Source organism: Zingiber officinale, chromosome 5B (genome assembly GCF_018446385.1).
Source record: "Zingiber officinale cultivar Zhangliang chromosome 5B, Zo_v1.1, whole genome shotgun sequence".
NCBI lineage: Eukaryota > Viridiplantae > Streptophyta > Magnoliopsida > Zingiberales > Zingiberaceae > Zingiber > Zingiber officinale.
In genome coordinates, this window is record NC_055995.1 from 100,183,220 (window position 1) to 100,255,308 (window position 72,089).

General features: G+C 38.3%; 3 protein-coding genes across 7 annotated transcripts; 1 reads left to right on the forward strand and 2 right to left on the reverse strand.

The window, feature by feature from the left end:
- Positions 1-6,345: 6,345 nt before the first annotated feature.
- On the reverse strand, positions 6,346-8,380 carry LOC121985177 (protein HOTHEAD-like). The gene is made up of 3 exons (XM_042538472.1): positions 8,245-8,380; positions 6,626-8,126; positions 6,346-6,498 (listed from the first exon to the last, which is right to left on the reverse strand). The coding sequence occupies exons 1-3, from the start codon at positions 8,336-8,338 to the stop codon at positions 6,450-6,452; spliced, it is 1,644 nt and encodes a 547-aa protein (XP_042394406.1). The 5' UTR covers positions 8,339-8,380; the 3' UTR covers positions 6,346-6,449.
- A 25,706-nt stretch (positions 8,381-34,086) lies between these two features.
- LOC121985178 (protein HOTHEAD-like) lies at positions 34,087-36,216 on the reverse strand. The gene is made up of 3 exons (XM_042538473.1): positions 36,085-36,216; positions 34,482-35,967; positions 34,087-34,356 (listed from the first exon to the last, which is right to left on the reverse strand). The coding sequence occupies exons 1-3, from the start codon at positions 36,179-36,181 to the stop codon at positions 34,308-34,310; spliced, it is 1,632 nt and encodes a 543-aa protein (XP_042394407.1). The 5' UTR covers positions 36,182-36,216; the 3' UTR covers positions 34,087-34,307.
- An 8,427-nt stretch (positions 36,217-44,643) lies between these two features.
- Positions 44,644-47,504, forward strand: LOC121985179 (protein argonaute 1A-like). 5 transcript variants are annotated; one of them, XR_006113076.1, is made up of 4 exons: positions 44,644-45,272; positions 45,696-45,813; positions 46,601-46,656; positions 46,740-47,025. XR_006113076.1 is itself a non-coding variant. In XM_042538474.1 (3 exons), the coding sequence occupies exons 1-3, from the start codon at positions 46,566-46,568 to the stop codon at positions 47,061-47,063; spliced, it is 306 nt and encodes a 101-aa protein (XP_042394408.1). In that variant the 5' UTR covers positions 46,033-46,565; the 3' UTR covers positions 47,064-47,504. The 5 variants fall into 5 exon arrangements, 1 of the variants encoding a protein (XP_042394408.1); XR_006113077.1 differs by lacking the exons at positions 46,601-46,656; positions 46,740-47,025 and adding an exon at positions 45,910-45,932; XR_006113079.1 differs by lacking the exons at positions 46,601-46,656; positions 46,740-47,025 and adding an exon at positions 45,910-45,930 and having other exon boundaries at positions 44,644-45,567.
- The last annotated feature ends 24,585 nt before the right edge of the window (positions 47,505-72,089 follow it).

The window sequence follows — 72,089 nt, forward strand, 5'->3', positions numbered from 1 at the left end:
TAGGTTAGTCATAAGAAAATACTTCATTCTTACCTTCCAATACGTGAAGTCGTAGCACTCATAAAAGGGTGGAATCGTGATGTCTTCTCCGAGTCGATCCATTCTCTAGCTTGTGCTCCCCCGGGTGTTAATCCGACGAAGAGCAACTTTGCTCTGATACCACTTGTTAGGACCTTCGGATAGCGGCTAGAGAGGGGGGGTGTGAATAGCCGACCTCAAATTTACGTTTCTTTCTACAAATCAAGTTAGCGCAGCGGAAAAATAACAACAGAAACGTAAATGGAGAAATCAAACCTCAAGCACAGCGATGTAACGAGGTTCGGAGATGATACTCCTACTCCTCGGCATGCCCGTAAGGTGGACGAAGCCTATCAATCCGTCGGTGGATGAGACCCCGGATAACCGGCTAATATGAACTCCTTCTGGGTGGAGAAACCTCGCCACAATCTCTTGCAACAGCAAGATAGGAGTACAAGAAAGAAGGCAAGAAACAAAAAGCAATACGAATGTAAAAACACTTTGCCTTCTCGTCGACGGGAGTCCGTTGATGAAGCAACAACTTCACGGATGCCCAACAGCAGCTGAACCAGCCGAAGGAAGCTCACTCGAAGCTTCAAGAAGTATGAGCTCAGCAAAGCTCAGTAAGAGCAGAAGGAACCAGGAAGAAGCAGTTTTTTTTTTTCACTGTAGAAGCCCTCGACCTCTTTATAACCTGCACCTGCTCACCTGCCGACAGAGTTCTGCGAAGAAGACGGAGATAGCCGTTGTGACTCAACGGCTATGCCTGGACCGATCACCTGATCGGTCCAGGAGATCCCTGATCGGTCCACAGACCGATCAGGCTAAGCCTGGACCGATCAGACCATATCCTGATCGGTCCAGGATGGATCTGATCGGTCCCTGGACCGATCAGTCCTTTCTCTCCTTTTCCTCTGTGTTGCTTCCTGATCGGTCTCCAGACTGATCAGATAACTCACAGTACCACACTGATTGGTTACTGATCGGTCTGCAGACCAATCAGCCGTATCATTGGATCGGTCACCAGACCGATCCAGGTTTAGAGCTCCCAGCCCTAAACCCTACCTGGTCCTGAGAACGAGCTACCGAGCCCTCTCTGACCTAGTCCGGAGAACGAGTTACCGAGCCCTCTCCGACTTCGTCCGGTCCAGAGAACGAGCTACCGAGCCCTCTCTGACCTAGTCCGGAGAACGAGCCACCGAGCCCTCTCCGACTTCGTCCGATCTAGAGAACGAGCTGCCGAGCCCTCTCTGACCTAGTCCGGAGAACGAGCTGCCGAGCCCTCTCCGACTTCGTCCGTCCAGAGAACGAGCTACCGAGCCCTCTCTGACCTAGTCCAGAGAACGAGCTACCGAGCCCTCTCCGACTTCGTCCGGTCCAGAGAACGAGCTACCGAGCCCTCTCTGACCTAGTCCGGAGAACGAGCTGCCGAGCCCTCTCTGACTTCGTATGCCAAGCTTCCATACTTGGACTTTTCCCGTGCCAAGTCTCCATACTTGGACTTTTCCCGTGCCAAGCTCCCTGCTTGGACTTTTCCGTGCCAAGTCTCCATACTTGGACTTTTCCCGTGCCAAGCTCCCTACTTGGACTTTTCCGTGCCAAGTCTCCATACTTGGACTTTTCCGAATCAGGTCAACTCAAGTCGGGTCAACCAGGTCAACCTTGACCAAAGGTTGCACCAACAATCTCCCCAAGTTTGTATTCTTGTCAAACATCAGAATACAACTTTTTCTATTCTCGTCAAACATCAGAATAGAACTTTTCTATTCTCGTCAAACATCATAATAGAACTTTTCTATTCTCGTCAAACATCAAAATACAACTCGAATCAGGTCAACTCGAGTCAGGTCAACCAGGTCAACCTTGACCTAAGGTTGCACCAACATCCTATTCCTACAAAAGGAGGGGTCAAGGTATTATGTTTCATTTATTGATGATTGCACTCGTTACTCTTGGGTCTATCTTATGAAACACAGGTCTGATTATCTTACAATTTTCAATAACTTTAGAGCTCTTGTGAAAACTCAATATTCTAATGTCATAAAGTGTTTTCGTTATGATTTGGAGGGGGAGGGGGGTGAATACACCATGAATCAATTTTCATATTACTTGCTTCTGATGGTACTATTCATCAAATCTCGTGTACAAATACTCCTGAACAAAATGGCATGGCAGAACGGAAACATAGACATCTTGTTGAAACAACCCATTCATTGTTATTATATGCTAGTGTTCCTAGTGTCTTTTAGGGGGAAGGAATCCTTACTGCTGCTCATGTCATTAATAGAATTCCAATCTCACACAATTCAGAGATGTCACCTTTTGAAAAATTGTATGGGTATGCTCCTGTCTATTTCTCTTTGCATGTTTTTGGTTGTACTTGCTTTGTCCTTCGTCCGCATGCAGAGCGTAATAAGTTAGCATCTCGGTATACTCTTTATATCTTTCTGGGTTATGGTGTTAGTCAAAAAGGATATCGTTGCTTTGATCCGTTAGTCAAAAATTGTATGTCTCTCGTCATGTTGTGTTTCTTGAGCATATTCCATTCTTTTCTATTCCGGCTAGTTCGCATAATATGACAAAGTCAGATCTGCTTTGCATTGATCCTTTCAATACCGATACTGAGAAGATTCACCCACAAATTCTACTGGTAGTTCAACTGAATCTGGTACTTTGATCCCCGAGATATCCGCTCCACATATTCCTCCTTCTGCCACTACCCAATTATCTCCCGAGGTTGTGAATGATCCTGTTGGTGCAACCTTAGGTCAAGGTTGACCTGGTTGACCTGACTCGAGTTGACCTGACTCGAGTTGTATTTTGATGTTTGACTTAGGAAGATTGTTGGTGCAACCTTAGGTCAAGGTTGACCTAGCTGAGTTGTATTTTGATGTTTGACACTCGTGGAAGAGTTGTATTCTTGATATGGGACAAGAATAGATGTTTGGGAGATTATTGGTGCAACCGTAGGTCAAGGTTGACCTGGTTGACCTGATTCGGGAAAGAGTCCAAGTATGGAGACTTGGCAACGGAAAAGTCCAAGCAGGAAACTTGGCACTGGAAAAGTCCAAGCAGGGAGCTTGGCACGCGAAAAGTCCAAGTGTGGAGACTTGGCACGGGAAAAGTCCAAGTATGGAGACTTGGCACTGGAAAAGTCCAAGTATGGAGACTTGGCACGGAGAAGTCCAAGCAGGGAGCTTGGCACGAGGGAAAGTCCTAACTGGGATGTTAGGCAGGTTGGAAAGTCCTGGTGAGTGAAGACAGGCAGTGGGAAAGTCCTAACTGGGATGTTAGGCAGTGTAGAAAGTCCTGGTGAGTGAAGCCAGGTGAAAGTCCTAACTGGATGTTAGGCGGTTGGAAAGTCCTGGTGAGTAAAGCTGTGCAGTGAGAAAGTCCTAACTGGGATGTTAGGCAGGTGGAAATCCCGGTGAGTGAAGCGGTGAAAGTCCGTGAGTGAAGCCAAGGAAAATCCATGGATCGTGGATGATCGGATATCCGGTATTGAGGAAAGTCCAAGTAGGTCAAAGGGATTGACAGACACTTGGGAATTCTAGCAGTCAAGGGAGTGACCAGATGCTAGGAATGAAGTACCAACAGTCGAGGTTGACCGAATGTTGGTTTGAAGGCTTGGGACTTGGTTTGGGCAAAACCAAGTCACTAGTTATCTGATCGGTCCGTGACCGATCGGTGCTATCGATCGGTATCTCGATCGGCCGCACCGATCGGTGATCGACCGCGAAAGACGCCGATCGGTGCGTGGACCGATCAGAGCTTCGATCGCGGCGACCCGATCAGGAGACGATGTCGCGGAAGGAAGAGCTTCAAAGTTAAGAGTTGGGATCGGTCGGACCGATCAGTTGTCGATCGGTCCACGCATCGATCGTAGTACGCATGTATCGTTTTCGACCGACCGATCGGTTCGGGACCGATCAGTCTGATCGGTCCACGCATCGATCAGGTTCTAGCTGCAACACAACGCTAGTTTCTTCACTGCTTCTTCTTCGCAGTATAAAGGAGACAAGGGCATCTTCGTGTAGATCGCTTCTTCTTTTGCTACAGTGCTGCTGTTCTGGTGCTTGAGCTTTGTTGAGCTCTTCTTCGCAAGCTTCACGTGAGCTTCTTCCTTCGTGCTGCTGTGGTTGGCGTCTGAGAAGCTGTTGCTTCTTCAATAGTCGAAAAGAAGGCAAGCGTTGCTTACATTTGCTGTGTATTTACTTCTTGCTTCTCTTGTATTTGTACTCCTTATCTTGCTGTTGCAAGAAGTAGTTGTGGCGAGGTTTCTCCACCCATAAGGAGCTCATATTTAGCCGGTTCTCCGGGGACTCATCCACCGACGGATTGGTAGGCTTTGTTCACCTTACGGACACGCCGAGGAGTAGGAGTTCATCTCCGAACCTCGTTACATCGGTTTGTTTTTCTTCTCCTTAGTTTCTTCCTTGTATTTCCGCTGCGACTAACCCTAACTGTAGGAAGAACGCGAGAATTTGGGGCGGCTATTCACACCCCCTCTCTAGCCGAGTACAAACGATCCTAACAGATCCTTCTCTCCATCGTTGTCAATCCACTCATGTTCATAAGTCTACTAAACTACCAGATTTTGCTTACTCTTGTTATTCTCATTCTTTTGCTTCATTTATTGCATCTATTCATTATCTTTCTAAGCCTGAATCCTATAGAGAAGCTATTTGTAACCCACTTTGGCAGAGTGCTATGGCTGAGGAACTAACTGCTTTGTATCAGAGTCATACATGGAATTTGGTTCCATTGCCATCAAGAAAACATACTATTGATTCTCGTTGAGTATATAAGATCAAAACTAAATATGATGGATCTATCGAATGAAACAAAGCTCGTCTTGTTGCTAAAGGTTATTCTCAGGAGTATGGCATGAATTATGAAGAAACATTTGCTTCTATTGCAAAAATGACAACTGTTCGTACTCTGATTGTTGTTGCTTCTGTTTGTCGATGGAGAATATCTCAGATGGATGTCAAGAATGCATTTCTAAATGGCAATCTTCATGAAAAAGTTTGTATGACACCTCCTCCTGGTATTTCACACAAATCTGGTGAAGTTTGCAGGCTTCATAAAGCGTTTTATGGTCTCAAACAAGCACCTCGTGCTTGGTTTGAGAAGTTCTCTACAGTGATTACTTCGTTTGATTTTCATCATAGTAATCATGATTCAGTATTGTTTGTCAGATGTACGAGTGCAGGTTGTATTATTTTATCATTATATATTGATGACATGATTATTACTGGTGATGATTCTGATGGAATTGCTTCCTTGAAGTCTAATTTAGCTCATTGTTTTGCTATAAAAGACTTGTGTATGTTATGCTACTTTCTAGATATTGAGGTTGCTTATTCCCCGAAAGGTTATATTTTATCTCAGTAAAAGTATATATCTAATCTGTTTAAGCGTGCTCATCTTACTGATAATAGAGTTGTTAATACTCCTATTGAGACTAATGCTCGATATTCTCCATCTGATGACTCACCTTTGTCGGATCCTAGCTTGTACATAACTATTATTGGAACCTTGGTTTATCTCACCGTGACTCATCCAGATATTGCGTATGTTATTCATGTGGTTAGTCAATTTATCGCTGCACCAACTACAGTTCATTGGGCTGCTGTTCTTCGTATTCTCAAATATCTTCGGGGCACTAAATTTCAAAGTCTTTTATTTTCTTCTACTTCATCTCTTGAGTTGCGTGCATGCATACTCTGATGCAGATTGGGTTGGTGATCCTATGGATCGCAAATCTACCATTGGTTTCTGCATTTTTCTGGGTGATTTTCTCATTTCTTGGAAGAGTAAAAAACAAGATGTTATTTCTAGATATTTTACAGAAGCTGAGTATCATGTCATGACCTCAACTACTTGTGAGATAGTTTGGTTGCGTTGGTTGTTTGCGGATATGGGTGTCTCTCTTCATCAACATACTTCGTTATATTGTGATAATCAGAGTACTCTTCAAAATTACACGCAATTCAATTTTTCATGAGCGAACGAAATATATTGAATTTGATTGTCACATTATTCGTCACCATCTTCATATTGATACTATTACATTGCCTTTTATTCCTTCGAAGCTATAGTTTGTTGATATATTTATCAAGGTACATTCTGCTTCACGTTTTCATTTCTTATCTGACAAACTCTCAATGCTTCTAACTGTAGAATCGTGAGTTTGAGGGGAGTTGTTAGATTATATATTTATTTGTTCATAGTTTTAGGGCAATTTAAATTTTTTTTTTTTAAATAGAGTTTAGGGGTTTTTAACTTAACCATATAAGACCTTATACTCTGTATCAATTTTAATTTTAAGATCTTTTCCTTCTCTTAATTTCTATAGCCACCATATTACATTTATTGTGAAAATAGATAGAGGATTGGCTACACACTTTTGAATATCAGCAAGAAGATCAGTCACTTGCTTCAACACCACCATTTCCTATCAGAACTCCCATGTACCTACAAATATCACCATCACAAACATCAGCAGCAGCACATTCATTAGTAATTAGCCATGCTTTCATATTAATCAAAATTAGACTCTATGGTATAATTTTATTATCACTACAATTAAGTTTATTATTACCTGCCCAACATCATGAGAGTTGCTTGAGGGTTAGTTCCCGGGGAGAAACTGAAAGTGGATCCATCAATCACCCTGAGCCCGCCCACGCCGATCACTCTGTATTCATGGTCGACCACCTTTCCTACTTCACACCCGCCATGGAAATGCCAAATGGTCATTACGAGGTCGCTGCAGTATTGCTCCAGCGAAGTGGCGTCCTCTGCACTTCTTGCTCTGTTATTGACTACTAAGTTCGCAGTGAGAGCCTGCAAGTACTCCACCGTTTGATTCGGGTATCTGAACTCGGACAGCGCTTGGGTATCGATCACTCTCATGACCGTCTGCAATGCCTCCACGCATGTTCTAAGATCCTCAGGCTCCGTGAAGTAGTTGTAGGTTACTGATGGATTGTCCTCTGGGTCGAGATTCTTGAGACGAAGATATCCTCGGGAGAGAGGCCTTGCCAATTTTTCACCTACTACGCCACCTTGGAAGAAGTAAGGGACGGTTGGGGAGTTGCCTCCCAAAAGCGCTGCGACTAAGTTGAAGCCCGTCAAGGACTCCATGTAGTAGCCCGGCCCGATTCCGACGACTTGAACCGAAGTGATAGTCAGTGGCTCCGGCGAAGGCACGGCGAAGATGTTCATCGGGTTGTCGGCAATGCCATGGCCGACCATCGGCTGGTCCAGGACCACCTCGATGCCGAAGGACTTGAGGTGGTCCGCGGGGCCGACGCCGCTTAACATGAGCAACTGCGGGCTACCGAGAGCGCCGGCTGACAGTATGATTTCGCCTGAGGAGCAGCCCTTGAGGCGGGCCTCGTGGATGTTGCCGGCTTCGTCCTTGTACACCACGCCGTACGCCTGGGGGTTCTTATGCTGGCCGGTAACGTTCCTGAACAAGATCCTCTGCGCCGTGGCGCGCAAGAGCACGGTGATCCTGGCGGGGTCAGCGTACTTGAGCAGATCGGCGGCGGTGTGGCGATGGCCGGTTGGGTCGAACGTGGTTCCCCCGACCTTTGTGCCGTCCAAGTGCTGGTAGGTGAATCCGTTATCAGGGGTGACTCCGGCCTCCAGAAGCCCTGCCCTGTATGCCGAAGTCCACTCTGTTAACTGAGGCCAGAAAACCAACTCTCGCTCCAGCCACTGGAACGACTGGTCGGCCAGCTTCGGGTTCAATCCCATATCCTTCACCTCCAGGCGGCTGGCGCGCGAGTAGAACCCAGCGTTGATGCAGGTGCCGCCTCCGAGGCAGCGAGCTCGTGTATTGATGACGCCATCCTCGGAGACGAAGCGCTGTGCCGGCGAGGTCGGGGTGAGGTAGGCGAGATTCTCGATGAAAGAGGCGAGGTTGGAAATGTTGGCATTCCCGTAAGGCGATCCGCCTCTTTCCAGCACTAGCACGTCGAACCTCTTCGAGAGGGTAGCGGCCAAGGGGCAGCCTGCTGTCCCGCCGCCGACAATGATGTAGTCTTGGAACGACACCCGTGGAGAATCTGCCGCTTGCCTAACGAAGCCATACGCTGGCGGTATTCACAGAAACCATACATAAACAACTGATTATACGATCGTTAACATGGATTAAAAGGGAACTTAATCATAAAAAAAGTATTGATTAATTAAGAAAAGGAAAAACATTACAGTTCTGAGCATAACAGAAGCCATTGAAGCAGAAGAAGATAATAATTGCAGCAGCAGCAACAGAAATGAGCATTCTTTGTCTTCCCAACTCCATGATTCACACTAACTGAAACTTAATCAATTAGCAGCTTCGCGGTGCATCGATATGATTGGATCAATCATTGATCAACTTTATATAAGTTGAGGATTACATGTTGATCCCACAAGTCATCCGAGTTGGTATATGGTAGGATGTTTGTCACATAAGGTCGTGGGGTCGAAACTCAGGGTAGTCGGGACGTAAATCCCTGGTCCCTGTGCAATTCACTCCACCTGTCACATGCTCGTTCAGGATGTTGTGATTTACCTCCCTCGTGATGACCTTGGGTCGGGAGCGACGGGGGCGTTGGGGGCGAGCGATTTCGCCTTTTGCCACAGAATTACACGCATAGCTTACTAGACATGTTTCAATGGTAGAGGGATGATAAATTTTTCGGAATCCGATGGACAATAGAGGGAGATCTGCTGGTTAATATATATATATATATATATATATATATATATATATATATATATATATATATATATATATATTATGTAAATGATCTGATCATAATTAATTATGATTTTTCGTTGGGTTCATTGATGTTAGATTATAATTTAGATTAGGATGGATGATCGAAATCTGTCAATGATGGACAAGTGGCCAGGCTATCGAGCGTCGAGCCAGGAGGTCCTAGGTTTATTCGTCCCGACCTAAATTATAATCTAGGAGACAATGAACTTAGAAAGAGATCGCAACCAATTACAATAGGATCATACTGATGATTCATTCTCTGATCTACTTTTTATGGACGGAGACGTAATGTATTATGGATTTTTTTTAACTCAATTAAATAATTGGATACGAGGATTGGTTTTTTAGGATATGTAGATAGGATATGAATATCCAATGCTCATGGCCATGATATGAAAATTGAATACTAGATGGGAACGAGATGGAGATGAGAACAAATAATATGGAATTTGATCCGACCTATTGTCATCTTTAAGTAATAGATAGAACGGACTCTCATGTAATGAGGATTCAATTTTTACACAAGACATCTCATATGTTTGATGTGCTCGAATTATTCATGATATTGGATTGTCCATTAAAATTCATATGTACTTCACGAGTTTATCATGTTGATCGATGAAAAATCTCAGAGGACCGAACCAATGACCTAAGGTAGAAAAATTAAAAACCTGAATTAAAAAAAAAAACACGCATGATTGACTAAGAAAATAATAATGAAGAAATATTTCCAATAAAATATGATTAATTAAATATTTGTTAGTTATTCACACGCAGAGAAAACTTATAAAGAAAGTACGAATGCTGGTTGTGGAAACCTGATCTAATCTTTGCTTTATATCCCAAATGTGTTGGTCTGATCTTTTAAATATTAACATTCTAATTTGTTCGGTTGATAACGATTTTAGAGGATTTTTATTTTTCAACAGTTTGGTTTCCTTAGCGAGCTAGGAGACTAGGACCGTAAATAATTTATTTAAAACCACAAAGTTTAAAGAAACATGAATCATTTCCTCTTCCTAGTGAAGATCAACTATATGAATGAAGTTTTATTGCCAACAAAATGAGTTAATCATTTATTACTGTAAAAGATTTTCAAATTGAAGAGATTAATAGTAGATTCAAAGATATGACACTCGAAATTTGTAATCCAATTAGTTGTACTTTGGAACATAAAGAAAAATTTAAGTTTCTTAATCTTAATCACATCTATCGACTTATTAAGAAATTCTATCCTCTTGATTTTGATGTACGAGATTTGTACTACTTGAGAATACAATTAGATCACTATAAGCTTGATGTTGTTGGTCATGAAAAAATTTTAAATTTATTAACCGTTTCATAATTATGTTGAAGATTAGTTAAAACTAGGGCTGCAAACGAATCAAGGCGGCTCACGAGTTTTTCGAACCGGATCGAAAAATATTCGATTCGTATTCAAATTTATCGAATTCAAGTCAAACTCGAACATGTTCGAATTTTTTTTTTCGAGACGAACTCGAGCCCAAATTATATTGTTCGAGCAGCTCGCGAGTTTTAATATTTATTAATATAATTTAAATATATATTAAATAAATAAATTTCGAGTCTTTCGAACTTATTTTCGAGCAATAATTCGAATAGTTCACAAACATGTTCGAATATTTCGAGCCAAACTCGAACCCGAACCCTAATTCGAACCGAACTCGAACCAAATATTTTGAATTTTTCGAGCTTCGAATCGAGCTCGAACTTGAATATACCTATTTCGAGCCGAATTCGAGCCTTAAATTTTTCTACATATTTGATTCGACTTGTTTACACCCCTAGTTAAAACAAATAAATCAGGAACCTATAATTTGTTTGACAGATGATTTTTTTTATTTCTAATTATTTATACATTATAATTATATTTTTTATTTATATATTGAATCTAATATATTTATTTAATTGATAAATTAATTCGCCTTGTTTGAACTCTTTTCGTTCTTACAATAATAATAACGGAATGAGCATTTTAAGCTTTGAAATTTGTTAAAATAACTTATCATAATAAGATGGAAGAAAAGTTTTTAACAGATTCTATAGTCATTTATATTAAATAGAAGTTAGTCAAAAAAAAAATAATAATGATTTACTAATTAATAAGTTTGATTCTAAAAGGAATTGAAGAGCACATCTTTAATAATATTTTTAATCCATGATTTTAAATGTATTGAATATTAAATACTTTTGTTTAATATTTTCAGTAAATTAAACTTCACATATTTTATTTTATATTCTTGAATTAATTAATTTATTATATGAATTATAGTTGACGGTCAGGATAAGATAGTTTTGAATTTTGACTACACCTCTCGTTAAATATGAACATATAAGCTACTTGATAAATATAGTTACCCATTTACATTAATGTATTTCTGTTTAGCAAATAAGTATATATATAGAGAGCGAAATGATATCTTGCTCAAGGCTTCATGCGCGACCATGACAATATTAGACGTCGACGTTCTGATGTCGCCAAAATTTATTTTTTTTTAATCTCTCTCATCTGCACATAATAACTTTTTTCCCTTTTCTCTTAAATTAAAATAAAATTCTTTCTTCTCTCTCCTACGATTGCATGTAACAATCACTATAGTGCTAATTTTTAAAGATAGTATAGCTGCTACAATGTATAGCGGCTACAATGTAGTAACTGCTATAACGTAATATCTGCTACAACATTATAGTAGTTATTATGTAATAGCTGCTACAACTACACAGTAGTTACTACAATATAGTAGCTGCTACAATATTGTAGTAGTTACTGTGTAGTACCCTTTACAACTACAGAGTAGGTGCTACAACGTAATAACTGCTACAGCATAGTAACTGCTACAACATAGTAACTATTACAACGTTGCAGCAGTTAGTGTGTATAGCGGCTACCACTATATAGTAGTTGTTACAACATATATAGTAGTCGCTATTGTTGGTGTAGTTAGCACCAATGATCAAACTTAGGTTTTGATGAATGACAAATGGATTAAAGTTAGATGTTGTATGATCTACACTTTTTACCAAGTGTGCAGGACTTGATAGATATGGAGGACCTAACACCAGGCAGAGCCGTACCTGTATTCGACAGGGCTTGAAGTGCATATAAAAAATGACCATTTTACTAAGATAAATAATGATAAAGTTCAATTTACAAATAATATATATACTAAATACATAAATAAATCAAAAATAATATATTATTATAAACACTACTTGTCTAGCTATTTTAGAGATAAAAATATTTATAAAATTTGAATAATCCGATTGTCAGACTATTTCTTTCTCAATCTATAATATTGATAGCTTATTTAGTGTATCATGTAACACTGAGACCAATGCGGTGACTGGTAGTAGCAAGGAGACAAACAGTAACCACCATGCAATTAAGTTGTCGTTTGCACAAACGACTGAGATAGCGTGCAACAACCACCGCGCCGTGCAACTAGGTTACACGAGCAAAGGTCAACCACCAACCCGTGTTGCATGAGATAGCCACTGTGAGAATTGACGTGATTAGGTTACACAAATGACTGTTGTTGCACGATTAGGATACAATTGGTGTCGCATATTGCAAGACGAAGAAGATGGTCAAAGAAGAAGATTAGAATTACCTATTGTTTAGTGAATCCATGCATTGGTAGAAAAGAACACTAGAGAAAAAATCACATGCAAAGAAGAGCAACACTAGAGAAGAAATTGCATTCAAAGAAGAGTCATGCATCGGTGCGTGTCTCGAAGGCGTGAGAATAGGTTTAGCGGCCATTTAGGATCTATGCCTCTCATTTTGTTTTAGGTATAATTAAAAAAAATGAGTCCTTTATTGGGTTGGGCCCTGAGGCGGTTACCTCTCTGGCCTTATGGAAGTTACGGCTCTGACACCAGGCTGAAATTCAGCTAGGTCTTTAGAGCTGATAGTTAGCGGAAAGTCTGGATGGGTCCGTGGGACCTAACAGTTAGTCAAAATTCAGTTGGATCTGCGAACCTAACAACTGACGGGAACACCTGATAAGCCAAAGGAAAGTCAAGCGTTTCTATATGGTAAGTAAGGTGTGTCACTAGAGGAGAGTGAGCTAGTGAGGACGAGTCCCAATTAGAGACTTTACGCACTGGTCCAATTTATATCTATTTTGAAAACCTAAACTGAAATCATGACTAGATCCTAGTCTTGGAAATACATGATCTAATTAATAATGTTATTTTATTATTATGCTAATTTTGTTTTGCAGGGTATAGTTTATTATTTGGACTAACTCATTTTGTAGGGATGAAAAGCACTTCAAGCCTCGAGTGAATAGTGATTTGAGTCGCCTTCTGTTCAAGTGGAGGCGCCTTGACTACCTTGACCAAGGATCCACACAGAAAGGCACGAAGGTGTCTCCCATGTGGTCGGAGGTGCCCTAGAGCATGGCACAAAGGTGCCTCGGAGAACTTGGAAGGTGGCATCACTTGGATAAAGACCGCAAGTGACAAAGTTATTAGACAAGTAAGCCGGTAGGCCGGCTGAAGAGGATTGAGTTGCCTGAAACACTAAAACAAACACCTTCTTGAACTTTCAACTCAAATTAGTAGCAATAGCAAATAAAATTAAACAATAAGAAACTAAAGAAAAAGGCACCAGAATTTACTTGGTTACAACCTAGATGGTTGTTAATCCAAGACAAATGAAAACTCTTAAAAAGTCTCCTTCGGTGAAGACGAAGAAGCCTCTTACACTCGTTAATAGCTCAGACTATTACTAGGAAATGAATACAAAAGTTGTTACTTCTTAATTCCAGGGGTCTTTTTATATCCCCTGCAAAATCTTATTCGTAGGCTGAAGGCGCCTTCTATAGGGCTGGAAGGCGCCTCCAGCGAGACAAAGGATAAAACTTTATCCTTTTCCGCAACGGCCAGACTTGCTTGGTCGAAGGCGCCTTTCATGGCCATGGAAGGCGCCTTCCATGACTAGTTGAAGGTGCCTTTAGCCATTGAAGGTGCCTTCTGTCTGAAGGTTGCGGAGGCGCCTTCAACTCCTATTGAAGGCACCTCTAGCAGCTCCACTCTAGCTCTTCCGCGCTGCTCTGTTCGCCTGGGTGATTTCGGCCAACCAAAATAAGGCTCACCCGAACCCAATTTTAGCCTTCTCCTCAAGCAAGCTTCCGCTCCTACTTCTCGTCCCTCGAATCTCGCACATGTCCTTCTCATCTACCGGTGTACTCTTCCGCAGCATCTTGTCCCTCAAACGCACTGAGTCCGTCGGCTCACTCCCATGTCGTCCTTCTCGCTAGCCGCATCTTCCACTCGACTTCCTGTGCTCCTAAACTTCTGCACACTTAGACACAGGGATTAGAACATAACAGGACATAACCTAACTTGGTTGATCACACCAAAAATAACCTTAGGGTTCCAACAAAAGTTTATCACGACCAAAGGTTTGGCTATTAGACTTACAATTGGAGGTGCTTTCAAGGAGGTTGAAGGGCCCTCAACACCTTTTAAAAGAAGTATTCGGCCAACAGAACATACAGCTTAATTATAAGCTTCAACAACTTTCCTTCTGCCTTGGCTACACTCTGCTGCTACACTACTGCTCCAAGACATTCGACCACTGCTAGCAGACCAATACCGACATACAAGCCCATTCAGATTCTACATTTCTAAAGTGTTGGTAATGATTTAATATTCTTGTACGTCTTTCGTACTTGCAAAAGGAAAGTATAGGTTGTTAGACTTTCTCATTTTTTGTACTTGTATTTGATTCCCTCTTCCAGCGGTTCTGGAAGAGGTTTATAGTGGATTGCCCGTCGATACAATCCAAGGGATCGTGGGTCTAGGAGTAGGATTCTCCGAAAGCTCTGAACCAAGTAACTCTTTGTGTTCGAATTATATTTTTCTTTGCTTAATTATTTTTATTTTTCCACTGCACACTCGTATTTTAAAAAGATACTCATTTTTAAAATACACGTAATTCACCCCCCTCCTCATGTACGCACCAATCCTACAACTATAACGTTGTAGCTGCTATAATATTGTAGCAATTACTATATAGTAGTTATTACAACTACAACGTTGTAGCATTTACTATATAGTAGCAGCTACAATATTGTAATAGTTACTGTATAGTAGCTGGTACAACTACACAGTATCTACTACAGGGTAGTAGCTATTACAATATTGTAGCAGTTACTATGTAGTAACTTCTACAACATTATAGACTGCCACATGTTATAGCAGACGTGTAGCAGCAGCTACACCACTTTTAAAAACTAGTATCATAGTGATTGTTGTAAGCAATTATAGGAGAGAGAAGAAAGAATTATATATATATATATATATATATATATATATATATATATATATATATATATATATATATATATATATATATATATAATTTTAGATACTCACGGAATATAGTGATCCTTTTTAAGGAAATGTTGATTAAAAAAAAAAGGAATTGAGGCTCTGGATTTGATCTAGGCACCTCAACTCTGTTTAAAAAAAATTGACGAAGGTGCCTCCAATACATTGGAGGCACCTCGAGTCGGGGCGCGCACGGATCCATGACAAGTGGTCTGTAGCATAGCATTTCTTTCTCTCTTTGCCCTGATCAATTTTTTTTGTTTATTTTTTTTAAGTTCTCGATTGTGTCAATAAGATTTTACTTTTAGAATTTATGGATTAGATTATAGTAATAAGTACAAAAAATTTTAAATTAAAAAAAAAAATTGAGTGGGTACGAAATGTGTAGGATACGTAGAATATCAAAACACTATTATATCTTAGAGCTTCTCCTCTAATTTTTCTCGTAAAGTTTTTATCAAAGAGAGACCCTGTGACATTTCACTCCCGTATATATAATTATTTTTTTTTATTTTTGACTTTTCATATAATTTCTTTCACATACTTTTCTAGTCTTCATTTCATCATTCTCGATCATTATTACTAATAGCGGAGCCAGGAATTATAATCTACCGAGTTAAAAAAAAATATTAACCAAAACTTTTTTGAACCATGTCAAATGAGACAAATAAGTGATTCACCCGTATAGTTTGAATCCTTTTGAATACAAATAGAATTGTGTGATTTGAATTGTAAATCATATGATTATAATAACTATGCTACTGCGTGGCAACATCATCCTTAAAAAAAATAACTAAAAGTATGTGATGGATATTGCATTCACAACCAACATAAAGCATATCACAACTCTAATAAAAATGACAACGAGATCAATATATTTCAAGATGTAGAATGACATCAATTATAGGGAAATCTTATAGGTGAAATGTTGGTTATTATCTTTAATTGGTAGGCTTAATTATAAATTATATATATATGAGTACAAATCGAATCCATTAAAGTAATTTAACTTAGGTTTATTGGATTTTGATTATTGGATGCAGACTTTGTATGTATAGAACCTATAGTCTCATATTTATCATCATCTATAGGCTGATAATAGATATCTATTATATATAGGGTTGGTCCCCAAAGGTTTAGGGTTTAATCTTGACAGAATTTTTAGTTCCCCATTGACCTAAAACTTTTTGGTATCATCACCCCTAAGCTTTTCGGTGTCATATCTTAGCATGTTTTCAGAAATTCTCTTTTACCATATCTAACTTGAGTCATAATAGTACATCTAGGAATTCAGAAAAATAAAATGAGCAGTATAAAATGATCGATAATGAAAAGAAAGCATAGATCGTACAAAGCTATAGTCGAAAACGAAAAGCTCACTTATCTTATCAGAAGCTTCTTCGATTTTGGACATAAACTATATGGGACTTGGACTTACACGTGTTGATCGAAACTTAGACAAAAACTTACACAAAATGTAGTTAAGGTTTGGACGAATTTCACAAAGTGTTGATAAATGATTTAAGTGTGCCTTTAGAAGACAATGCATTGACTATTTATAATCATGAAAGGGATGACCAAGGCATATGAAGAGATGGCTAGATAGAGGGTTATCCATTAAAAGGTTAGGTGAAGGGTCATAACTAGATGAAAGGTCATGGCTAAGTGAAGGATTATCTATTAAGAGGCTAGGTGATAGGTCATGACTAGATGAAAAGTCATACTAGATGAAGATTTATCTATTAAAAAGCTAGGTAAAGGATCATAGATAGATAAAGAAATTATGACTAAATAAATGATCATCATATTATAACAACATAGTATAGTATCCACTAGTATCTAATATCTAATGTCATGACCAAAATCGAGTCTTCACAAATATTATTTATTCTTTTTTATCTAGGTATCACTTGTTTTTCGGTAATTTACCAAAAGGCGTACGACAGTTAATGTATTTACCAAAAAGCGCATCACGATTTTGTATTTACCAAAAGGAGCAGGTAAGTGATGTATATTACCGAATATAACCCTACCGCCAACCAACACCTCTGATCAGTCATCAATTCCCAGGCATCCGAACCACATTTTTAAAAAACTTAGATATTAAAAAAAAACGATCATTAGGGTACCTCCCTCCTTCGTGACATGCGAGTGCAGCTCGGTCTTGTGAAACCCTAGTTTAGTGTTCGTGAGCCATCAGTTCGAGTTTTTCTCAAGCGCCATCTAGCTAGCATTTCAGTTTAATTAAAAACCAAGAGTGTTCGTGAGCCATCAGTGAAGGATTCTAGGGTTTACATTACATTAATCAGCTAGTATCATAATGGCGCAAAGACGTAGATCGGGTGAATCATCATCCTCTCCACATCAATTAGCTGTAAAGGTTATCATTTTACAAACTCTGTGATATTGAGAAGCTGAACTAGTATGATTTAAATTTTTTTATTTTTATAAAGTATAGGGTTCAGTTGATGTTGGACAGAAACTGCATTGGAACAGTGTCCTCGGTCACTTTAAAAGTTTTTTTCAACCATCCACGAAGAAAGGAATGCATGGAGGCGGTGTTATTTTACATGACCGACACATAGTGCTGATCAAACAGTCACCCTTTGATATTTTTTTGGACATAAAAGATATGCAGCACATCCGTGGGATTTTGGTAAATATATTTGAAAATTGGGATTCAAGTAGTCAAACCTTTAAAATCTCAGGTACAATTTATAAATTTGTATTTTAATTACAAAGTAGTTGTATGGTAAAATTTAAGCTTTTGCTAAACGTGGGGCTGATACGACATCGTATCAGGCCCAACGTGGGCCTGATACGGCATCTTATCAGGCCCAACGTGGGCCTGATACGATGGAGTATCAGTGCTTGATATGACATTGTATCATGTCCGCAGTGTTCCTAATACTTTTGTATGTGTTGGTAGAAGTCTAATAATAATTTAACTTGGTCAGGTGTTCCGGTTTGCTTCACAAGAGGAGACGTTTCATTGCTGCTCGGTATTGCAGACCGAGGAGCTTCAATTCCGATTGATTCAGCTAAAGCATCCAATGACCTTTTTCTAACTTACTTCTCAAACAAAAAAGAAGCTACTAGATCAAGAATTGAGGAGTTGCTTAAATTTTATGGCAATCGCGTTGAAGGCGAAGATGATGTTTTATTATTTTGCAAATTCTATATTTTGTATATATTTGTTTGTGTCTTATTTTCTTCTAGTACATATAAGGTCCCGTTAAGTCTTATAGATATAGTAGATGATTTTGAGAATCTTGATAGATTCAACTGGGTTGAAGCAATCCATGAATTTATGGCTCCACAATTACCTAAGATTGGGGACATATTTTCATCAACTGAGACAAAACATGCTAACACCAACCTCCCTTACCTAAAGGGATTTGCTGGTCTTTTGGCAGTAAGTGTTTAATTTGTGTGAAAATTTTTAATATTTTGCGAACAATTATAAAATAGTTAACCCTTGTCATGGTGAATCAGGCATGGTTTTTGGAGCATGTTCCAATCCAAAAACCATACAAAATAAAAGGAGCCAGAATAAATAAGTGGAGGAATATTCCTTCACATATTAGTAAGGTGAGAGAAATGATTAACCAAGTTTCATCTGAAGAGGTAAATTTAGAATACTTTGACTATAGTTTGGTTAAAAAGTATGGTTTTAACATGTTGTTTAATATTCTTACAGGTTGTGATTGACCTAATCCCTAACCAAGATGAAAGATCATTGGTTGAGAACCTTGCTGGCGTTGAGGACAGTCCACATGCAATGGAGGCATCACAAATTGAAGTGAGTGTAGGAGGAAGGCAGATTAATAAGGATTGTTGTAATTGCATTATTCAAGCAAACATAAATAAAGAGCTAACAATGGAGAACATGCAATTGAAGGAGAGGGTGAAAGAGTTACTTAAAATAGTTGAAAAAAAGGCATGAAATCTCAATATAGCGAGCCTGTAGACGATCCTCAAATTGAACCTGTAGGTGTTACAACAAGAAGTAGGAGAGGACGTGACATAAGTCGCTATGATTACATGGATACTCTAATTGATAGTCCATTGTGGCTCAAAACTTTACCTAAGAGGCAGCGTAGAAATATACATATAAGTGAGCCTGCGGAGAAAGTTACAAGTATAGGAGAAGGAAAAAAATTTGTCAAAGAATATGTTGTTGTGGGCAAGGGGAAAGGAAAAATTGTTTTGGATGAAATGGAAGAAGAAATTAATATTGTACAAATGATGGAAGACAAATCTGATGAAGAGGCAGACAAGGATGTAGAAATGTTTGCCAAATATGACAAAATGAGGAAACAAGCAATTGCTGTAAGACGATATATGCAAATTTCTTTGCAATTTGTTAGATATAATGGATTATCTAATTGCCTTTTTTGTTTGTATGCATAGTATGTGAAGAAGCAATTTAAGTCTTCCAAGAAAAAAAAACAAGACGAAGAGGTGACGTACTTGTTAAAAGCCTTGGAGGAAATAAAGTATGTAAATTAAATAGTTGAATAGTAAAGTATAATATATGCATATCTGATTACATATTTGTGCTAAGGTTATCAAAAAGAAATTTGTAAAAATAATCTATGATTTGTTTACTTTGTAGGTTTACAAATGATATAGTTTGGGAGGAACCACCCTTTTGTTTAAATTTGTATTCCCTTTTATCTGGTGTGAATGGAGAAATGTTGACAAGAGGGGATGTAATCGACACGTATTGTAAAATTTTATTTAGGGGGGCATTCCCGTCTGGAAGCACATACAACAAGTCAATATATATATTGTTCAACATTCTTCACAGTAAGGAATTGATTTGATTATAGTAAAAAATAGAATTCTTTTTATTAGTTGGTTATGTATGTATGACTTTGCATATTTGTAGTCATTAATGAAATCGTCAAGTAAGTTTACCTTCCAACACATGATAAAGACGGATAGACGAGATAAAGAGGTAAGGTATATATTTATACCTTTGTGCAGTGATAATGCACACTTCCACTTGCTGGTGGTGGACACCAAATCAATGACGTTCAATCAGTACAATTCTCTTGCAAATGGAAGTAAATACAAATATGAATTTGAAGCAGCGGTGAGCATCTAATAATAATGTGTAGGTTTGTATTTTAATATAAATGCTAGTTGATGGAAAATGGAAATTTCCTCTTCAATCTTCAGGTATCAGATTTTAAATTATATAGTCGTGAGCACGTTGCTGCTATTCATCCAAACTTGGAAAGGCATTATCCGTTTGATAGATGGGTCTCTCGCACAATTGAATGTCCACAACAACAAGCAAGGTAAATCGAGCAGAACGTGTGAATATAAATAATTGATAAAAAAATATTGACAATTAAAATGCTGTTGTTCTTTACAGCGTTGACTGTGGCTTCTTTGTGATGCAATACATTCGATGTCTCCTATATGATATGAAGATGGACTTCAAACAAGGAGACATGAAAAAGATTAGAATTGATGTAATGGTAGCAATTTTGAGGGATAAATATTTTCAAACATTGGATTAAATATCCAGTCTTGTAAGGCAAAAACTTGTATAGAATGTAAATGCACTTATTACGTAGTGTAGGACTTTTAATATCTTTGTATGTAGTCTTTGTTGTATAATACGGTGGTATGTAGTGTATGAGAAGATTAGAAACTGTCACTGGAATATTAATAATATTGCATAGTGATTAGTCAAATATAAATCACAATATACAAAATGCAATGCTGGTGCTTATCAGTGGAAAGAGACAATGTATATAAGTTGTAATGCACACCATTTCTATCTTCTCAAAACTGAAAACATGGTAACGGTTGGAATTGTTTAAAAAATCAAATAGGCTCGGACCAACAGTCGGTTTCCAGAGCACGTCACTAGGTTCCGTGCCAACTGCCACGGAGCAATACCTTATTAGAAATGGGGTATAAATACGTTTTGACACCAGATATATCATCTTCCCAGTTAGAACTTCACAGGAAACATGATTTCAGGTAGAACCAAGTAGGGGAGGGCCATCAGTGGGTTTTGGTCAAAATCCACTGATGGACCTTGGCACCTCTGATTGGACTCATTTCAGCTCTAGTGGTATTCTGGAGTTGCAAGGACTCAGAAGATGGTGGTAAATCATTATTTATATATATATATGTGTGCTGGGAAAAAACAATATAAAATCAGCCTTCGTTGGGCCTGATATGCTTGGATATCAGGCCCAACGTGGGCCTGATATGAGTATCAATTAATAAAGCAATATTCTTTCTCCCACTAATATAAACTCCAAGAATGCTAACAGGGGCCTGATCAAAATAATAAAATAACATCAATTTTAAAATTCACTTTCCATACGGTAGAAAAGAAAAGCTGTGCAGTGTTCCGTGGCAACTGGCAAGGAGCCATACCTTCTAATCCATGGTGTATAAATTATGTTTTACACCATATATATCATATCCCCACCAAGACCTTCACAGGGGAATTGATTTCTATTATATCCAAGTAGGGGAGGGGCATCAGTGGGTTTTGGTCAAAACCCACTGATGGACCTAGACACCTCGGATTGGACCGATTTTAGTTCTAGTGGTATTCTGGAGTTTCAAGGACTCCATATCTGGTGGCAAATCATTATTTAAATTTCTAAAGGTGCTGGGAGAAAATTAAAATACAATCAGCCTTCGTTGGGCCTGATATCCAAGCATATCAGGCCCAAAGTGGCCTTGATACTGTTCCGTGCCAATGGCACGGAGCCATACTTCGTAATCCATGGTGTATAAATTATGTTTGACACCATAAATACCATCTCCCCAGCAAGACCTTCACTGGGGACTTGATTTCATGAAAATCCAAGTAGGGGAGGGTCATCAATGGGTTTTGGTCAAAACCCACTGATGGACCTAGACACATCGGATTGGACCCATTTCAGCTCTAGTGGTATTCTGGAGTTGCAAGGACTCAGAATCTGGTGGCAAATCATTATTTAAATATTTATAGGTGCTGGGAAAAATTTAAAATACAATCAGCCTCCGTTGGGCCTGATATGCTTGGATATCAGGCCCAACGTGGGCCTGATCTCCAAGCATATCAGGCCCAAAGTGGCCTTGGCACTGTTCCGTGCCAACAGGCACAGAGCCATACTTCGTAATCCATGGTGTATAAATTATGTTTGACACCATAAATACCATCTCCCCACCAAGACCTTCACAGGGGACTTGATTCCATGAAAATCCAAGTAGGGGAGGGCCATCAGTGGGTTTTGGTCAAAACCCACTGATAGACCTAGACACATCGGATTGGACCCATTTCAGCTCTAGTGGTATTCTGGAGTTGCAAGGACTCAGAATCTGGTGGTAAATCATTATTTAAATATTTATAGGTGCTGGGAAAATTTTAAAATACAATCAGGCTCCGTTGGATATCAGGCCCAACGTGGGCCTGATATGAGTGCATATCAAGTCCAACGTGGGCTGATATCTACATATCAGCCCAGTGGCCTTCGCTCCATGCCAACCGCACGGAGCCATACTTCGTAATTCATGGTGTATAAATTATGTTTGACACCATAAATACCATCTCCCCAACAAGACCTTCACTGGGGACTTGATTTCATGAAAATCCAAGTAGGGGAGGCCCATCAGTGGGTTTTGGTCAAAACCCACTGATGGACCTAGACACATCGGATTGAACTCATTTCAGCTCTAGTGGTATTCTGGAGTTTCAAGGACTCAGAATCTGGTGGCAAATAATTGTTTAAATATTTATAGGTGCTGGGAAAATTTTAAAATACAATCAGGCTCCGTTGGGCCTGATATGCTTGGATATCAGGCCCAACGTGGGCCTAATATGAGTGCATATCAGGCCCAACGTGGGCCTAATATGAGTGTATATCAGGCCCAACGTGGGCCTGATCTCCAAGCATATCAGGCCCAAAGTGGCATTGGTATGGTATCCTTTTTTATAAATTTAATTTACATTATTTTTATTCACCATAAATTTTAGTTACACAAACAGTAAATCATTACTACAATAAATTATTACAATTGTTCACTATTTCTATAGTTTAAAGTTTTTGTCAGACATGATTTTGTGTCCAAGTATAAATCTATAAGCTCTCATATCAGCTTATACAAAGTCTGTAGATCTCCGGAACATCAAACTCTCTGCATAGCGCATTATAAAAAAAGCACAATCCAACCTACAAAACAAATGCACAATTCATCATAAAAAAGGCAAATAGAATTATTATGGAACACACACTAATACTTACGATTTCCTTTGTGTGGGGCCAATAACTTGCATCGTTTTATACTCTCTCCCGGAGAATGGTTCTAAACCTTTATGACATATGTGATAGTATGACCAGTTCAGCTCCTTAAAAAACAACACCTACAAATATCAAACCATAGTAATTAATACATAAACAATGATTATTGGATATAAGAAATTTGTTACTTACAGTTTGATTAAAAACAGAAGTGTAATTTTCTGTGGTGCCAAGAGAGTTATAATGAATTATTTGTCGTTCCTCCAGGTCCATGACCATTAGATGCCAATGATCATCTTGGTTATGTAGAGGACAAAAAATATCTCTAATGTCCTTGTCGTCATCAGTTTTTGCAGTTTGTTTCAATGCATCCACGTGCATCATTCCGAACAAGTCCTATGCAAATAATAGAGCTATTATGGTGACTGCATCCAATATATAATGTAAACAATTTACAATGAGATAAGGGACATACTTGGAATCCAACCCCACAAAATATGGATGGGTGGTATGGTGAGTTAGAGTGTTTGGCTTCATTAGCAAGAATATTCCAATAAACATTTATGCAATCCCCATTGGTATATCGTGTCCAATCAAATATTGTCATAAAAGATTGCATATCTAAGGAGAAATTATCATTTGCCTATATTGGTTGCACCGTCACCCTACACACAAGTATACAGTCAATGGTATTTAATAAATTGAAAATAAAAAAATTATCATTAAACTCCAATAATAATCCTTTGTTGACATGTGGGTTAAGAATTTAGGTTGGCAACTACGTTACCTTAACTGACTGAGCTTCAACAATGCATCGGCTATCACATCATCTTTGCTCTTTTTAAAAAATGTTTTCGCTTGCTGAGATAATTAAAATAATACTATGTCATTAAGGATTATACAATAACAACTTACCTACTCTCGACCGTACCTTCAATATTTTGGTTTTGACCTTGTTAATTTCATGACATTGTGTTTCTATCTGTGATGAACTTGTATTTTCTATCTTTGATTGTGCAGGAGCATCTGGTTCGACACTAAAAACAACCTGTTTGCCTTTTTTTTTGGTGCATTGGGATATCAACCTTCTCTGAGTTCTCTTTCTTTTGGGGCCTACTCGAAAATTAGTTGGAATTATAGGCAGATTAGGGTCTATGCCTTCTGATGCTGGGTCTATGCCTTCTGATACTTTTGGCTCCCCTGATATGCTTTGTATGACTTGTTGGAGCTCTTTAATCTTATTTTCGGCATCGGCTATGATTTTGTCTTTTACAGTTAAAATTCTGTTATCCACGTCAGAATTTATAGTGTCAGCCTTGTTGCCACTCGTATCTCGTTCTTTACGCAGTTCACTTATTTGTTGATCCTTTTCTTTAAGCATAGCTTCCATATCAGCAATCACAATATCCTTTGCTGCTACTAGACTATCCTTTTCTTCTATCACCGTTGACAGGTTTTTATTAGCTTCCTCCAAACTTTTAGTAGCTTTATGTAATTCTTGTTTTAAACTTTCAATTTTTTTCTCTCTTTTCCTTGCACTGACTACAATCTATCGTATCGTCACACTGCAGTAGACCTTCTTCGGGTTGCTATAAAGATCCTTGGCCAACCAACTCAAGAGGCTCAGTTGGCTGAGCCCAGTTTGGTAGTAAATCCAACTCTGATTCTGTCGGAATTAAATCTACTAAAATTTTATCTGCAGTTACATGATCTATCATTTTTTTGACTGTGTCAACATGATAGTGAGGCCACCTCCACCGTAGTATTCTAGGCAATTTTTCAGGATGGTCTGGATCAATAATGTTGATGTGCTCAGACACCCATACCTACAATATGATAATAAAAATAATTCATATTCATTGCAAATATCATGATATATATGTAATCGGACTTACAACCAAAATATTTGGAAATCCCTTGAGCAAGGGGGTCTTGGGCGTTGCATCAGCAACCTGTGGTTTTGGTCTTAATGTAAGCTCCAAGCCAATGACGTCTAATTAAGGAGTCATGAAACTATATACTACATTGCACCAGTTAAACCTAGCTAAGTTGTCAAAATCATCTATATAGTCAATTAGGGAGAGCATAGGTATTCTGAGAACACTGCTACTACCACAAAACAAAATAGTTGTAAAAAAATACAGGATATACAGCTGACAGTAGAGCTTGTCATTTGATCTCGACTTCCTAATCAGTTTCTCCAAATGTTCGGCAGAACAATCTGAATCTTGGAAAAACTCCTTGTTCAGTGCGCTGGAAGCCTCATTTAAATCGAGACGAACTATATCTCTATTGTCGGGTAGGCCAAGAATCAGTCCCACATCTACCTTTGTAAAATTGAGCTTCTTCCCATGGAAGATAAAGATTTTTTCCTCATGATCCCAGTTATCAAACATATTTTGTACCTGAGCTCTTACAAAAGAACTATCAGGGAGGTCGAGGATCCAGGAAAAAGGTGTGCCTTGAATCATCTGTTCTTGTTCTGCAGTCGGGTTAACAGAAGAGATAAACTTTCTGAAGTGGCAAATGGTACTTTTCCAGTTCATTCTTTTAGTTGTTCCTCTGTTGACGTAACTTTGATAATTTGGTCGATCAGCACACAGACTTGTGGAGACTTCTTTTGTTGCCATTGCGAACCTAGGTACTGTATAACCACACACAGAAAAACAACTCTTAGTTCCCGTAATAACGACTACGCTCTTATTCTAACACACCCACACAAACCCTAGGTTAACCGGTTATAGAAAGCTTAACTAAATGAGCAACCGACCTACGTACGGAAATGATTCTTGAACGCCGGTGAAGGAAGAGTGGGTTTTGGCACGGAGCTGCGTTGAATGACTTCGAGAAGAAGATGAAGACCGAAGCAGGAGAGTGTGCGCTTTTGCAGATTGAAACTTGGGCCTGATATCTCATTAATTTATTTTATTTAATCGCCTCGATTTATGTGTAAGATTATTTATTATTATTTTGAAATAATACTGCTTTATTAAATGATATTCATATCAGGCCCACGTTGGGCCTGATATCCAAGCATATCAGGCCCAACGGAGGCTGATTGTATTTTAAATTTTTCCCAGCACCTATAAATATTTAAATAATGATTTGCCACCAGATTCTGAGTCCTTGCAACTCCAGAATACCACTAGCGCTAAAATGGGTCCAATCCGATGTGTCTAGGTCCATCAGTAGGTTTTGACCAAAACCCACTGATGGGCCTCCCCTACTTGGATTTTCATGAAATCAAGTCCCCTGTGAAGGTCTTGGTGGGGAGATGGTATTTATGGTGTCAAACATAATTTATACACCATGGATTACGAAGAATGGCTCCGTGCCAGTTGGCACGGAACAGTGCCAAGGCCACTTTGGGCCTGATATGTTGGGCCTGATATCCAAGCATATCAGGCCCAACGGAGGCTGATTGTATTTTAAATTTTTCCCAGCACCTATAAATATTTAAATAATGATTTGCCACCAGATTCTGAGTCCTTGCAACACCAGAATACCACTAGCGCTGAAATGGGTCCAATCCGATGTGTCTAGGTCCATCAGTGGATTTTGACCAAAACCCACTGATGGGCCTCCCCTACTTGGATTTTCATGAAATCAAGTCCCCAGTGAAGGTCTTGGTGCAGAGATGGTATTTATGGTGTCAAACATAATTTATACACCATGGATTACGAAGTATGGCTCCGTGCCATTGGCACGGAACAGTACCAAGGCCACTTTGGGCCTGATATGCTTGGATATCAGGCCCACGTTGGGCCTGATATGTAATCATATCAGGCCCACGTTGGGCCTGATAAAAAGCATATCAGGCCCAACGGAGGCTGATTGTATTTTAATTTTCTCCCAGCACCTTTAGAAATTTAAATAATGATTTGCCACCAGATTCTGAGTCCTTGCAACTCCAGAATACCACTAGCGCTGAAATGGGTCCAATCCGATGTGTCTAGGTCCATCAGTGGGTTTTGACCAAAACCCACTGATGGGCCTCCCCTACTTGGATTTTCATGAAATCAAGTCCCCAGTGAAGGTCTTGGTGCGGAGATGGTATTTATGGTGTCAAACATAATTTATACACCATGGATTACGAAGTATGGCTCCGTGCCAGTTGGCACGGAACAGTGCCAAGGCCACTTTGGGCCTGATATGCACTCATATCAGGCCCACGTTGGGCCTGATATGCACTCATATCAGGCCCACGTTGGGCCTGATATCCAAGCATATCAGGCCCAACGGAGGCTGATTGTATTTTAAATTTTTCCCAGCACCTATAAATATTTAAATAATGATTTGCCACCAGATTCTGAGTCCTTGCAACTCCAGAATACCACTAGCGCTGAAATGGGTCCAATCCGATGTGTCTAGGTCCATTAGTGGGTTTTGACCAAAACCCACTAATGGCCCTCCCCTACTTGGATTTTCATGAAATCAAGTCCCCTGTGAAAGTCTTGGTGGGGAGATGGTATTTATGGTGTCAAATATAATTTATACACCATGGATTACGGAGTATGGCTCCGTGCTAGTTGCCATTTATTTTTTCATAAGGAGCATGGTAGCACATTTTGAGTTTATAGCAAAAGGGGAGATAGTATAAATTTATAAGAAAGGATACCATACCAAGGCCACTTTGGGCCTGATATGCTTGGATATCAGGCCCACGTTAGGCCTGATATCCAAGCATATCAGGCCCAACGGAGGCTGATTGTATTTTAAATTTTTCCCAGCACCTATAAATATTTAAATAATGATTTGCCACCAGATTCTGAGTCCTTGCAACTCCAGAATACCACTAGCGCTGAAATGGGTCCAATCCGATGTGTCTAGGTCCATCAGTGGGTTTTGACCAAAACCCACTGATGACCCTCCCCTACTTGGATTTTCATGAAATCAAGTCCCCTGTGAAGGTCTTGGTGGGGAGATGGTATTTATGGTGTCAAATATAATTTATACACCATGGATTACGGAGTATGGCTCCGTGCCAGTTGCCATTTATTTTTTCATAAGGAGCATGGTAGCACATTTTGAGTTTATAGAAAAAGGGGAGATAGTATAAATTTATAAGAAAGGATACCATACCAAGGCCACTTTGGGCCTGATATGCTTGGATATCTGGCCCACGTTGGGCCTGATATCCAAGCATATCAGGCCCAACGGAGGCTGATTGTATTTTAAATTTTTCCCAGCACCTATAAATATTTAAATAATGATTTGCCACCAGATTCTGAGTCCTTGCAACTCCAGAATACCACTAGCGCTGAAATGGATCCAATCTGATGTGTTTATGTCCATCAGTGGGTTTTGACCAAAACCCACTGATGGCCCTCCCCTACTTGGATTTTCATGAAATCAAGTCCCCTGTGAAGGTCTTGGTGGGGAGATGGTATTTATGGTGTCAAACATAATTTATACACAATGGATTACGAAGTATGGCTCCGTGCCAGTAGGCACGGAACAGTGCACACATTTTCTTTTCTTCCCTATGGAATGGATTACTACACTCCCTTTGTGCATGTTTTAACACATCTATATTTCACTACATATTAATGTGACTTTGAAATTACGAACCCCTTCCTGTTAAATTGAAATGTATCGCATTTTTATTTGACACAATGGAGATATGGTGTGAAGTATTATTTCTGCCTTGCAGGTGATGGTTTACACTTCTCATACCTACCATAAAACTGTAACACAAACTAAATACTCCATAAACGTATATAACAGAAACATCACTTTTAACAACTGTTTGTCTTACAAACCTATTTATGTACTTCATACAAAACATATGCATCAACTCCTCCAATTTACAATTCAGTCAAGATCCAGGGGCTGGCGGCATTCTACAGGTCCTCCGATTATGGCCCAGTTGTTTGCACCTGCTGCATTTGATTTTTACCTTCCCATTATGTTTTGACTCGATCCTTGCCTTCTTTCGCCTACCAGGCTGCACAAGGCTACGGGGACATAGCACTATAATGTTGTTGACACTCCTAGGCCAAAATTCTTTGCTTCGACAGGGGTAAATACGATCCATGTATGTCGTTTTCCAATTATGTGAATGAAAGTAATGCTCACAATATGGGAGGGTATCCATGTTCCGGTGAATTATGACGGCATTTGCATGTGAGCAAGGCAATCCTGAAATTTAAAACTCCCCACAGTTACAATATTTCCTCTCCAAATCAACAATGTACGAAGCACCCCATGTCTCTACTTCCATTTCGGATTGAGAGTAGGGGTGGACTTTATATCGTCTAGCTTTCTCCCTCCTTGATTGCATTTCTTTGGTAGCATGAGGTGTCAACGCTACATACCATTTCGACGCTTCCTCCTTACGGTTACAGAACCATTGAGCTACCTTTCTTCGGGTATTATCAATTAACCTGTTTATCGGAAGTTCACGCGTCTCCTTGAACATAACATTTAAACTCTCTACACAATTGGTGGTTAGCATTGTGTACCTTCTCCCACTAAAGTGTGCATTAGCCCATCTTTTAGGGTCAATGTTCTGAAGCCACTTATGAGCATCTGGATGTTTTTCCAGCATGGACTGCATTATGAGATCATATTGTAGTGTTGTGTTTGCTCGAGCAGCTGCCCAAAACAACCCTAAACCTGACCTACTCCCAGTATCTGTTACCATATTGCAAGACATGTGGTGGCAACAAAAAGTATGATGGGCAGTAGGGTAGACTTTCCTAACTGCTGCTATAATGCCACGATGTCTATCTGATACTATACTCATTGACTCTGGATCAACATTAAAGAATCTCTTCGTATGATCCAGAAACCACTCCCATGCAGACCCACATTCAACTTTAGCGATTCCAAAGGCTACTGGGAGGATATTGTCATTAGCATCTATTGATGTAGCCATCAACAACACACCCGGATATTTGCCTCTTAGGTGTGTGGCATCAATTCCAATTAATTTACGCAGATAAGACCTGAATACTCTCCTACAAGCTCCAAAAGCCCAAAAACATCATTGGAACTGATTATCCCCATTCCTGTGTAGTGCAACATAGGTTTCAGGATCTCTTACTCTTAACTCACGCAAATATAGTGGAAGATCTCTATATGCTTGATCATAATCTCCAACAACTTTCTTCATCGCTTTCTCTCGAGCTATGTAAGCTTTTCTGTAGGATATGGTCACTCCGAACCTGGCTTTTATATCTTCTATAATCATACTTGGCTTGTATTGTTCATTAGCAAGAAATTGCTCTTCAACAAAAGAAGCTACAAAGGATGAAGAGCATGCTTGATGATCAGCACTTTCCCTAATGGTCCCACATTGGTGTTCCTTTATATATTTCGTAACAATGAACTCGACATCCCCCTGGCAACTACTCTCCACTTACACGGTTGATTGAAGCAGACAGCTTTTACTTTATTTTTCCTAGTGTCAACTGGGTTATATCTCATATGTTTAACCATGGCATGCTTCACAAGTTGATTCTTGAACTCTTGTCGAGACTGAAATATCTGTCCTACAAAAAATTCATGCTGATCTGTTGCCTCTTCAATTGGCCTTTGGAGCAATCGAGAATTTAGAATATATGGATCATCAGCTATTGGGAACTCCTCCTCTAAGTCACTATACTGCTCTTGAGATATTTCATATTGTTCAATCTGCATATCATCAGCAAAGAATTCTTGTACATCTGTATTGCATTGCATTTCCTCTCCATTTCAGTTATAATACCCTTCCTCCTCACTCCAACTAGGCTCATAGTAATCAACAAGTGTTGCACACGGGTTCATAACCTCATCTTCTTGAATACTAGCTTCTTCATTTAGATCAAATGTGAAATTACTGCTTGTATTTCTATTTGTGTTATGCACACAACTATACTGTGAAGATGATGGAATATTTGTTCTGGATACTTCTCCTACATTATCCGCATGTCCAATGCTAGAAGTTGCATCAAGAGTATTCCATATCTCAGATAGAATTTTCTCGGTTATATGATCATCCCTGATAAATAAATTACAAACTATTTTAGTAAATTTGCAACTCCATAATCTTTTTCTGTAGTTAAATTGTAATTTTGCTCAAACTAGGAAGGGTCTGATGTAAAAGTAAAGTTTTAACCACATAACACATTATCGATATCAGGCCCAAGGTGGGCCTGATATCATAGATATCAGGCCACTTTTGAAGCAGATACTTCTTGTAAACTAGGCCCACCACTGACTAAACCCTAAACCATAAATAAACAATTTTTAGCCAAACTTAACTATTTACGTCAAAAACTAACATGAATTAAATCGATTAAGTCTTCTATTACATCATAATTCAGGTGTTATTGAATATTATTCCCCACACAACCAAAATTAACCATAAAACCAATTTTTGCTGCCACCCTTCATACATAAATGGTGTACTTTTTATTTACCTTCACTAGCCTATTTTACAGTAAAAAAATCCATACATACATGTCTAAATCTTTAAATGTGTGCTTCTACTAATTTCCCTCTTGCAAGAAGTTTGTCCTTCTCGGCTGACCTTCTTAACTTAATTTGTCCTTCGTCTCCTCTAGCAACTCTTACGCAATTATGCCATAAACCTAACTCGTCTATTGCAATCGCCAACCGCCACGAGCAGTAATGACAAGCGCAGGGTTCATATATTTTTTTTTTCTTTCAAGTTTATAACACCACACAGAGGGATGAAGGGAGAGAGACGGTGAGAAGATGTGTATCTGAACCACAAATTATTTTTCTATTCTACTTTCGGCTTGAATGCTTGGAAAAATGTGTTTGAAAAAGGCGGTTGTCAGGTTAGCCAGAGGGTTAATCTGGGAATTGACTTTGGCAAACTCCGCCTTTTGGTAAATACAAAACTATGATGCGCTTTTTGATAAATACATTAACTGTAGTATGCCTTTTGGTAAATTACCGCTTGTTTTTTCTATGCATATAAAGAATGCATGTGATGCAAAATTTTGGTGGCATTGTATTTAACTGGAATACTGACTAGAGAGAATTGTACAAAATGCATATATTAACTTCTTCTGGAACCGTTTGAAGCTTTGCAGAAAGTGATTTTTTGTGTGAGGAATACTGTTCGTTGCACAGACAAGTAGATAATAATATGATTTAATTCTTTATTCAGAATATTTATCATAATTCTTTATTCAGAATATTTCTCGTTGATGTAAAATCTAAAAAAAAAAAAAATTAGTTTGAAAATTATAACTCAATTGAGATATATGAATCTTTAAATAAAATCTTAAAAAATATTTTAATTAATTTTTTAATTCAAAATTTAAAAAATAATAATAATAACATACATATCTATTATTTCCATTTTAAATTTTAAAAAATCAATATTTTCTTATATATAAATCCTTAATCCATGAATATATCCCCTAAAGATATTACACTACTCCATAAATACTTAAATTTATTTTATTTTTAATTTTTTTTTACTAAATACTATAATCTAATTGGAAAATCTGAACTCTAGAGATAAAATTTTTTTTTAAAAAAAAATTTATAAATTATAACTCAATTGGGAAGTATGAATCCTAGAAATAAAATTTTTAAAAAATATTTTAATTATTTTTTTAATTCAAAAATTATATATATATATATATAGATTTATTTACATTCAATAGTAGTGAGCGGTGATGATTTTAAAGTTCTCTTTTTTAAGAAAGTTTAGACTAGAAGGTAGTAAAAGTTGAATTTTTTTTTATGTTTTTTTTATCTCAATGGATTCAACTATATTTTCGATTAAAATTTTCTTGATGAGATTAACATTATGTCTACGATAAAGTTTTCAAATGATATGCTATACAAACAGAGCATTTAATCCATGAGTCTATCATCAGGGTAAAAATGGTAAAACATTGTCGAGTCAAATCGTAAGTCGATTAGCTGGAAATGAAAAGGTTTAAGGGGGTGATTGATTTGATGGAATGAGAGTGGGGAATAGAAAAGAGATTATAAGTTAATATTTGATTTGGAAGATTGATAGTTGATCCTACGGATTCAATCCCCTAAATAAACGAATGGGTCATTACGGGTTAAAATGAAAGGAATGGAAAAATATTATTCGAATTGAAATTCCTTCATTCTCATTCTCCATCTCTATCAATTTTATTCTCATTTTTATTCTCTTCCGTGAACTAAGCGCCCTAAATGTCTATTGTTTTACCGAAATTATAAGAATATACAATCTTTATCTTTAAGTTACAAAAGTTAGAATTGTCATATCCATTATTGTGCATTTGACTTTAATCTCTCTACTCGCACAATTTAGTCTTTTTAAACTTAATTTTGACACTCAAAAGATACACATATTTAAGTAATTAATTGGATAAGTTTTAGTCAACAAACAAACTACTCTAACAAAGTACTTAATGACCGATAAAATTTGGAGCACTTGTAGAAGCCTATCCATATAAAACTTGAGGTTATAAATAAAGTGCAAAAGAAACCATAGATTAATCACTTATGATTTGGACGTCTTTTAGGGCTACAAGGGCTATGTTCTAATGATGGTTTTAGCTCTCATTTATAGTAGATAAATTTAGTGTCTCCATAGAGAATTAAAACACATAAACATAGATCATATTAGACAGTACACTGATTGAAATATAAAATATTATCATATGAGATTTTGAGGTCGAAATTTGGCACGCACAAATATGTCTTTTCCATGTCTTAACCACCTACATTAATGATTAGTAATATTCATAATTTATCTTTTCTATATTGGCATAGGAATAGATTGACGGAGGAGACGTTGGAAATGAATGAATCATCTTTTACCATATATTACATTTATTATGCAAATTGCTATAATATTATATTTATTGTGAAAATAAATAGAGGATAGGCTCGGCTATATTAAGTAAGAAGGATCAGTCACTTGGTTCAACACCACCATTTCCTATCAGAACTCCCATGTACCTACAAATATCACCATCACAAAAAACAGCAGCAGTTCATTCATTGGTGATTAGCATGCTTTTATAATAATCAAAATTAGACACATAGTATAATTTTGTGAGCACTGAAATTCAGATGACTATTACCTGCCCAACATCATGAGAGTAGCTTGAGGATTAGTTCCTGGGGAGAAACTGAAAGTGGATCCATCAATCACCCTGAGCCCGCCCACGCCGATCACTCTGTACTCATGGTCGACCACCTTCCCTACTTCGCACCCGCCGTGGAAATGGCTAAGGGTTAGCACGAGGTCCTTGCAGTATTGCTCCAGCGAAGTGGCGTCCTGCGCACTTCTTGCTCTGTTATTGACGACTAAGCTTGCGGTGAGAGCCAACAAGTACTCCACCGTTTGATTCGGGTATCTGAATTCGGACAACGCTTGGGTATCGATCACTCTCATGACCGTCTGCAATCCCTCCACGCATGTTCTAAGATCCTCAGGCTCTGTGAAGTAGTTGTAGGTTACTGATGGATTGTCCTCTGCGTCGAGATTCTTAAGACGAAGATATCCTCGGGAGAGAGGCTTCGCTAATTTCTCAGCTACTACGCCGCCTTGGAAGGAGCTGTCTCCCAAAAGCGCTGCAACCAAGAAGCCCGTCAAGGACTCCATGTAGTAGCCCGGCTGGATTCCGACGACTTGAGCCGCACTGATTGTCAGTGGCTCCGGCGAAGGCGCGGCCAAGATGTTCGATGGGTTGTCAGCAATTCCATGGCCGACCATCGGCTGGTCCAGGACCACCTCGATGCCGAAGGACTTGAGGTGGTCCGCGGGGCCGACGCCGCTCAACATGAGTAACTGCGGGCTACCGAGAGCACCGGCTGACAGTATGATTTCTCCTGCGGAGAAGTCCTTGAGGCGGGCCTCGTGGATGTTGCCGGCTTCGTCCTTGTACACCACGCCGTACGCCTGCGGGTTCTTATGCTGGCCAGTAACGTTCCTGAACAAGATCCCTTGCGCCGTGGCGCGCAAGAGCACGGTGATCCTGGCAGGGTCGGCGTACTTGAGCAGATCGGCGGCGGTGTGGCGATGGCCGGTTGGGTCGAACGTGGTCCCCCCGACCTTGGCGCCGTCCAAGTGCTCGTAGGTGAAGCCGTTATCAGGGGTAACTCCAGCCTCCAGAAGCCCTGCCCTGAAGGCTGAAGTCCACTCCGTCAGCTGAGGCCAGAAAACCAACTCTCGCTCCACCCACTGGAACGACTGGTCGGCCAACTTCGGATTCAATTGCATATCCATCACCTCCCGGAGACTGGCGCGCGAGTAGAAGCCGCCGTTGATGCAGGTGCCGCCGCCAAGGCAGCGAGCTCGTCTATTGATGACTCCATCCTCGGAGACGAAACGCTGCGCCGGCGAGGTCGGGGTGAGGTAGGCAAGGTTCTCGACCAAAGAAGCGAGGTTGGAAACGTTGGGATTCCCGTAAGGCGATCCGCCTCTTTCCAGCACCAGCACATCGAACCTCTCCGAGAGGGTGGCGGCCAAGGGGCAACCAGCTGTCCCGCCGCCGACGATGATGTAGTCGTGGTACGACACCCGCGGAGCATCTGCCGCATGCTTCACGAAGTCGAACGCGGGCGCTGTTCAGAACAAACCATGCATATACAACTACTTACGATAGTTAGCATGAATTAAAAGGGCTCTTGATCATTAAAAAAAAAAAGGTATTGATTAATTAAGAAAAAGAGACACATTACAGTTCTGAGCATAGCAGAAGCAATTGAAGCGGAAGAAGAAGATAATAATTGCAGCAGCAACCACAGAAATGAGCTTTCTTTGACTTTCCAAATCCATGATTCACTAACTGCCCCTTAATCAATGAGCAGCTTTAAATAAGATAAGGATGACACGTGTAATTGACTAAGAAGAAGACATAGTCGACCTTCTTACATCTTGTTCGAAAACAAAAATCTTTCTTGTAAATGAATATTTTTATTGGTGTCTTCTAGTCTTGAGTGTTAAAGTATACTGTAAGAAGATGTTTGGTTCTTTCCTATTAATAGGATCAGAATGAGAATGATGTTTGGTTCTTTCCTATTAATAGAATCAGAATGAGAATCATTATATTATGGAATGAAAATGAATATGAGTATAGATATCATTATTAAAAATAATCTTTGGTTAATTGCATATTTTTTATCGGAATAAATCAAAATTTTCTTTTTTACCCTTAAAGAAAAATAAGAGAAAAAATTAGATGTGAGAGAAAGATGAATGCGAGAGAAAAATATGATGAAAGAGAATGATAAGAGAAAGTATGATGAGAAATAATGAAGAGAGAGAAAGTGTGATGAGAGAAAATGAGAAAAGATAGTGTGATAGGAGAGAGCATGATGAGAGAAGATGAGAGAGAAAATATGATGTGAGAGAAAGTATGATGGAAGAGGATGAAGAGAAAGAGAAAATGTAATGAGAAAAAATGAGGAGAGAGAGTGTGATGAGAGAGATTGAGGAGAGAGAAAGTATGGTAAGAGAGAAAGTATGATGAGAGAGAAAGTGTGATGAGAAAAAAAGAGAACAGTGAGTGTGATGGGAGAGATTGAGAAGAGAAAAAGTATGATGAGAGAGAAAGTGTGTTGAGGAAAAAAAAAAGGAGGGAGTGTAACAAAAGAGATTGAGCAGAGAGAAAGTGTGATGAGAGCGAAAGTGTGGTGAGAAAAAAAGAGAGAAAAGAGCGTGTGATGGGAGAGACTGAGGAGAGAGAAAGTATGATGAGAGAGAAAGCGTGTTGAGGAAAAAAAGGAGGGAGTATGACAAGAGAGATTGAGGAGAGAGAAAGTGTGATGAGAGCGAAAGTGTGATGAGAAAAAAAAAGAGAAAAGAGAGTGTGATGGGAGATACTAAGGAGAGAGAAAGTATGATGAGAGAGAAAGTATAATGAGAAGAAAAGAAGGAAGAGAGTGTGATGGAAGAGATTGAGGAGAGAGAAAGTATGATGAGAGAGAAAGTGTAATGAGAAAAAAAGAAGGAAGAGAGTGTGATAGGAGAGATTAAGGAAAGAGAAAGTATGTGATAAAATGATGAGAAAGAAAATATGATGAGAGAGAACAAGGAGAGAAGTTATATGAAAGAAAAAATAAATAAATAAATTTTGATATTTGATATTAAGGGAGAAAATTTTAGTTTTAGATCAAGGGTATTTTTGGAATAAGGGAATATTTTGATTGATCAAAATAGGGTAATGACTCATTGAAGGGGAGGTACATGGGAATGAGTTATTACCCAATTTTAATGATTCATTCCCTTATTTGTATTCCTATTCCTATAATCCAAACATTAACAATGACAATTAATAATTCTCATTCTCATTCCTATTCCCCACTCCTAATCCCCTAAACCAAACGCCCCCTAAGTACTTCGGATAAATTTTGGTATGGTAAATTAGATTAAATTTTCTAAAATATTGGTGGATCTATGTAGGAATTTAAAAATAAAAGAAATCGAGGGAAAAATATAGTGGATGAGAAAGATGATATGGGAAGTGAGTCGATAGGCTCGGTGCATTCGAGAGATGCGCGAGAAACTACAGAAGAGTATGTTGGTGGAGCGAGAAGGATATGCGCGGTGTTTCTGAGAGATGAGAAGCCGGAGCGGAAGACTACTCGAAGAGAAGGTCGGAGTTGGGTTCGGATGAGCTCAACTCTGAATGGCCGGAGAATCACCTAATCGACTAGAGCAGAAGACCGGATAAACCAACACTATGTTGACTTGTCTAGGCGCCCGGACTCCTTTGGGCGCCTCGTCGAATAGGCGCTACTGCGGATGACTTTCAGGTCCACGTCAGCAGCACTTCGAGTACCCAGACGGGTCCAGATGCCCAGACAAGGATGAATTTTTATCATTGCACAATTGAGTAGACGTTGCGAGCAGATAAGGCGCACAACTAAGGGTGCCCAGACCGAGTCCAGGTGCTTGGAGATGCCACATCAGCAAACCGGATAATTCGATCAGTAGGTTATAAATAGAGCCTTAGTCCTCTTCATTTAACAACACTTTCTGTATTTCAAATTTATTATTCTTTTTTTCGTAGTTGTGCTTTCAACGCTTGTACGAGCCTTCCACACATCTGAGGATTCGCTAATTATCTCGTGTTTCCTTTTTATGTATTTTATCTTTCAATTCATTTATTAAGTGTTTGTCTAACTTAAATCGAAAGATTGAGGAAGTGTATACTTATAATTTCAGGCAATTCACCTCTCAGATCTCACTTCGGATATGGGGCCCCTTTGTCAGTCGCACCGGGACCTACAATTAGTATTAGAGCCTCGGACCGCTCTAGAAGGACTAATCACTTGCTAAAGCAAGGAGATGATGACCGGACCAAGCATTTACCCCCCAAAGTTCAAGGGGGAATTCGCACACTGGAAACGTCGAATAGAGGTATTTCTAAAAATCGATTTTGAAATTCTTTTAATAATCAAATACGATTTTGTAGTTCTCAAGGATCAACAAGGAGAAGAAACAGAATAATATCTTTGGGCGAAGATGGAGAAAAATGACTTCGTAGCCAACAGCAAAACGAAATACCACCTACTAAGTGTGTTACTACCTTAAGAAGTTAACCGCATTAGAAGCTACAACTTGTCAAAAGTGTAGGACCGTTGAGGCCGGTTGGAAGGGAGTTGTTGGATAGTCCTATAAACACAACCCTTTCTCGAACTCTTTAAGCTAACACTTACATAAATAAAGTAAAGCAGTAAATGAAAATCATAAAATAAGAGGCATGAGTGTTTACTTGGTTACAACCGACGTGGTTGTTAATCCAAGGAAGATTAAGTACTAAAAACTCCTTCAGGCGGAGAAGCCTCTTACAACGTTGAAGCGTAGAAACAGAAGCTTAACTACAACTAAAGCGTACAAGTGTTTGGAAATGAAGTGCTCGTGATTGTTGAAAAACTTCTGGACCAAGGCTATATTTATAGCCTTGGTCGGGGCGCCCCGAAGGGTTCCGGGCGCCCTGGGGGGGATAAACTTTATCCCCCAATGATCAGATCGAGTCAAAACTTGATCTTGGTCAAAAGGCTGGTCTGGACCCCGAAAGTCAACTCTGGTTGACTTTTTCGTCCGGGACCTCTGCTCCGTTTCAGTCCCACCTCGGTCTGGGTCTTTCGCTCCGGATCCGCTTACTTGTATGATCTCTGCCATCCGGAATAAGGCTCACCCGAACCCAACTTCCGGTCTTCTCGAGCGGGTTTCCCTCCGGCTTTTCGTCCCTCAGAATCGCCGCGTGTTTCCTTCTCGTCCACCGGCGTACTCATCCGCAGTCTTCGTCCCTCGGACGCACCGCGTGCCATCCTTCTCGCTAGCTGCGTCTCTTGCTCCCTGAGCAATCTTCCGCTCCGGCTTTCGTCCCTCGAAACCATCGCACGCTTCCTTCTCGTCCATTGATGTACTCTTCCACAGCACTTCGTCTCTCGGACTACTGTCCTTCTCGCTAGCTGCGTCTTCCGCTCGACTACCTATGTTCCTAAGCTCTTGCACACTTAGACACAAGGTTAAAATAACACAGGACCTGACTTAACTTGTTGATCACACCAAAACAACCTTGGGATTCCAACAAAAAGAACTCTGGAAGAAGTTCCTGGAGTTTCATGAAGGCACATCAGAAGCAAAGCTAGCAAGATGGAACATCCTTTGAAGCCAATTGACAACCCTCCAAATGAAAAAAGGAGAGACGGTGGCTCAACGACGCGCGAATATCAAGGAGTTAATCATCGGACTTACCAACCTTAACGAATCGGTAACAAATCGAGGCTCAATTCGTTATGCACTTAATGCTTTTTCTAGATCTAGAGTAGACTTCAATGGTAGATGCCTACTATATCTCAAAGGATATAAAGGTAAGTACTTTAGAAGATTTATTCTCCATATTAGAATTACACGAGTCTAGATGTGCAGGTACAAGAAAAGAAAAAGATCCAAGTCAGAACTTGGCATTAACAGCCAACAAGAAGGACGAACTATAGTCAGATTCACTCAATAAAGATAAAGCGGCTTTCATAGTAAGAAAATTTTCAAAGTTTTCTGTCTAATAGTTTTAACAAGTCACAGGCCAAGAAGCATCTTAGAAGCAAAAGAAAGATTAAATGCTACAACTATAATGAAGAAGGATACATCAAGGATAACTGTCCAAAATTGAAGGAAAAGGACAAGAATAAAAAACCAACCCGAACAAACTGTAAAAACTTAAAGGCGACGTGGGACTAATTGTCGTCATCTGAATCAGAGATTAAACCATACGCCGGACTTGCACTTATGGCAAATCACCAAAAAGACAACGAGACTTTATCAAAGATGAGCATCGACGAAGGGGGGAAGACACGTCAGAAGAAAGCAGCGATAAAGGAGGAACGTCTACTAACGAAACTGACTTGGTAAGTGAGGTACGTTCTCTACCTCTCGATAAATTATATAAATTTGTTAAAATATTTTCTAAAGGTTCTTGTAAATTAGAAATATAAAATTAAAAATTAAAAAGAAAAATTTAGAATTAAGAGTAATCTTAGTACCATCAAGCATTAAATTGGTATTTTAAATATCACAAGAGTCAAATTAGAGAAGTAATAAGAAAATATATTCCAAGAGAGTTCCTGATTAGGAATCTATATTGGGTTTCTAAGACATGCTTAAGTTAAATCTTTATGCTTGTTTTAATTTTAAATTTACCTTAATATTTTTTTTACATGCTTAAAATTGTTTTATTGTTAAATTTATCAAATAAATTATTTTGTATCCCTTCTTTTTAAAATTAATTAGATTTTATTTTTTGTTATAAAGAAGAAATTTGTTACTTATAAGTAGAAAAAATTCAGATTTTTTTACTATTAATTTTTTTTTATAAATTTCTTAACAAAAATTATATTTTAAAAATTAAAAATGTTTTTCTAGTTATTTTTGTAAAACTTTATTTTACTATAATAAAATATTATGTTCTCTATTAAAATATTTTTTTTGATATTTTTTTTACCGTTATCTGATTTATTTTAAATTATTTATCAAAAATAATGTTCTTATAATTAAAAATTATCTAGACATTATCCTTAAAAATTTTAATTTTTTTTATAGATAAGCATGAAATTTTCTATATTAAAAAAAAATTGTCACTATTTTTAGATATTAGATTATATTTTTAATCATTTAACTTCAAAAATTAATATTTGTGATTAAATAATTTATATTGTTGAAAATTAATATTTATATAAATTTTTTATTTTGATCACTCTATTTTTTTACCATTAATTTTTTTTCAATATTTTTCAAAACTTAAATATAATTTTTAAATTATTTTTATGAATTTAGTCTTTAATTATTAGAAATTTAGATATTCAAAAATAATTCTTCAAAAATTTTCTCAAATTTGGGAATTGTTTAATTAACCTTAGAAAATTTTTTAGAATTTTTTTCTTTTTCTTTTTAAAATTAACCCCTACTTTTATGTGATAAAATGGGAGAAATTGGAGGGTTAAATTGAGGACTTACTCGCAATATTTTAGTTACACTTAATTGTATTATTCATGACAATTTATTTTTCAAATAAAGTCTATGTTTATTCAACTCTAACTTAATATGGGGTTGATGCACATCAAAAAGGGAGAAATTGTAAATACCCCGGGATAAGTTTTGATATGCTCAATCGGGTTAAGTTAGGTCCTGTTGTATTTGATTCTTGTGTCTAAGTGTGCAGGAACTTTGGAATACAAGAAATCAAATGGAAAAAATAATAGACGAGAAGGATGACACAGGAAGCGAGTCAAATAGGCACTGTTGTGGATGACGTTCGAGTCCACATTAGTAGTACTCTAGGCGCCCAAATGGGTTCAGGCGTCCAAACAAGGATGAATTTTTATCATCGTACTATTGAGTAGCTGTTGCGAGTAGATAAGGCGCACAGCTAAGGGCGCACGGAGATGCCACGTCAGCAAAACAACTAGTTCGACCAATAAATTATAAATAGAGTCATAGTCCTCTTCATTTAACAACACTTTCTATACTTAGAATTTATTATTCTATTTTTCATAATTGTGATTGCAACGCTGGTATAAAATTTCTCTGCCTCCGAGGATTTGCTCGTAGAATGAGATCTTAGTGAACTGACATTGTCTTGGACTAGCAATTTTATGATTACCAACAAGTAAATCTGACTGTCTCGTATTTTCTTTTTATGCATTTCAATTTTCATTTATTAAGTGTTACTATAATTTAAATCAAAAGATCGAGAAAATATATACTTATAATTTTAGATAATTCATCCCTCCTTTATTGATGGTATCGGGACCTACATATAGAGCATACAAGATCATGGCTGCATTCTCTATTTTGGAGTCTCTAATTGGTTGAAGGCTCTCTCCAAGCCAACTATGTAGCCCTTACCTAATATTTCATCGTTATCGCTGATGAACTTGTCTAAAAGTGTGAACGGTAGATTACTTTTTCACACGTAATATCTCACAGCTGTTTCAAGTCTTCAACTTCCAAATCATCCTTGATGATGTTACTCAAAGCCTCCATGCCGTGATGCCACCATGCTTTCACATGCCCAAAAGTCTACTTCCAAATCTTCACCACTCTCTAAAAGTCTCACCTGTTCCTCGTCTTAAAATCCACCTTGCCAAGATTTTCCAATCCCTTTGATGTCTCATACCATTCTTGTCCTTGAAATAAGCTTCCACTATGAGTAAATGAGATAAGGTTGGTGAGATATCACTCTTACTGTAGGATTAAGTTGAATCCACATGGATGAGTTTAATCTTCATAAGAATACATATAATTAATTATCATTAAAGAAGCTAAATCCTAATTAAATGATCTAATGTTTTATTACATATAAAGGAAGTTTGGATTAAATGGATATGGATTCAATGTGTAGATCAAATAATCCGATTCATTAACATTAATGGACTATTAATTATGGATGAGCTTTAAGGTGGATAGTCCCTGTAGGATGAGCTTTAAGGTGAATAGTCCTGTATGATGAGCTTGGTATATAAGGGAAGATGCTCATGGATTAGGACAAGTTTGAGCTTCTTCATTGATCTTCTCTCTTTTCCATTGAGAAGGAATATGGATTACCGCCGCCCACTCCTGTAGAAGATCATTCTCGTTTGTAGGATCTCTAACGACAAGAAGCAATAGTCCTTTGCGATGGATTTAGGTCAGCCTTTCGCTAACTATTGTTTCAATTTGTAATGTTGCTTTAGAAATTGATGATAGTTAGATCTTGGTATAGATGCATTCTTTAGTTCATTATTGATGTATCATAATTCTAACAATTTGTATCAGTACTAAGGATTAACTTATTATTAGTTTTTAAGGCGTAAGGATTATTTTTCAATGATTTTACATATATACATCAATTTTTGCATTTAATTTCATATGGATGAGTGAAATTGATATGTATCTGTTGAATGTAACATGGATAGGTTAGGATTTAACCTATGAATCAAGATTTTCTCATTATTTGCGAAGAACACGATTTTAGGGTTCTTTGGGCTGAAAGATCATGACCAGAAATCAAGTTTTTCAGTTACCAATTAATTTGGTAATCAATTAGTGTTCACTAATCGATTACCATACGAGTTCAATCGATTAAGATGCCCAAAATCACGAATAGAGAGTTTCCAAATCGATTGGTATATACCAATCGATTAACATGAGGGTCAATCGATTGGGATTGTCAGATCGCGACGAACGTTCCCAAATCGATTGGGCTAATCGATTAGCATGAGGGCCAATTGATTAGAATTACCAGATCACGACGAAGGTTCTCAAATAGATTGGGCAAACCAATTAGTGTTTACCAATTAATTAGCATAAGGGTCAATCGATTGGGATTGCCAGATTACGACGAAGGTTCCTTAATTGATTGGAATAATCGATTGGTGTTTACCAATCAATTAGCATGAGGGCCACTACAAGAAAATCCTTATTAAACAACACTTAAAAGACAATGGTTTTATATCAAAACTTTTGTCTTTTACTCTTTTACAACAGTTTTAATAAAAACTGTTATCTTTGAGGGGTTGCTTGGAGGCTACGATAATGGTTTTTATAAACTATTGTCTATGTGTGCTTTTTTAGGGCTACAATAACGGTTTTTGGAGGCTACGACAACGATTTTTAAAAACGTTGTCTATGTGCGCTTTTTGCGACTACGACAACGGGGTTTTGGAGGCTACAACAACGGTTTGGAAACCGTTGTCTATGTGCACTTTTTTGGAACTATGATAATAAATTTTTGGGGCTACAACAATAGTTTTGGAAATCGTTGCCTGTGTGCATTTTTTTTTGCAACTGTGTTTTTCTTTCCCTCCCTCCCTGAAATATTTTTGCCGTCATGTTTTCCCTGCCTTCTCGAACCCTAAAGCCTTTTTCTTTCCCTCTCCCATATGATCTCTTCACACTGCCAAAACCTACATCTCCATCCAACCCCTCTCCAATGAAACCTTCTCCATGAATCTCTCCTCCTAACTCCTCTATGTCTAACCCCTTTATGTCGAATCCCTCTACCGCTGAAAATCTCCATCGATCCTGCTAAACATCTCTGCCAAACCACCCATCTTCGTTCCCTCTTTGGATGAATCCACAGTTACACTGATATTCCTCAAGTATGGCTGGAAAAGATCTCTCTTTATATTTGATATGGTTCCTGCAGCTGTGATCCTCGAGGTTCTCTCCAAATCGAAGCACCAAAGTTGTGACAAGAGCTCCGAATATGATAATCTTGACTGCGAGAAGAAGATCATCCTTAACTTGGCAGTTCCTAGTGGATCGGTAGTGAAACCTCATCTGTTCTTTTCGCTTTCCTCGTCACAATTTCTTCATCGCATTTCTCGCGACAACCCCTAATTTGTGATTGTGGGTTGGGACACTCTTCGTCTTGTTTCAGGTAGCTCCAAATTTTTCAAAGACTGATTATGGGTGGACTTTGCTTATTTCTCGATTAGTCTTTTAGGCAAAGATTGCATTTTTTTTCTTTTAGGCAAAGATTGCATTTTCCCCCAAGTCTAATGGTACTCCTTTTTCTATTTCTATTGCTTCCTGAGTCGAGATCGTGGTGAAAAAAATAGTCTTTTAGGCTAAGGCATGGTCGTAGACAGTTGCTGATTACGTTCTTATGTTGTGTACATATTGATCGTGAGATTCTGAAAGTTCAAGGTGTTGTGGTGATTAAATGACACATGGTTCGTTTTCCTTCACTATTTACAAATTGATGATGGAACCTTTCAAAGAAAGATTTTTTTCTGCACGGAATGTATTAGTTTTTCAGCTGTGTCCTCTCCTTACATATTTTTGTGAATGATCAAAACAGCTATGCTCGTCTGTTGAGATATGAAAGATCAATTTCAACTGAGTCGAATCATGTGGACGAGCCTCATAAATTGGAGGAAGTAGAAACTATAAGAAAGTCACCTCCACCGTTAGAAAAGGTGACATTTCCTTGTTTTATTTTATTTTATTATGTTTGTAAACCTTTTCCTAGTTTCTCTTTTTATTTAATATAATTTATATGCTTCTAATGGCAGTTACTTGTACTGGGTGGCAATGGTTTCATTGGTTCACATGTTTGCAAAGAGGCTTTGGATCAAGGGTTATCAGTTTCTAGTCTCAGCAAGTGCACACAGTCTCAATTAATTTTGTAGCCTGGGCACCCTGGAAAGTTTGTCTATAATTGCACAATGCACTGTTGTGTTTCTACATCTGAATCTTGTCTATAACAAAATCAGATGTCCGCGTTAATAGAAAACTTTAGTCGTTACTTCTCAATTTCTTATGAACCCTCCATTTTATCCTCTTCTCAGTATATGAGTTTAATCTGTCTGATCACTAGCTTTTTTGGTTAGTAAATTAAATGATGAATTATTTAATCACTGTTTAATGCACCTCTAGTGGTCCTGCAGTTTCTTTATAATCATATTATCGTCAACTCATGTTTGATCGAAACTATTTGGCGTGGGATACATGGATGTTGCCCCTCCATGGAATGATTGCTATATTCTTCTTGTAAAAGTATCATCATCCAACAATCAATTCCTATAAAATATTCTGAAATATGGCATTACTCTCTTAATTTGATACTATTTATTTTGATTTTAAAGTATGAATGGATGAATTACTTTAGCTCATTCCATATCTTCTTTCCATTTGCATGTTGTTTTGATTGAACATATATAAAGGAAGAATGCGCTCAGGATTGATGCTTTTTTTATTACCCAGGTTTGGAAGATCATCAATACGTGAACAATGGGTTGATAAAGTTGAGTGGCGCCAAGGTTGAAAATTAAGAGAAGCCTCTTTCCCTGTGAAGGAAAAACATATAGTTTAACTTTTTGTGGCTAATCTTTCTATTTGGCAGGAAGCCTTCTTGAAATTCTGATGACTTTTGTGGTAGTCCAAAAACGTAATCACACTAGACTGTTTGCTAACACTCACGGTGACCACCGATTTGTTGATAAGAGTGGAAACATATTGCCTGGTTAGTTTAGTTGATAGCATGGATGCATCATTTTCAGGACAATTCTATTTTGTATATTTTTTTTCAAATCTTGTTTTCTCAATGGAGCTTTCCATCCTTGAAATTCTAGGGACTGTTGTCGATTCTAAGATATGTCATCCTACTGAATTTGACTTTTACTTGTGCAGCCATGCAAGCATTCAAGTAACTCATCTCACAACTTAATTAATACCTTTTTAAATTCTAGGGACTGTTGTAAAAATATATGTGTATTTATTATTCTTTTAGAACAAGTTTTTTCATACATATAATAGTATATTTCTTTTGATATCAATAAGTTGTTGATCTTCTAGTGTCTTATCAAAGGGGTAGAAAGAATTGGATTTTTTGATGGAGCTGGTGTGGGGGAGACTAGATTTATTATGAAACTAATGATCAACAATATTGAAAAAAGTTGGCATGAAATAATCAGCAAGTGAGAAAGAGGATTCTAATGAAATTCTACAAGTTGAAGATTGTGATGGGATTTAGGTTGACAATAATTAAGTGCAATCCTACATGGCATGAACCACCATCACAAGTTTCTAGTATTTTGGTTATTGTTCATTAGTTTTAAATGGAGTTTATTTGTTTATTTGTATTAGGATAAATTTTATTTGAATATGAGACATGTTTTTTCTTTTGTGATTGTAATTATTGTATAAGTAACATTTTGAATGACATTGATATAGATAATATTCTTTCTTTTGTGATTATGAGCCTTTATTATATATTTATATTGAAATGTGATATATTGGTATTAAAAGATATAGTTTAAAAGACAACGGTTTAAAACCGTTGTTGTTGTCTATCACCCTTAAAGACAACGGTTAAAAACCATTGTCGTAGTCCCAAAAATCGTTGTAACTGGCAGCATTATTAAAAGTGCTCTAAACAATAACGGTTTTAAACCGTTGTCTTTTCATTCAAAGACAACGATTCTAAACCATTGCAAAACTGTTGTCATTTTATTCAAAGACAACTATTTAAAATTGTTATCGTAGCCCCCACTTTTAACAACATTGTCAATTACAGCAGTTTTAAAGGGCCTACGACAATAGATAAAATTCGTTGTCTTTTAATATTTTTGTTGTAGTGGGCCAATCGATTGGGGTTGCTAGATTGCAACAGGGCTCTAAATCAATTAGGTTAATCGATTGGTGTTCATAGATTGAGCTAATCAATTACTTGAACTTGATTTGCGAACAAAGAGTTTCAAAATCAATTGGGTGATCGATTGACGTTCATCAATCGATTCCCATGAGGATCCAATTGATTATAGAATTTGAGGATGCCCATAGAGATTTTCTGAATGGATCGGCTGATCAATTGGTGTTCACTAATCGATTGGGCAATTAATTATAGTTCATTAAGTTGTCCATAGAGGATTTTTGAATTAATCAGTGAATTGATTAACATTCGCCAATCGATTACACCAATCAATTAGAGTGGATGAATTGCAAACAATGACCTTCAAAATCGATTAGGGGATTGATTGTTGTGTACTAATCGATCGCTAATGTTGGGCAATCGATTAGGGCACGTGTGAATCGATTCCCATCTATTCTTACTCAATTAAGAAAGGTGTCAATCGATATATAATGAATTTAGCTCAGTTTTCAACCATATTTTCCTATATTCTTCTTTGCTCTTGCTGATTAGTCGAACTTATACTATCACCAAAATGAGAACTATTTGGGAGGCTAAGAATATTAGCGTAGAGGGATGTATATTCATGTTAAGAGTGATTGACCAAAGGAAAGTCATTCTTATGCTGGATATATGTTTAAGGAAGCTCATAAATTAAGTTAAACTTTTAAGTCATATGCATAGTGTGTTGGCCCAAAGGAAGAGGCACTATGTGGCCGATTAAATGTATTGTGAATGATAGTTGAAAACATAAGTTAATTAAGGAAGCTCATAAATAAAGTATCATGTGCATAATGTGTCGACCCAAAAGAATGCGCGTTATGTGATGGATGAAGATAATTATGAGTTGTTTGAAGAGCACCAATAGCAAGTTACAATTTAATCCAAAGACTTGGTGTAATGTTGTACTAGGTATCTCTATTAATGCCCATATAGTAGCATTGTTTATTTGTAGCATTTTATTATTGCACAACTATAAAAAATATATGCCTTATTTGTTAAATTAAGTCATGTTCTTTGCTTTTGTTTATGTAGTACTGTCAATGTTTACTAATCTAAACAATATCCCCATGCTCCTGTGCTCACTAGTACAAATTTTGGACAATGAAAAGAGCATATTATAGTTTTTTGAGGTTGTATGGATCTAGACTTTACATTTAGTCATGATTGCCTTACACCTTTATGTTAGGAACCGTAAGTGCACGGTTTCATCATCAGTGATACAAAGATATCAAACCCACAAGGACTGTTGATTAAGCACTAATTGATCTCGCACGGCGAATTATCTAGACTAACAAAGGTTGATTTTGACAAAAGAGAGTAGAGGTTGAGAGGAGAGAGAGAGAAGAGAGAGAGAGAGAGTGGATCTTGAGAGGGGTTGAGCTAAGAGGATGTGAAAAATGGGTTGAAATGTGATTCTAGGATTTCAGTTTCCTTGTGATGCTAGGCAATATTACATAGATTGCTTAGTTCTTATCCTCTATATTCATGCTCTTGTAAGAAGTTAGATTCATTATTGACTCTCCCCTGAAGTGGACAAGTTGGCATGATCTCCTACTTCATGTCCTATGCTACTAAATGGAAGTGATTCCTATGAAGTCCGTTAACGGGTTACCCCCGTCACTAGGGCCCCTCGGTCATACATCACAAGAACACCTACCACACAATAACATATAAATAGAAATAGTGATTACGCCTGATCCCTTACTTTCTTGGAGAGATTTGCTTCTCCTTTCAATGTGAAACCCTAGACACCCGTTAATAAGATCTGCTTGTCACTAGCATCCATCGGTCATACGATCTAGGGTATTTCCCTTATCGGATCAATAATTCTACACAACCATTTAATAAAACATGCAATACATATATATATATATATATATATATATATATATATGCTTTATACACACATTTCATCAAACATGAACAAGGAATCAATCAAGTCATTGAATAGAAACATGACAAATCTACATAGTTTTACATCTCCATCATATCACAAATACTTCCTAATCCTAGAAAGGAGATCTACTCTATTGGAAAAAAAGAACAACTCCAAAATATTAAATAAAACATACTTACAATCCGGATGTAAGAAGAAGGGGAAGAAAAGATGCTTGTTGATGTTTCTGATGTCTTGGGGATGCCTCCTTGCTCCGGAGATGGATGGATTATCAAAGGATGGAGGTGAATGAAGCTCTAGGGTTCCCCCACTAAGGGGAGAACTCTTCCCCAAGGAGAGGAACGAAGTTTCAAACCCAAGATGAGTCAAATAATGAGGTTCTTGACCCTTTTATACCTCCTCAAAATTACCCAGGAAAATTAAGATTACAGGGGTCCAGTAAATTGGATTTTTCACCCATTAAACCAGATTTTCTCGTGATTCACCCTTTAAATCAGATTTGTATCCCTTGAAATTATCTATAATATGATATTTAGATCGAGCCTTGGCTCCAACTGAGCCGAAAGTTATGATGGTTCAAAATTTGGTCTGCAGTCTGGGCGGAGGTCCAGATGAACCCGCGGTTTAGAGGCACGGCCATGCCTTTTAGCATGGGTAGACTCTGCTATCTCTCTGTTGGACCTGAATCAAAGTTATAGATCTTGAAATTAGCTACGTCTTGGTATAAAGATCAGCCTATAACTCTAACTAATCGTAAAGTTGTTGTCATTTTATGATTGGTCGCAATCTGCCCAAAATTCAGCACGACTTTGTTTTGGCATGTCACCGCCTCGACTTCTTGTCCACATGGCTGTGGAATCCACAAAGCCAAGTTCTTCTTCACCTTTGGCCATGTGGTTTGACAGGTGGTGTTCCTCTTTGTCTCTGGATGGGTGGCACGGTCGTGTGGTTTCACACGACCGTGTTCCAAATGGGTTGCAATTTGCACACTCAATTATAGAATAGAACTCAAGAAGAATCAATTACAAGTGTTGTGTCATATTTCCTAGGTCTAGGGGTTATTTTATAGCCTTTGAAAAATCTTATCCTGGGTTGGAAGGCGCCTTCCATAGGGATGGAAAGCGCCTCCAACAAGGCGCTAGTGGATAAAAGTTTATCCACTACCAATGGTAAAATCTTCCTAGTTGAATGCGCCTTCCATAGGGTTGGAAGGTGCTTGGCTAGAAGGCGCCTTCAACTTTCTTTGAAGGCGCCTCTAGCAATGCTTACAGTCACGTTATGCTCCTTTGCCACTCCGATCACCTGGGTGATTTCAGCCAACCGGAATATGGCTCAACTGAACCCTTTTTTCGGTCTTCTCCTCAAGCAGGCTTCCACTCTGGCTTCTAGTCCCTCGGACCATCGCATGCGTCTTTCTCATCCGTCGGTGTACTCTTCCGCAGCACTTCGTCCCTCATATGCACCGAGCCCGCCGGCTCTCTCTCGTGTCGTCCTTCTTGCTAGCCGCGTCTTCCGCTCGACTTTCTGTGCTCCTATGCTCCTGCATATTTAGACGCAAGGTTAAACACCAACTGAACTTAACCTGACTTGGTTGATCACATAAAAACTACCATGGGTACCAACAATTTCCTCCTTTTTGATATGATTAAACCCAAGTTAAGTTAGAGTAACTAAAAAAAATTTCCAAATTTTGCAAGTAAAAAAATTTGCAGGTAAGAGAATTTTTCTAAGTAACATTTGCTAGAAAAATTTTTCAAAAAAATTTTTACTAAAAATTGTTTCAAGAAATTTTTTTTAACCTTTTTGCAAGAAAAAAATTTGCAAGTACCCTCTAAACTTGTTCTTTCCTACTCTCCCTTTTGATCATATTAAAAATGGGGTTCATTTAAAAATCTAAGAGTAAAAATAATAAAACCAGTGAGAAAAAATTTCTAACTGTTTTAAAAAGATAAGAATTAATTTAAAAAATATTTAATTAATTTTTAACAAAAAATTAAGGTATTTTTATAACTTCTAAATGCTTAACAGTTAGTCAATTAAACATTTATTTCAATAATTGACTTCCAGACTATGATGAGGCACTAGGCATTCTTGGATATTGGAACAACAACCACTTTCTAGAAAAAGTCTCTTAAAGAAATTTAATATTTAATTTTCTCTAAAAGTCATAATTTAAAAATATCCAATCTAAATATGATTTCGAAACCCAATATAGGTTCCTTCCTATTAAGTTAATTAAAAATTTCTTAGGTATGTATTTTTGTGAAATTTTCCTAATCTGACCCTTATAGTATTTAAGGTACCAATACAATCCACTATATTTTCTAATATATTGAATATTTGAGCATGCATAATTTTTCAAATTTTTTATTTCATTTTTCAAGCTTTTATTTTTATTTTTTATTTTATCAAATTCTTCTAATCGACAAGATTTAGCTAGAGTTGATTTCAATTCTTTAATTTCTTTTTCTAATTTATAGTAATTTTTTGTTAATAATTTTATAAACTGAAATAATTTGTAGGAGAAAGACACTGTACCCGACTTACCTCATGATTACTGCTATTATAAGCATATCGTCTACGTATAGACAGACCATTATATGACCTTCAGGTGTGTTTTTGATATAAATGCATTTGTCACATTCATTTATTTTGAATTTGTTTGACAGCATTATTTTGTCAAATTTTCCGTGTCATTGTTTATGCGCTTGTTTAAGTCCGTACAATGACTTAACAAGTCGACACACCTTTCCTCTTTTCCTGGAGCTACGAATCCCTCGGGTTGCTCCATATAGATTTCTTCTTCAACTCACCATTTAAGAACACAGTCTTAACATCTATTTGGTGTATTTCAAGGTCATACAGTGCTGCGATGGCTATTAACACTCGTATGGATGTAATCCTTGTCACCGGTGAGTAGGTATCAAAGTAGTCAAGGCCTTCCTTTTGCTTGTACCCTTTGACTACAAGTCTAACCTTATACTTGTCAATTGATCCATCAACTTTATGCTTGCGTTTTAGTATCCACTTACAACCTAATGATTTGGTACCAGAGGAATGTCTACTAGTTTCCAAGTATAGTTATTCATGATGGACTCGATTTCACTATTGACGACTTCTTTCAACATTGGGGCATCGGGACTAGAGAGAGCTTCACTTAATGTTCTTGGGTCCATTTCCGACATAAAGGTCATGAAGTTTGGCCCGAACGATTTCTCAACTCTAGCTCGTTTGCTCTAACGTGGCTCTTCGCTTTGATTGTCAATAGTCCTTTTACGACAACTAAGTTCAGAAACATCATTTTCATTAGAACTCTCGTTGTCATTACTTGGAACGTTTTCCCTCTTATTTGGGAATGCATTTTCAAAGAATATCGCATTCCAAGATTCTATGGTTGTTCCCACATGAATATCAGGAATGTCTGATTTGTGAATTATGAATTATGAATCGATATGCGCGACTGTTATGAGCATATCTGATAAATATCGCATCGAACGTTTTAGGTCCGATCTTTACTTGTTTTGGCTTGGGTACTTGGACCTTTGCTAAGTACCCCCACACTTTCAGGTATTTGTAAGATGGCTCGCGGCCTTTCCATAGTTCATATGGTGTTTTATCATTTTTCTTGTGAGGGATTTTGTTGAGAATGTGGTTTGCCAATAATATAGCTTCCCCCACAAGTTCTGGGGTAAGTCTGAATTTATCAACAAGGCATTCATCATTTCCTTTAGTGTTTGATTTTTACATTTGGTAACACCATTTGATTGAGGCGAGTAAGGAGTCGTTGTTTGATGGATAACGCCAGATTCTGAACAAAACTCATCAAACGGTGCACCATATTCTCCACCTCTATCGCTACGAATTATTTTAATTCGTTTATCAAGTTGATTTTCAACTTCTGTTTTATAGGTTCTGAATGCTTCTAAGGCTTCATCTTAATTTCTTAAAAGAAAGACATAATAGAACCTTGTGCAGTTATCGATAAAAGTAACAAAATACTTTTTACCTCCTTTAGTTTGCACGAATTTTAAGTCACATAGATCACTATGTATTAACTTTAGAGGAGTTGTTGACTTTTCCACTGCATGAAAGGTAGTCTCATCATTTTTTGCTTCCACGCACACTTCACATTTGTGTGTTTTGTCAACATTGACGTTTAGTAATAAATTTAACTTGACGAGACGTTTCAGAGTTTTATTATTGACATGCCCAAGTCGATCATGCCATAAATTAAAACACTCAACAACAAAGCTGGAAGCTTTTATTTTATTACCATCAAATTCACAGTGTATAGTCATTACAACCATTTTGAACAGACTCTATTCTAAGTACCCCTTACCTACGAAGATACCATTCTTCATAAGTACAAAGTTGTTGGACTGGAATACTAGTCTAAAACTGGCTTTAACAAGTGTTGATCCAGAAACTAGGTTTTTCCTGATGTCGGGAACATGAAGCACATCAATGAGTGTTAGCTCCTTACCAGACATCATTTTCAGAACTACTTTCCCGAGTTCGATGATCGGGGATGTCGTGGAATTGCCCATATAGAGCTTTTTCCACTTATCGGAGTATACTTGGAGAACATCACTTTATTAGAACAGATATGACATGTTGCTCCAGTATCGATCCACCACTGCTTCGGGTTGTCCACCACCATGTTGGCTTTAAACACGACCGCAGTGAGATCTAGTTCCATGACGTCAGAAGTTACGACCTGGTTCGCAGCATCTTTCTGACTCTTGGTTGGTTTCTTTGGGTGTCTGCAGTCTTTGGAGATGTGCCCTAGTTTTCCGCAATTGTAGCAAGTGCCTTTGAACTTCTTGCCTTGGTTCTTATTTTTGAATTGCTTTGGCTTCTTGGCATTCGGCTCAGTCAGGTTGGACATCTCGTCGATTGTCCACTTCGTTCCTCTAGAGTCGGATAACTTTCGATTATCTTCCTCTATTTGTAGCCTTAGGATCAAGTTTTCAAGTCTCATCTCCTTTTGCTTGTGCTTCAGGTAATTTTTGAAATCCTTCCATAATGGAGGAAGTTTCTCGATTACCGCGGCTATTTTGAATGACTCGTTCAGCTTCATGCCTTCAGCATTCACATCATGCAGTATTAGTTGCAAGTCTTGGACTTGAGACGTCACGCTCTTGGAATCCACCATCTTGAAATCCAAAAATCAACCGACGATGAATTTCTTCAACCCGACGCTTTCGGTTTTGTATTTTTTTTCAAGTGACTCCTATAGAGATTTTGTCGTCTCTATTGAACAATATACGTTATACAACGTGTTGTCCAATGCATTGAGAACGTAGTTACGGCATAGGAAATCTCCGTGCGACCATGCTATCGGAATTACCTTTCGTAGTGGCTGGCGGGTCTTCATGCAAAAACCGTACGACTGTTGGAGTTGTCACACTCCAGATCGCATCACTTACGATCTATCACCATCTTCGATCCAATGGCTACCACTTGTTTGCCCAGTCAACAGTCTGGTCATCTCTCCCTACACGTACCTGTGCCACATCATGCCTAAGTAGTCAGGTGATATGTCACCGCCGCCAAGTGCAAAGTACGCCAACAAAGTGCCCATTGCGTACATGTGCGTGTGCACACATAGCGGGCTCGCAAGTGAGAGCACCTGCTCACCCATGGGAAGAGAGCACCTTGTGCTTTTTGTGTTAACTCCAATAACACATCAACATATATAAGGAGACAATCTCTCCTTGTTTTTTTAGATGTGGGACTATTCCCCATTTACTAATTTTGGGTTTCACTTTAAACAATTAATTTCTCATTCATCCGTAATTAGTTTTGAGCAAATCAATAGTCTAGATTTATCCACGTGAAACGTAGATTTCGAGTTTGAAGTCAAATCTGACTTTCATCAACTGATGGCACCTTGTTTTTCCATTCGAAAAACCGTATTCCAACATCTTCGTCATAAACTGGAGCCTTGGTCTTGTCACTTATACGTCTTTCTCAATCAACAAATTCTTACGAACGATTAAAGTGGTCATCACTATAAAGTATCTCATCAACTTTTTCCTCCAACTCATCTTCAAATCTGTCAAGGTCATCTTGACGTCGAAACTATCATTCTCCATGACAAAACCTAATCGTCCTTAGAACGAAGTTTGAGTGTACCTAAAAGAAATAAAGTGATATTTCATCCTTTTCTTCATCTTCTCCTAATCCTTGATCTTAGTTTTACCTTGTCTGTCTCATGAGAACTGCAAGTGCTCCCACCATGTCAATGACCGATCGTTGAGTCCGATGGCAATCAACTTTATTTGTTCGATCTGAAACCTGCTTATAGTTAAAGATCCGCTCCACTTTATCAATCCAAACAATAAAATTCTTTGTCTGTGATGTACCATAAAATTCGAGTAGAAGAACTCGAGATATGTGGTCTCTATATCAATCATCTCGACCATGTACCTTATGATCTTCATGAATTCATACCATTTTCGTTAGACGCTGGGATACGACTGTTGGTTGCTACTCGGAAAACCTAATGGTTCCACTGTACAAAAATTTTGTACAAAGGTCTGAACATTTTCCTAGCTACCATGTGTTCTTTTAAATTAAACTTGGATCGCCTGAGGAACTTAACACGTTTGATCCAAAGTTTAATCTATTTGTTCTTTTAGGTTTTGACTTGGATCTCCTGCGGAACTTAACACGTTTGATCCAAATCACCTAGGTTATTAATTTCATTAAATATTAGTTTCCAAAATTGGCTCCCAGTACTGACGTGGCGAGGCACATGACCTTCTTGGATATGGGAATAACCACCACCGACTAGACAAAGTCTTTTAAGGAAAGTTAATATTTAACTTCCTTAAATAACTTTAGGTCAACCGAAAAGAACAATCAAATCACAAGGAAAAGAAAAAAATAAAAAGAACACAACATCGAAAATAAATTCAAAATACTAGAATCGTAGGCCTCTTGTATTTAGTATTTTTACAAAGAAATAAAACTAGCATGATGCGGAAAAACATTACTAGTTATACCTATCTTTTGAAGACAAAGACCTCTTAATCTTCTACCGTATTCCTCTTCTAACCTCGGACGTTGTGTGGGCAACGATCTTCCGAGATGAGAAACCACCAAAGCACCTTCTTCTCCTTTCTTCAAGTTTCGGCCAAGCACAATGCTTCCAAAAGATGAAGATCTTTTTCCACCAACCAAGCTCCAAGGGATGTAAGCTTTCTCTCCTTCTTCTCCAAGCTAAAATCCGGCCACCACTTGATCTCCAAGGAGGAAGAGAGGTTCGGCCACAAGGATGGAGAGAAGAGAAGGGGAAGGGCTGGCCACACCAAGGAAGAAAAGAGGGAGAAAAATAATAAAGTCGTTCACCCATGAAGGCACCTCTACCCCCTCTTTTATAATCCTTGGTCTTGACAAATAAGGAAATTTAAATAAAAAACTTCCTTAATTCTTTTGCCATGAAAAGGAAAAATTTATTTAATTAAAAATAATTTTTCTCTTCTCAATTTACAATGGCCAGCCATATACAAATCTCCAAGCAAATAAAATTTTAAACACAAATTAAAACTTCCTTATTTGCTTCCGGAAATTTATAAAATTTTTCAATAATTTTTATCCCTTCATGATTGGTTAATAAAAAGGAAATTTTATAAATTAAAATCTTTCTTTTAAACATGTGGATAATTTCCAAAAAGGAAAGTTATCTCTAAAATTTAAAATCTCTTTTCAATCTACAAATAAGGAAAGATATCAAATCTTTTCTTAATCTTTTTGTAGAAACAAATAAAAGAGAATTTTTAATTTTTTAAACTTTCTTTTAAATCATGAACATGATTAAAAAGGAAAGTTTTTACCAAAATTAAAATCAACCTTTTAATCTACAAATAAGGAAAGAGATTTAGCTTTTCTCTTAATCTTTTGTAGAATCTTATAAAAGGAAAGATTTAAATTTTTAAACTCTCTTTTAAATCATGTTATCCACATAAGAAAAATTTTAAAAATAAAAATCCTTTTATTTTAATTTGGGTCGGCCACACCAAGCTTGAACCCAAGCTAGGGCCGGCCACCTTGAAGCACCCATGAACCAAACTTTGGCCGGCCCTAGCTTGGTCTCCAAGCTAGCTTGGCCGGCCCCTATGGGATGGGTAAGAAGGTGGGTATAGTACTCTATAATTAAGAGGCTACGATAGGGACCGAGAGGAGGAATTGGTTTTGGTCTCCTGATAAAATTAAGCATCCCGTGTTCGCCCCGAACACACAACTTAATTTTATCAATAATAATTCATTCAACTAGAGAACTATTATTGAACTACCGCACCAATCCCAAATTACATTTTTGGGCTCCTTCTTATTATGAGTGTGTTAGTCTCCATGTGTTTAAGATGTCGAATGTTCATTAATTAAGTAAGTTACTGACAACTCACTTAATTAATATCTAGCTCCAAGAGTAGTACCACTCAACTTCATCGTCATGTCGGACTGAGTCCACCTGCATGGTTTAACATGACAATCCTTATGAGCTCCTCTTGGGTACATTCTCAACCTAGATCACTAGGACACAATTTCTTCTATAATCAACAACACACACTATAAGTTATATCATTTCCCAACTTATCAGGCTTATTGATTTATCGAACTAAATCTCACCCATTGATAAATTAAAGAAATAAATATCTAATATATGTGCTTGTTATTATATTAGGATTAAGAGCACACACTTCCATAATAACTGAGGTCTTTGTTCCTTTATAAAGTCAATATAAAAGAAACGACCTCAAATGGTCCTACTCAATACACTCTAAGTGTACTAGTGTAATTATATAGTTAAGATAAACTAATACCTAATTACACTACGACCTTCCAATGGTTTGTTCCTTTCCATCTTGGTCGTGAGCAACTGTTTATAATTTATAAGGAACCGATAACATGATCTTCTGTGTGTGACACCACACACCATGTTATCTACAATATAAATTAATTGAACAATTACATTTATCATAAATGTAGACATTTGACCAATGTGATTCTTATTTCTAGATAAATGTTTATACCAAAAGCTAGGCTTTTAGTATACATCCTAACAATCTCCCACTTATACTAAAAGACTAAGCTGCTATATATGCTGCCATACATCTGATTCCCAACTCTTCAACATGCTCATCAAAAGCTCTTGCCTTAAAGGCCTTAGTGAAAAGATCTATAGGTCATCATCTAATGTAATCTAGGCAGCAACAACTTCTCCTCGTTTATACGATTTCTCGTATTGGGTGGTACTTGCGCTCTATTGTGTTTACCTGCCTTATAGACTTATGGTTTCTTCGAGTTTGTTACTGCACCAATATCATTACAATAAATTGTAATAATCTTTGGACAAACCAAAAATCATATCTAAGTCTATCTTGAGGTTATTGAGTCATTCAACTTTTATGGCTGCCTCAGAGGCTTGCCATATACTAAACTTCTATGGTAGAGTCCAGAAAAATACCTATGCTTATCACTCTTCCATAGTTATGATTTTACCTCCTAAAGTAAACATAAAACCCCGAGGTTGACTTACTATTGTCCCTATCTGATTGGAAATCAAAATCCGTGCAACCCACAAGGACCAAATTAACTGCCTTGTAAGCTAGCATATAATCTTAAGTGCCTCTAAGGTACTTCAATATATGTTTTACTGGAGTCCAATGTCCTTGTCCAGGGTTACTTTGATATCTGCTAACTATGCCCTTGGCAAAACAGATTTTTGATCTTGTGCATAGCATACATTAGGCTTCCGACAATCGAAGCATAAAGAACTGCCTTCATTTCCTCTATCTCCTTTGATGTCTTCGGAGACATCTCTTTAGATAAAGCTACTCCAAGCCCAAAAGGTAAGAAACCTTTCTTGGAGTTCTGCATGCTTAAAACGAGCAAGGATTTTTTTCGATATATGAAGCTTGGGGTAAGTAAAATATTCTTTTCTTGCGATGTCTTATTACTTTGATCCCAAGAATATATACATTCTCCCAAGTCCTTCATATTGAATTGTTTGGACAACCATACCCTTACTTCTGACAACATTTTGATATTGTTTCCAACTACCAAAAATGTTATCTACGTATAGTACAAGAAATACCACCACGTTTCCATCACACTTTTTGTATACACAAGACTTATCCGTTTACTAAATAAATCCATAGGTCTGGATTATTTTGATAAACCGGATGTTCCAAGACCTTGAAGCTTTGCCTCAGTCCATAGACTGATTGAGCTTGCACACAAGATGCTCTTTGCCCTTTGCAATGAACTCTTCTGGTTACTTTATATGGATGCTTTCTTCAAGACTTCCTTAAAGGAATGCTGTCTTGATATCCACTTGTCAAATAGATAAAAGAATCCGGATAGACTTAAGCATAACTACTAGTGAAAAAGTTTCCTTTTTCATCAAGCATTGCTTTGAAAGTTTCCACCTTCCTGTCTATCCATCTTTTACTATTGTAGACATATTTTCACCCAATGGCTTTTACACCATCTGGTGGTTCTACAAGCTTCCAGATTTGATTAGAATACTTATATTCTAATTCTGTATTCATTGCTCTTTGCCAAGATGCTGCATCTTTATTTTGGAGTGCTTCATCATATTTCCGGGATCAGACTCATGTTCATTTGGGATCAAGTCCAAAAACTTTCCCAAAACATGAATCCTTTTGGTTGTTTGACAACCCTCCCACTACGATGATGTACTGTCTATAATTGTGTATCAATTTGTGATACATGTTGCAGTTTCTTGTGATATTTCATCTTGTACAGTTGGTACTATGTTAGACATGTCCTTTATTATTTCCTTAAGAACAAATTTACTTATGGGCACGTGATTTATTACATAGTCCTTTTCTAAAAATCGATCATTGATGCTAACAATGACCTTCTAATTTTTAAGACTATAATCCTACTTTCATTTCTCTAGGATAACCCACAAACAAGTGAATTCCTGTCCAACTTATCATTATCTCTCTTCAGCATATGTGCTGGACTACCCGAATCCGAATATGCTTCAAAATAGGCTTACACTTATTCAGCAATTCTATATGAGTAGAGAGTTCTGACTTTGGAAGGTACTATATTCACTTCCGTTTCCAGAGTATATCCTTAAAATGAATTTGGTAATAACTCATTATCAATCTTCTTATTTCCATAAGAGTCCTATACCTTCCTTTTTCTACACCATTCTGTTGGGGTGTACCATGTGCAGTTAGTTGGGATTGAATCCCTACTTCTGATAAGTGACTCCTAAATTCTCCCAAGAGGTACTTGCCACTACAATCTCACCGTAGTATCTTGATACTTTTACTTTGACGTTTCTCCGCATCAGCCTTGTACTCTTTGAACTAATCAAAGTACTTAGTCTTGCGGCACATTAAGTAAATGTATTTGTATCTTGAATAGTTATCTATAAAATAGATGAAATATTCGATACTACCTCTTGCCTGGATAGTCATAGGATCACACAAATCAGAATGAACCAACTCCAACATATCTTTGGCTCCATACCCCTTTGACTTAAAATCTTCTTGGTTATTTTTTCTTCCAAGTAAGACTCGCAGGTTGGAAAGATTTTCACTACTAATGAACCCAAAAGTTCATCAGCTACCAATGAATCCTACTTAAGTTAATATAACCTAGCTTTAGATGCCAAAGATATAATTGGTTCATTTCCGAAGGTTGCTTTCTCTTAAAGTTAGAAGATGTGTTACTAATTTCCATTTGTTGCATCGTAGGAGTTATTGGATTATAAATTGTCAACCAACATACCAGAATAGATAACTTCCCTATTTTTCTTGATAACAACTTTGTTATCAAAATAGACACAATATCTATTCTATAATAGTTTAGAAACTGAAATCAGGTTCTTTCTAAACTTAGTATGTAAAGACAATTTCTAATAATCCATATTTTATTGCTATTAGAGAATAAATCTCTCCCACTGTAACAGCTGCTATTTTTGCAGTAATGCCCATGTGGACGGTGTTTTTATTTTCATTTAGTTGTCGGGTTTCTTGGAACCCTACAATGAATTGCAGACATGATTAATGACATCTGTATCTACACTCCAGGTTCTGGTAGATAACACCACTAGACATGTTTCAACTAATGAATTAAATACACCTAAATTGTTCTTAGTTCTAAAAAGACAATCTACCTTAATGTCCAAGTCCTATTTTCAATCATTACAATTGGGACTACTAAGTCTTTTCTATAGTATAACAACTAGGGAATTGACAAACATTTTAAATCATAAGAATCACAAAAATATTTGGTCAAGATCAATTCTTTTAAAATCCCTAGGAATTTTGTATGCCACGATAGTGTGGACGTATACAAAATCAAAAAAGAGATTTTATCCATTAATTTTATTATCTCGTCAACTTTACTTTATGACGAATAAAATTAATAGTTGATCTATCTTTGATCAAATATTTGGTCAAAACTTTTTGAATTTAAAAAATAACATTGATTCCTCAAACAATATTATTTAAATTCACCAACACCTCAAACACCGTGAATTTTGCATGCCACGATAGTGTGGACATATACAAAATTTAAACATTTGTAAGAGGAGGGTTTTACCCATTAATTATCTTGTCAATAAATCTTTATGACAAAATAAAATTACCTCAAACACCGTTGAATTTTGTATGCCACGATAGTGTGGACGTATACAAAATCAAACATTTGTAAGAGGAGTTTTTAATTTTATTATCTTGTCAACCAATTTATTTGACAAATTAATAGTTGGTTTTCTTCGGTCACACAAATAATAGCAGTGACTCCGATGGGGAGGATACTATTAGACGTGCCTAAGTGTATACCATTACTTGACACTAAGTCCATTAATAAGATTGTGCCCCTTCCGATGGGGAAGATCACACGCTCTTAATTAAGTTCCTATAGTCATCCAAAATGGAAGTTTAATCTAGTGATCCGCAAACAAGCTTATCCGATATGGAGGAAGGCACTCAGAGCTAACGCGCAAGCTTGTTGCATCACTTATAAACCAGTAATGGAGACCATGGAATTTATTTAAAAATAAATCCCTCTCCCACTTAGTTATTTAAAGTGAGGAATTTTGACTATGCTAGTCGACTTAACATGCATACTAACAAGCACACACAGTCTCAGCATAAAAAGCAATAAACAGAAAAACTAATTTTCAACTATTATGGCTTTTATCTATTGCTGTCCTCCGTGTGTCGCCAACCCTAGCTGCTGCCATCTTTGGCCACTGCCACCGGGTCTAGTTGTCGCATCCATCTTGCTCCTTGTTTCGCTGTGCCTCTGGTCCTCAAAAGGTTCCACGCCTTGCAAGATTCGATCCGCGACATAAATAGAATTTTACATTTTCGATCCTATATTCCTCGAAGGAATGTACATGTAAACTAGATCGAACATAAAATAAAATTTACATCCATCGATCCTATATTCCATAAAAGGAATGTACATGTAACTAGATCAAAAATAAAATCCTAATAAAATAAAATACAGCTCCTGCTGTATTTTATAATACAATCATGCACACACAATAAATGCCCTTGACATGTCCAAGGGTCCAATCACACACATAATAACTATAAGCCATAATAGTTGGATCCTGCATCCACAAAGTTAGCACATCCTACTATTATCCTGCCTAAATTATATATGACATGTGCATAATTAAACTAATACCAAATACACAGAGGCAAAACCCTAGCCCTGATACCAATTGTTGGTTGCTACTCGGAAAACCTAATGGTTCTACTGTACAAAAATTTTGTACAAAGGTCTGAACCTTTTCCTAGCTACCATGTGTTCTTTTAAATTAAACTTGGATCGCCTGAGGAACTTAACACGTTTGATCCAAAGTTTAATCTATTTGTTCTTTTAGGTTTTGACTTGGATCTCCTGCGGAACTTAACACGTTTGATCCAAATCACCTAGTTTATTAATTTCATTAAATATTAGTTTCCAAAATTGGCTCCCAGTACTGACGTGGCGAGACACATGACCTTCTTGGATATGGGAACAACCACCACCGACTAGACAAAGCCTTTTAAGGAAAGTTAATATTTAATTTCCTTAAATAACTTTAGGTCAACTGAAAAGAACAATCAAATCACAAGGAAAAGAAAAAATAAAAAAAACACAACATCGAAAACAAATTCGAAATACTAGAATCGTATGCCTCTTGTATTTAGTATTTTTACAAAGAAATAAAACTAGCATGATGCGGAAAAACATTACTAGTTATACCTTTCTTTTGAAGAGAAAGACCTCTTGATCTTCTACCGTATTCCTCTTCTAACCTCGGACGTTGTGTGGGCAACGATCTTCCGAGATGAGAAACCACCAAAGCACATTCTTCTCCTTTCTTCAAGTTTTGGCCAAGCACAATGCTTCCAAAAGATGAAGATCTTTTTCCACCAACCAAGCTCCAAGGGATGTAAGCTTTCTCTCCTTCTTCTCCAAGCTAAAATCCGGCCACCACTTGATCTCCAAGGAGGAAGAGAGGTTCGGCCACAAGGATGGAGAGAAGAGAAGGGGAAGGGCCGGCCACACCAAGGAAGAAAAGAGGGAGAAAAATAATAGAGTTGTTCACCCATGAAGGCACCTCTACCCCCTCTTTTATAATCCTTGGTCTTGGTAAATAAGGAAATTTAAATAAAAAACTTCCTTAATTCTTTTGCCATGAAAAGGAAAAATTTATTTAATTAAAAATAATTTTTCTCTTCTCAATTTACAATGGCAGGCCATATACAAATCTCCAAGCAAATAAAATTTTAAACACAAATTAAAACTTCCTTATTTGCTTCCGAAAATTTATAAAATTTTTCAAAAATGTTTATCCCTTCATGATTGGTTAATAAAAAGGAAATTTTATAAATTAAAATCTTTCTTTTAAACATGTGGATAATTTCCAAAAAGGAAAGTTATCTCTAAAATTTAAAATCTCTTTTCAATCTACAAATAAGGAAAGATATCAAATCTTTTCTTAATCTTTTTGTAGAAACTAATAAAAGAGAATTTTTAATTTTTAAACATTCTTTTAAATCATGAACATGATTAAAAAGGAAAGTTTTTACCAAAATTAAAATCAACCTTTTAATCTACAAATAAGGAAAGAGATTTAGCTCTTCTCTTAATCTTTTGTAGAATCTTATAAAAGGAAAGATTTAAAATTTTAAACTTTCTTTTAAATCATGTTATCCACATAAGAAAAATTTTAAAAATAAAAATCCTTTTATTTTAATTTGGGTCGGCCACACCAAGCCGACCACCTATGAACCCATGAACCAAACTTTGGCCGACCCTAGCTTGGTCTCCAAGCTAGCTTGGCAGGCCCCTATGGGATGGGTAAGAAGGTGGGTATAGTACTCTATAATTAAGAGGCTACGATAGGGACCGAGAGGAGGAATTGGTTTTGGTCTCCCGATAAAATTAAGCATCCCGTGTTCGCCCCGAACACACAACTTAATTTTATCAATAATAATTCATTCCACTAGAGAACTATTATTGAACTACCGCACCAATCCCAAATTACATTTTTGGGCTCCTTCTTATTATGAGTGTGTTAGTTTCCATGTGTTTAAGATGTCGAATGTCCACTAATTAAGTAAGTTACTGACAACTCACTTAATTAATATCTAGCTCCAAGAGTAGTACCACTCAACTTCATCGTCATGTCGTACTAAGTCCACTTGCAGGGTTTAAGATGACAATTCTTATGAGCTCCTTTTGGGGACATTCTCAACCTAGATCACTAGGACACAGTTTCCTTCTATAATCAACAAAACACACTATAAGTGATATATGTGCTTGTTATTATATTAGGATTAAGAGCACACACTTCCATAATAACTGAGGTCTTTGTTCCTTTATAAAGTCAGTATAAAAGAAACGACCTCAAATGGTCATACTCAATACACTCTAAGTGTACTAGTGTAATTATATAGTTAAGATAAACTAATACCTAATTACACTACGACCTTCCAATGGTTTGTTCCTTTCCATCTTGGTCGTGAGCTACTGTTTATAATTTATAAGGAACCGATAACATGATATTCTGTGTGTGACACCACACACCATGTTATCTACAATATAAATTAATTGAACAATTACATTTATCATAAATGTAGACATTTGACCAATGTGATTCTTATTTCTAGATAAATGTTTATACCAAAAGCTAGGGTTTTAGTATACATCCTAACAACGACTTGTCTCTGTAAATTCTCAATCTCATCTGGGTACTATGATCACGGTGCGAGGCTTTATTAGTCGGAACCTACCTAGCATAATCTGATCATTACTACAACGACTTTCCATTGGATTGGATGCTCGACTTCCTCAATCAGAATCTGCCAACTCTGATATCAACTTATGCTAGGCAAGATAAAGAATTATCTTGTAATTTGAGAAAAAGACAAGAAAAGATAATTGTATAAAAAAAATTTATTTAATATTCGATGAATAATTCTTAAAAATTAAATATATATTTATATAGACGGCAGATCCTAACGAAATTCTAATACATAAATTATAATTTTTATTTTATATAAAAGAAAATAAATTCTAAAAAAAATTATTAACAATTTACAATTCTAAAAATTCTAAACCATCTAAAATATTAAAAAAAATAAAAATTATTAAAGATATCTATAAGTAGCTTAAATAGTAAAAAATTAAAAATGATCAAAAATAATAATAATAATAATAATAATAATAATAATAATATATATGGATTCTCCTGAATTGAAAAAAAAACTTACAACACTGAAAAGAACCAATCAACCGGATATTTAATTAATTAATTAGATACATTTTAGTCAACTCACAAACTACTCGTTGACAGATAAAATTAGAAGAACTTCAGGAAGCCTATCCGTATAAACTTGAGGCTATAAATTATAGAGTGCAAAAGTGACCTTAAAATTAATTGATTCTTGATCCCGTCCAAAAGCTGAGTCGAATGAAGATGGATCTTGGTGTATTGGAAGTTGACGGAAAGTCGCCGAAGCCTCAGATCTACCTGACACCTCCTGGAAAGGTTCTCACGGGCGGCTGATGAAGAAAGATGACCGGGACGATGACGCTGTTGCTCTGCGCATACTCAGACGAGCCCACGGGTCGTTAGAGACCAGAAACCAAAGAAAAAGTCCTCGGGTCAGGCCCTCCGACGCTCAAGTCAGGTACTTTTTCCCCAGAAATCACAGAGAAAGGATGAAAAGTAACGACTAATGAGAAATGACGAGTGAGCGTACCTGCATAAGGGACAAGACATCCCTTTTTATACTGCGACGGATGTTTCTGGGACCTGGTCGGTGTCAGGGAATTTCGGTTGTCAGGCTTTGTCTGGCGATGAATGACACGTGGCTTCTCCTGATAGGTTGGCGACAAAACCAAAGGCGTAGCGAACCCCGACTGTTAGCATATTCCCTGACACACTGATTGTTCTCTGGCATTTTCTGACAAGTGATTATGATTCCTTGGCTTGCTTGTCCTGTAGTGCCTGGACGTAAGGTCTGCATCCTGACTTGCCCCAGTCCATTGTTATCCATGGCTTGCCCATCCAAACCTGCCTGACCGATCTGTTTCTTGTCCTAAATTCTTCTGTTGTCCTCCCTGGTTTGCACGTTCTGACCTGCTTGACCAATCTGTTTCCCGACCTGCCTTCGTCTATTATGACCCATAGTTTATACGTTCCGACCTGCCCGACCGGTTTGTTTCCCGACCTGCCTTTGTCTACTATTATCCCTGGCTCGTACGGTCTGTGTGTGTACGTTCTGACCTGAGCACGTCTCAACCTGTACGCCCGGTCGGTTTCCCCGACCTGTACGCCCGGTCGGTTTCCCGACCTGTTTCTACCCATTTATCCATGGCTTGTACGTTCCGACCTGCTTGACCTGCTTCTACCTACTTATCCATGGCTTGTACGTCCCGACCTGTACGCCCGGTCGGCTTCCCGACCTATTTCTGCCCATTTATCCATGGCTTGTACGTTCTAACCTGCTCAACCTGCTTCTGCCTACTTATCCATGGCTTGTACGTCCCGACCTGTGCACGTCCCGACCTGTACGTCTGGTCGGTTTCTCGACCTGTTTCTGCCCATTTATCCATGGCTTGTACGTTCCGATCTGCTCGACCTGCTTCTGCCTACTTATCCATGGCTTGTACGTTCCGACCTGCTTGATCGGTCTGTTTCGCGCCAAGGGCCTTCTTTCCTTTACTTTCACTAGGTTTGTGGGCTTAGTCCTCAGCTACACCGGGCCTGCGGGCCCTGTCCTTGACCGCTATCAGGGCCAGCTCTTGTCCGACTTATACTCCTATCTTATGACCGCCCCCTCAACTGAAGCTTGGACCCTGGCCATGTAAGCTTGACTACTGACCAGCCACGGAGTCTAGACTTTTGACCTCCATGTACGTCGAACTTCTGACCTCTACATAAGCTTGACTTCTGACCATCCATGTAAGCTTAACTCCTGACCTCTACGTAAGCCTGACTTCTGACCATCCTGTGGTCTCGACTTCTAACCACATCATCTTACTGACCCCACAAACATACACCGTATCACAAGCCTCCCTCTCAAGTCTAGTCGAAGGAGGCTCTAGTCCGACTGACTAGACCCCTGTCCTTGAGTTACCTGACTTGGCTCTTGCATTCTCCACCGACCTGTCTTCCATATGTATTCTACCAAGTTTCCCTCCGTCTTGGGAGACGAACAAGCTCCGTCTACACATACGCTGACTCCTCAACTCCCGAGCGTGCTCCTTTCCCATAAATGTCACACAGTTCCCCAAGCGTCCACTTAAATTCCAAGGGAATCCTTTCATCTTCTCCTTCCTTGTAAAAGGTCTGAGTATCTTTTACCTCCAGCTATCTGCTTGCCAACACAATATCTTGACTTCATGGAACCCCCGATAGAGCCTAGCGAACTTGCTTATTTACTTCGGTAAACTTCCCATCTACTGGAATTATCAGCTCAGAAAGAGGAAGCCTCACTTCAACAAATTGCAGCTCTGACGGAACTACTGGCTCAAAAAGAAGAAATCCTACTGGAGATGATTGTAAGCAGAGATCTTCAAGTGACCCTTACTCATGAAATGGAAAGCCTATGGCTGGCCGCCAAATCCAGAACCCCGGCTGAAGTTGCTCTCAAGCTGAAAGCTCAATCTGATTTCCAGAGCCAAGTCCATTATATTATTTACTTGAAAATGAAACATGAGAATGAGGTAGCTCTTTTGAGAGAGGAAGGACGTATCAAAGATGAGACTATTGGGCAGCTGAAGCGTACCATCGATCTCATTACAGAAGATCTAATTAAAGTCCGAGCTCATCTAACTAGAAAGGATCAAGCCTCTGGCTCTGGTAGCCATGTAAACCCTTGAAAAATGTACTTCGGAATAAAAATCTGTTTTCTGCATTCCATTCATGGTGTAGCCCCACACTCTATGTTTCAGGTATCATCAGGTTTTCATAGAACACCTGCGTTTGTCTAATATTTCTAGCAAAAATAATAGTAATAAAAATAGTTTGCTTACCCCATTTTACCTCATACCATATGAGCCTTTGGCCAGAGCCACTGAGACGCTCGAGGATGTGTCTGCAAAACCTCATATGCGGCAAGAATCCTTGAATACAACTCACTGACTAGTCCGCCACGATAACAGCTCCGGATGGGTTGCTTCCTTCCTTTAAAGATGATGACGATTTATTCCTCCTCCCTGAACCTCCTGCTGACGCGGCGCCTTGCCCCCCTGAGCCTCCTGCTGACCCACCTGACAATGATCCTTGAGATGTCATTATGCACTGCACTTCTAATGTAAAAATGCAACTGTCCAACTCTCGCTTTGCTTGTAGCTTCAGACTTGAATTTACATTTTTCCTGTTTTTAATCTTCTGGTGATGTGACATGATCACCGGCTTTCGATTTTCTCTTTTAGCTTATCAACTTTATTATAGTATGTTCACCCTTTTATTGTATATTTCCCGACCGGTACGACCTGCGATCCTGAGAATGTGTTTTGGCCTTCTAGCCTGTCTTATTGGACCCCGGTCGGGAATCCCTCTTTTTCCCCAACTTGCTTTCCTCGCCTTTTTCTGCTGACCACTCAGCTTAGCTTAAACACAGCAACCTGGTCTGTGCTGATATCCCAACCTGCTTAGCTTGCCTTTCTTTGCTGACCGCCATGGCTCAGCCATACCCCCTGGTCTGTTCTTTTCCTCGTAATCCAGGTTAGACTAACTTCATACCGGGAAATTGAGGATTAATCCCAGACCAGCAAAGTGAGGGCACTTTTCCATAACTATTGTGTCTTTTCCCGAGATTCATCTCCTCGTACTTCGCGTCGGTACTTTTCCAAATATATCCTTGGGCGTTATTTTCAAGGAAGATCCGTCGGTTCTCTTTGTTCCCGCCAATTATTTTACTCCAATGGATGATGTCTGACGAAACTATCCCTCTGCCTGGCAGTTATAAATAATTTCCTCAAGCTTTGCCTCCCGACTTCGCGCGTCTTCTTCTCCCTTCCGCTAGAATCGAGTATCATTCCCGAATCTCTGCTTTTGCGTTGATAACTTCCTGCTCGATCCCTTCTCCTTCTGTTTCTTTTCTAATGGCATCCCCTCTTTTCTTCCTTCTTTAGCGGCAGTGTATTACCCTGGCTCATCCACTTTCGATGAACTGGATCGGGATGACCTGCGCTATACCTACAGAGTCAGGGATAATGCTCATGTGATCATCCCCACAGGGATACACCGATTTTTTGATCCTCCCCATGGATATTGCACTTTCTTTAAAGAGCAATTTGTGGTCGACCTTCGTCTTCCTCTCCATCCCTTCTTTTTGGACGTATGCCACCACTTCAAGATTCCTCTAAGACAACTGACGCCGAATTCGATAAGGCTCCTCTGCGGCTTCGTGGTACTCTGCGACGTTTGCGAGTTGTCCTGGTTTGCCCATTTGTTCTATTGCTTTTTCACCCTCCGGCAACAGGAAGAAGGCAACTTCCGCTTCCAGCCTCGTCTTCGGACTGCCTTTTTCTCGCCCTACCGCCTTTTGACCCAAGCTGGAGGGACAAATATTTCTTCATCCGATTTCCCCAGGAGGTGGAGTAGCCCTTGCGATGACAATCTTTACTTTCCCCGAGCCCGCCACTGGAGGATTTTCATCTCGATACCTCCTATATAGAGGCTTCCTCTCGCCTAGCGGGATGGCAATTAAACTTAACCCACTTATTGTCCGAGGAGTTGCTTTCCTACTTCCGCCTGAGCTATCTTACTCCAGATACACCTCATTCCCTGGGTAAGCTTCGCTTTCAATTCTGTTACCGCTTCAAAAATATTTTATTTTTTCTATTGCCACTGACCTCCTACTTTATCCTGTGCAGCTGAAGTCTTAACCCGTGCCTTAGAGGTTCAACCTCTTCCTCTGAGTGACATGGAAATCATGAGGCGGGGTCGAGTTATTTTGCAAAGAAGATCGTTTCCCTATTCATCTTCGACCTCAGTTGGTGGGGCTTCTCCGGCAAATCCTCGACCCCGACCTGCTCGCCGAGGGTCTTCCAATGTCCGACCTGCCCCTTGGCTCGCCCTACTCGCCCCCCGGACTGCGCGACCACCCCTGTTCGCCCCCGGGCCCCACACACAGCCCGGGCCATTGCCCCGACTCCTCTTCAATCGGTTAATCCTCCCCGAGCTACTTATATCCCTGGTCTGGGCCTTGGTCGAAGATCAGGCAACGTTCCCTATGTCAGCCCTACTTTTAGAGAGGCTTCTCAAGCGGCTCGTCAAGCACGCTCGGTAAATGACCGCTTGACTCATGACGCCTCCTCTTCTTCTCGGCGTAGGGCTCGGCTACCATCTGAAGAGTCTGACTTGGATGATCAGCCGTTGTCTCAGAGACTTCGCCGCCGAGCCCCTCCTTCGATGCCAGACTCAGGCCCTTCCGCCATCCCTTCTCCTTCACCTCCGGTTGCAACCACCTCTCCTCCTTCGCCTCCTATTGCAGCCCAGGCTCCTGTCCCGAGCCAGGCAGATGTTCTTCCTGATCCCTCTACAGTTCCGGTTGAGCCTCCCCCAACTCAACCTTCTCCGCCAGCTCAACGTTCTACCTCGCGGCAGCCTCAGAGCACTGAGGTCGGCCCATCGCATCGTCCTTCCC

What these genes read in the sequence shown, in the direction of transcription:
- LOC121985177 (XM_042538472.1), bottom strand. Translation starts at nt 8,338, where the DNA reads ATGGAGTTGGGAAGACAAAGAATGCTCATTTCTGTTGCTGCTGCTGCA. An exon ending in CTTCTGTTATGCTCAGAACT is followed by an intron (nt 8,127 to 8,244) that starts GTAATGTTTTTC and finishes GAATACCGCCAG; the next exon opens with CGTATGGCTTCGTTAGGCAA. An exon ending in ACTCTCATGATGTTGGGCAG is followed by an intron (nt 6,499 to 6,625) that starts GTAATAATAAAC and finishes TGATATTTGTAG; the next exon opens with GTACATGGGAGTTCTGATAG.
- LOC121985178 (XM_042538473.1), bottom strand. Translation starts at nt 36,181, where the DNA reads ATGGATTTGGAAAGTCAAAGAAAGCTCATTTCTGTGGTTGCTGCTGCA. An exon ending in CTTCTGCTATGCTCAGAACT is followed by an intron (nt 35,968 to 36,084) that starts GTAATGTGTCTC and finishes TGTTCTGAACAG; the next exon opens with CGCCCGCGTTCGACTTCGTG. An exon ending in ACTCTCATGATGTTGGGCAG is followed by an intron (nt 34,357 to 34,481) that starts GTAATAGTCATC and finishes TGATATTTGTAG; the next exon opens with GTACATGGGAGTTCTGATAG.
- LOC121985179 (XM_042538474.1), top strand. Translation starts at nt 46,566, where the DNA reads ATGCGCTCAGGATTGATGCTTTTTTTATTACCCAGGTTTGGAAGATCA. An exon ending in TAAAGTTGAGTGGCGCCAAG is followed by an intron (nt 46,657 to 46,739) that starts GTTGAAAATTAA and finishes TCTATTTGGCAG; the next exon opens with GAAGCCTTCTTGAAATTCTG. An exon ending in GAGTGGAAACATATTGCCTG is followed by an intron (nt 46,860 to 46,968) that starts GTTAGTTTAGTT and finishes TTGAAATTCTAG; the next exon opens with GGACTGTTGTCGATTCTAAG.